This window comes from Chenopodium album, chromosome 17, assembly GCF_948465745.1.
Source record: "Chenopodium album chromosome 17, dcCheAlbu1.1, whole genome shotgun sequence".
Lineage (NCBI taxonomy): Eukaryota > Viridiplantae > Streptophyta > Magnoliopsida > Caryophyllales > Amaranthaceae > Chenopodium > Chenopodium album.
Genome location: NC_137850.1, coordinates 7,695,634 through 7,767,722, shown reverse-complemented (window position 1 = coordinate 7,767,722; position 72,089 = coordinate 7,695,634). Strand labels below are relative to the sequence as shown.

General features: G+C 35.6%; 1 protein-coding gene and 1 pseudogene across 1 annotated transcript; both read right to left on the bottom strand.

Moving 5' to 3' along the window:
• Positions 1 to 25,845: 25,845 nt before the first annotated feature.
• LOC145589465 (protein disulfide isomerase-like 1-4) lies at positions 25,846 to 31,442 on the bottom strand. Its single transcript, XM_081646044.1, has 12 exons — positions 30,769 to 31,442; positions 29,844 to 29,973; positions 28,610 to 28,775; positions 28,335 to 28,453; positions 28,152 to 28,232; positions 27,491 to 27,577; positions 27,300 to 27,374; positions 27,077 to 27,145; positions 26,900 to 26,980; positions 26,676 to 26,810; positions 26,425 to 26,481; positions 25,846 to 26,292 (listed from the first exon to the last, which is right to left on the bottom strand). Exons 1-12 carry the CDS (start codon positions 31,368 to 31,370, stop codon positions 26,122 to 26,124), a joined length of 1,773 nt encoding a protein of 590 aa, XP_081502170.1. The 5' UTR covers positions 31,371 to 31,442; the 3' UTR covers positions 25,846 to 26,121.
• A 5,974-nt stretch (positions 31,443 to 37,416) lies between these two features.
• LOC145588612 (secreted RxLR effector protein 161 pseudogene) lies at positions 37,417 to 37,758 on the bottom strand (annotated as a pseudogene).
• Positions 37,759 to 72,089: the final 34,331 nt, after the last annotated feature.

Genomic DNA, 72,089 nt, shown 5'->3' with positions numbered 1-72,089 from the left:
AAAATTTACGACTTTACATGGTGATATTTTTCAAATTTTCCTATTTTTTTATGAAATATCAACTGAAATCAACTTTTGAATAATAAAATTCAAACTTGTGCAAAACCAGAAAGGCATCATGCCAACATATGAGTATAACAACTAATAACAATGATATGATATTCCTCAAAAGAAATATATAAAAATTAAACGAAGAAAATGAAGTTTTTCTGACAAATCAAGTGCTCTAACACATGTATTTATAAGGCTTACTGATATTATAATTAGGGTGACTATATTGAATATTGATTGTGTATTAAGCTAGATTTGTATATATGTTGCTTAAGCCGTTGTTGAATTGTTAACATCAAGGTGAAAACCAATTAGGCCAGATTCAACACTGACCTTTCCTCTTCCATTAATTTTTGCGTCGTTCCATAATCAACCACAAGATTCAGAAATTAGTCAAGATGGTTAGGAAGTATTCCATCACATATATGTGTATGGTAAGAAAGTTGGCCTCTTTAAGCAATGATATTGTTCTTCTAAACAAAAGTCAATCTTTTACGGAGTACAAATGTACTATACGTCCAAACAAAAGTCAATCTGAAGAATATATATTGGCGTATTTGTTGTTTCAATGAATACTACAAGAAGGGGGGGTTGAATTGTAGTATGAGAGTTTAGCCAAACTTTTTGCGGAATTAAAATTAAGTTAACTAAAGGAACTGAGAGATTAACTAAAGGAACTAAAGAATGCAAGAGAGATTTTACGTGGAAAACTCCTTGGCCCTAACAAGGAGAAAAACCACGACCACTTGGGATTTTGGGAAGAGAATCTTCACTATAATAGGGCAAATGATCCTATTACAAGCTAAAGACTCAAACTCAAGTTCCTCTACGAACTTGAGACCCTGAGGAACAAGTCACCCAACTTGTTACTCCTCTCTTCTCTTTCTCTCTTCTCACTTCTCTGTTCTCTCTTCTCTTTCTCTTCTCTCTCTCTCTTCTCTTTCTCATACACAAATGTTCACTCGAACTTCCCCATTCCCCAATTACAACTCGAAAGAAAAACAAACTCTAGTATAATAACATTAAGAACACTCTAATCAACTTATGTGGAATTGGACGCTTGACTCGATTAAAAGCTTGAAAACTTATGTGAGCAAGGACGAGTTTTTTCCAACAGAAATTATGAACTATTTATAGAGCAATAAACGCTTTGGAAAACTTCATTGTGCAGCAAACCCATTACGCCACTACTCATGCCCACTAAGAAGATCATGTCCCTTAATTTAAGGAACCATGAACTCCTCAATTTTGCAGAACCACGACTTGAAGAAGAACGTGGGAGAGTAGGCCGCAAGTTTTGGAAAACATGGAAGATTTTATTTTGTTAAAAATATTTTCCGAAAAATCAGAAAAAGAAAAGAAAATAAAATCATATTTTCCGAAAATCAGAAAAGGATAAAATCTTTTTGTTTGAAAAGATAATCGTTAGAGAATAACAACTTTCCTAAAAATTAGCTAGCACAATGTTATCTTTTTAGACCAATTCCACACAGTAAATTCGAATGTAACTAACTCTCTTATACTTACATAAATCCTAAAATATGTAAAATATTTAGTCTTCATGTTTCTCTGATGAAGCTTCTACTCCGAGGCTTCTGTTCCTTGGAAGGAACTTCTCTTCTCTGGTGATGCTTCTTCTCTGAAGCTTCTGTTCCCTGAGGGAACCTTCTCTTCTCAAGTCTTCATTTCTGAAGCGCCAGTTCCTGTGAGGGAACTCTTCTTTTTGGATAACTTTGTTTCTGGCTTTCCTGTTCCTCATGGTATCTTTGCTCGACACTTAATTCTCCTAGTCTTTGCACTGATCACACACTCAAACAATCAAGCCTTTATTAGTATGTAAGTAAGTAAGGTTGTGTCATCATCAAAATCATTAAGTCCAACAGTATTGTTATGTATCACTAATGTGGTAACTGGAAGTTAGAAAGACCGCTTAATCGTTAATCACTAATATTACTATGAAGTCAGCCTAGTATTGAGAGTGTCTACAGTCTATAGTTCTATCCTAAACAATCCAAACTTACAAGCATAGTATACCTGCCTATAGAGATAATCCAAACTTACAATCCCCTTTTTGATGATGACAAACAATCCAAACTTACTTACAAGGAAACAAAGATAATCCATCCTAAACTAAAGAAGGAAAATGCAAAAAATATAATGCAATGCAAAAAGGGAACTACTTAGTAAAAATAAAGACAGAAAGCAAAAAGAAAAAAATTGCAAAAATGGAAAAAACTTGTATTTACATATACCTGCCTATAGAGATGTAGGCTTGCTGAGAAGACTTCGAACAGAGACCATAGAATGATTAAGTTTCCTTGGATAGTTTGCATCTTTTCCCCCTTTTGGCATTATCAAAAACCAACATACAAGCATAGTATACCATAACACAGCACCATCAAGTGGTCTGGTGTTAAGACAAGAAGCATGCATATATAGAGAAAACATTCACAAAGCATATAGGCAAAAGCATTATAGACATTCATCATCCAAAACCTATTTAAAAACATCGGCCAATGTACCAAATTTGCAAGTTCACACAAAAAAAAACTAAAGTGCCCAAAATATTACAGACCAAATTTAAAAATTGTTTCCCAAAAACAAATAAACAGAAGTTTAATCAACATAAATAGGCTGGAGGAAAGAGAGATTAGGAAGCAGTGCTCTGGTCATCATCAACAGCAAGATCCTCAAGCTTCTTGCTGATTTGAGACACAATGTCCTTCACTATGGACTGTCTCCCCTGTTCTGAGCTCTTGACCAGTTTCTTCAGATCAGCATTAAGAGTGAGCACACTCTTCTTCAGTTCCTCCATCTTCACCGTTGACTGCTCTTGTTCCTTCAGCACCCTCTGGAGCATCTCCTTCAACTCCTTCACATCCTCGCTGGGAACCTTAGGTGGGGAACTAAATGCTGCAAAACCTGAAGTAGATGCATACTTGCCCGAAGTAGGAGAGGTGGTAACTTTCTGCAGTTCCTCCTGTACCCTAGTTATATCTATGCAGATAGGTGCTGGGGCCTCCTTTTTCTTCATCAACCTCAAACTCTTTCTCTTCTTCTTTCCCCCTGTCTCAATAACCTCTTCCACCTGCCTTTCCTCTTCCTCCTCTTGTTCCTGCAACTCCTGAACAACATTCCCTATGGCCTCTCCTGCCTGATCTTCTCCTACTTCCCCCTCAACTGAACCACCTACTTCTTTTGGCCTCCTTTCTTCCTGCACAACTTCAAAACACCCATCTACAACTTTCATCTTATGGTTTTCAAGGAAAATGGGTTGTATGTATTCAGTGTTTTTGAGGGGCAGGGGTTCTTTGTCAGCAAAGGAAATGCCAAAGCTTTCAAACACATAAGTGAGTAGGTTACCATATCCAACCTTCCAGCCTTTAGGAACACAATGAGATAGGTGTTGGATCATGATAGAGGGAAAGTTAATTTGGATCTTTTTGGCTAGGCAGTAGATTAGGACAGAATCAAGCTTGTTGGCACTGTCTCTCTTTTGAGAGCGAGGGATTATGTCATTGAACACAAATTTTAGCAGGATTTTGTCAAGAGGGGTTAGGACATTGTGGTTTATGTAGGTTTCCTCCGGGTCACCTCCTAAATACTCCACTATTTCATCAATATTAGCATCAGGAATCGGGTTCCTTATCACATTATTTTTGAAATAAATATCATACCCAGTATTAGGCACATCAAACAATTCAGCCAGATACATAGCATCAAACTCAATAGCCTTCCCATACACACAACAGTGAATAGTACCCTTAGAGTACTTAAAGCTTTTGCAAAAATCTTTCATAGCATCAACATACAAACTTCGATTAAAAACTCACCCAACAGATTCACCCAATTTTGAGCTTCAAGCAAATCCAACAATTCATAAAGCTTAACAGATTTACACCAAGGTAAATTAAGTGCCAAACCTGTCACAAAGTGATCGCTGATTTTCTCTTGTTTCTTCATAGACGCAGGCTTGTCTCGATAGTTGACACCCATCTCCGAAACGCTTTCTTCCTCTTCTTGCATGTCCTCGATTTTCCTTTTTCGGGAAGAATTGGACTCAGTAGGAGATTCCTTCTTTTGAGGCTCAGGATTTCGAGTTTCGGGGATGATTTTCATGGTGATTTCTGGAATAGGGTTTGTGATTTCTTCGGCTTCAGTTTGGGTTTTTGGTGAGACAGACATTGGTGAGAAAGTTTGATCGGAGTGATGAGAGAGAAGGTAATTTTTGAGTGGTGTAAATTTTGGTGAGGCTGACATGTTTTTATGGTGGAGGTAACTTGAGGAAGTGAATAAGTGAGGTGTCGTTTGGGAGGTGAGGTGAATTTAGTTGATTTGACACTCCTATTTAATGCTTAGGGAAACGTAACCGTGTTTCAAGAGAGTAATGGATGTGGGCAACTTTTGAACAAAAGATGATGATGAATTTTGATATATTCATCCGAATTTAGTGTTTAGATAAAAAAAATTGGAATTTTGAAGACCAGATAAACACAACAATTTTATCTTTTGAATTCAAATAATGAAATCACTTGCAAATACAACTTGATACACGGAACAATTCAACAAGGCTCATGCAATCAATTTTGGACTTCTAATATCTATGACTTTCAAATTTACATGCCCATTAGTAAATGTTACTCCTGCTCACAACTTGCCTTAACTATGTAATTAAACATATAACACTTGTGCACAGTATACAATAGTTTAAGCACGTCAGTTTGAGTTTCATACCTGAGGGAACTTGATGCATTTTTCTCAGTATAACTTAATCATCCCAAGTTCCATTCTCATCTTCTCATGCCTTTCTCTATTTAAGGGTTTTGTTAATATATCTGCAATTTGATTGTCAGTTTGGCAGAAATCTAATTTAATCAAACCCTTTTCAACATTGTCCTTAAGGAAATGATGCCTCATATGAATATGCTTAACTCTTGAATGATGGACTGGATCTTTAGATATGAAAATTGCACTAGTGTTATCACAATAGATAGTAATGCAATTAAATTTAATACCAAAGTCACGTAACTGTTGTTTTATCCAGAGGATTTGAGAGCAACAAGCAGCTGCTGCTACATACTCAACCTCTGCAGTAGACAATGCAACAGTATTTTGCTTCTTGGAACCCCAAGAAACTAGACAAGAGCCAAGGAAGTGAACCATACCTGAGGTGCTTTTCCTGTTGACTAAGTCACCAGCATAGTCAGCATTAGTAAATCCTCTAAGCATAAAGTCATCACTTCTAGGATAGAACAGACACAGGTTATCTGTTCCTTTGAGGTATCTCAAAATTCTCTTAACAGCCGTTAGATGAGATTCCTTGGGGTTAGACTGAAATCTAGCACACAATCCAACACTAAAAGAGATGTCAGGCCTACTGGCTGTTAGATATAGCAATGAACCAATCATACCTCTATAAGTTGTTTGTCCACACTTGTTCCTTGTGGATCATCATCAAGTCTCGTTGCTGTTCCCATAGGTGTGTGATTTGTCTTGGCACTCTCCATGTTGTACTTCTTCAGAAGTTCCTTGATGTACTTCTGCTGGTGAATCATTATTCCTTCTGCTGTTTGCTTTATTTGGAGTCCAAGGAAGAAATTTAATTCACCCATCATGCTCATTTCAAATTCACCACCCATTAGCTCAGCAAAGTACTTGCACAAACCATTGTTAGTAGCACCAAATATAATATCATCAACATAAATCTGTACTACCAACAAATCAGTTCCTCTAGATTTAAGAAAAAGAGTTTTATCAACCTTTCCCCTTTTGAAATCATTTTTCAGGAGGAACTTTGAGAGCCTTTCATACCAGGCTCTTGGTGCTTGCTTAAGCCCATAAAGAGCTTTATCAAGCTTGAAGACATGATTTGGAAATTTAGGATTTTCGAAACCTGGAGGTTGTTCTACAAACACCTCCTCATTTAAGAAACCATTTAGAAAAGCACATTTCACATCCATTTGATAGAGTTTGAAACCCATAAAAGAAGCAAAAGCTACTAGAATTCTAATAGCTTCTAATCTAGCTACTGGAGCAAAGGTTTCATCGAAATCAATACCTTCCTGTTGGTTATAGCCTTTCACAACCAACCTTGCCTTGTTCCTTACAATGGTACCATGCTCATCCAACTTGTTCCTGAACACCCACTTGAGCCCAATGACCTTCTTTTCCTTAGGCTTTGGCTCAAGGTGCCAGACTTTGTTCCTTTCGAACTCATTTAGTTCCTCTTGCATGGCTACTAACCAGTCAGCATCTCCCAAGGCTTCTTGATGATTCTGAGGCTCTAGGATGGACAGAAATGCTTGGAACGCACAGAAGTTCCTCATTTGCGATCTGGTTTGAGTTCCTTTCCCAATGTCACTGATTATGAGATCAGTAGGATGGGAACCTTGATACCTGAACGACTTGGGATGAAATTCCCTTGCTGGAACTCCAATTTGAGGAGCTTCTTGTTCTGTTCCCTCTGCTCGTTCCTCTTCAGCTTGTTCCTCATTCACCTGTTCATCTTGGTGAGAAACGTCTTCATTCTCTTGAGGTTCTTCTTCTGCTGCAGGATGCTTTTCTTTGGCTTGCTTTTGATCTTCTTCTTCATCTTTGTCTCTGATCAATCCTATTTCAAAATCATTATCTTCTTCCTGTTCCTGTACACTCACAAACTGGTTAACTTCATCAAATATTATGTGAATGCTTTCCTCAACACACATTGAGTTCTTATTGTAAACTCTATAAGCTTTGCTATCAGAGGCATATCCAAGAAATATAGCCTCTTCACTTCTTTCATCAAATTTGCCTAGATTTTTCTTACCATTATTATGTACAAAGCACTTACAACCAAAGGCCCTAAGATGAGATATGTTTGGTTTCCTTCCCCTGAAAAGTTCATAGGGAGTCTTGTTGATGATGCTTCTGATTGTTACTCTGTTAAGAATGTAACATGCTTATTCACGGCTTCAGCCCAGAAGTTCCTTGGCAATCCACTTGCAATCAGCATGGTTCTAGCCATTTCCTCAAGGGTTCGATTCTTCCTTTCCACAACCCCATTCTGTTGGGGAGTTCTTGGAGCTGAGAAGTTATGGTTCATGCCATTTTCCCTGCAAAACTCATCGAATCTTGAGTTCTCAAATTCAGTTCCGTGATCTGATCTGAGATGGACTAGTGAGTGACCACTGATTTTCTGTATTTTCTTAGCAAAAGCAACAAACTCGTCAAAAGTTTCATCTTTACTTGCAAGAAAAATAACCCAAGTGAATCGGGAATAATCATCAACAATAACCAAAACATATTTCTTGCCACTCCTGCTTTGAATTCTCATGGGACCACACAAGTCCATATGGATTAGTTCCAAAGGCTTTGTAGTGCTCACCATTTTCTTCAATTTAAAAGGTGAACGAACATGCTTGCCTTTCACACATGCATCACAAACTTTATTTTGTAGGAACTTGATAATAGGAAGTCCCACAACCAAGTTCCTTGACCTCAGTTTGTCCAGTAATGAAAAGCTAGCATGTCCAAAACGTTTATGCCATAGCAGGGGATCATCTTCAACAACACTCAGACATGTAAGGTTGTTCCTTGGGATTAAGTTGAGGTCTACAGTATATGTATTCCCTCTTCTTGTTCCTTCTAGAACAACCTTTCCTGATTTGTTGTTGATGATGTTGCAAGAATCAGAAGTAAAACTTACAGAGTTTCCCTTATCACAAAATTGTGATATACTGAGCAGATTGTGCATTAAGCCCTCGACCAGGAACACATTATCAATGGAATGAGATTTTGATCTTCCAATTTTTCCTTTTCCAATGATCTCGCCCTTCTTGTTATCCCCAAAGGTTACTGTTCCTCCAGGGTAGTCTTCTAGTGAGAGGAATTTTGATTTATCACCTGTCATATGCTTTGAACACCCGCTGTCGAGATACCACGAGTTGTTCCCCCTCACTAGAACCTGCAAGAAAACTAAGCATTAGAATCAGGAACCCAGGTTTCCTTGGGTTCCTTTGACGTGGATGCAATATCAGTTTTCTTGACCCACACTTGTTTTACATTCTTTTTATTAGCTTCTTCTCTATTCCAACATTGACCATAGAGATGTCCAGTCTTACCACAAAAGGTACACATCTTCATGCTAGGAAGCTCAACATATTTCTTTTGTTTACCTTTTCTCTTGGTCATATAACCAAGTCCTTCTGTTCTTTTTCCTTGAGCTTCAGCAATCCATTTGGGTATAACTTTTGGGTCAATACTCCTATCCTTTCTAGCATTCAGTTCATTTTCAAGTTGATCCTTTTGATTCCTTAAAGTCGAAAGTTCATTTTTCATATTTTCAAAATCAACATTGAATTTAAGTAACTGATCACTCGAGGAACTGCTAGAACTGATATCAGAATTCATGAGCTTATACTGAGTTAATTCAACATTCAGAAGAATACTTTCATTCTTGATTCTATCAGTTATCTCTTTTATGTGTTTATACTTAATATTCAGCTCTTGCAATTTGTTTTGGGACTTGGCATAAGCTGTTTCCAACCAAGTGCCATGTTCCTTGCAAACTTTAAGAGCCTTCTCACACTTATTCAGTTTCACACAAGTTTCTCTAAAGAATTCTTCTTCTTCTAGACACAAATCTATTAAGACATCTTTAGAGAGAGTTTTAAGCTGTTTAGGATCAAGAAATACCTCTTTGTGGAGTTCCTCAAGGTAGGCCTTTTCATCATCTGATTTGGCCATCAGACACAAATTGGCTGTCTCCTCTTCTGGTTGGTCATCCTCATCTTCTTCACTGTCAGAATCACCCCAAGCTGCTATCATGGCTTTTCTCATGTCCGACTTTTGAAAGTTTGCTTTGCTGAATTTTTCCTTTCCTTGCTCCTTGCCCTTTCCTTTTCCTTTATCATTTTCCCAGAGGGGACAATCCCTGATAAAGTGATCTGGGGATCCACACTTGTGGCAGCTGTAGTCAGGTTTGGCATTGGAGTTCTTTTTCCCGAAGTTCCTTGAGGTGCGGCCTTTCTTGAATATCCTTTTGAACCTTCGAACGATCATGGTAGCTTCATCCACGTCCACTTCTGAGTCTTCCTCCTCCTCTGCTTTCAAAGCCAACCCCTTGTTCCTCATGGTTTCAGTGTTGACTCCAAGGTGTAGCTCATGGGTCATGAGAGAGCCAGCAAGTTGCTCTATGTTGAACTTGGTGAAGTCCTTAGTTTCCTGTAGGGCTGTCACCTTAGCTCTCCATCTCTCGTCCTGTGGAAGACTTCTGAGAACCTTCCTAACCTGCTCATCTGTAGGAATATGTCTACCAAGGGAAACCAGCTCATTTATGATGTTAGTAAAACGAGTTAGCATCTCCTGAATGATTTCCTTAGGTTGCATCTCAAATCTTTCATACTTAGACATAAGTAGATCGATTTTTGAGCGTTTAACCTCATTAGTTCCTTCATGAGTAATCTGCAGCAAATCCCAGATTTCCTTAGCGCTCTTGCACCCCATAACACGATTGTGCTCATGAGGTCCAAGCCCGCAATGGAGCAATTTCACAGCCATAGCATTGATTTCCATCTTGTCAAAATCCTCTTTCTCATATTCAGACATGGGCTTAGGGATTACCTCATTCTGAGCGTTTGTCTTGGTGACTTCGAAATCACCAACTTCAATGACCCTCCATACTTGGTAGTTCTCCGCCTTGATAAAGATCTCCATACGGTTCTTCCAGTAGGTATAGAACTTCCCGTTGAACATAGGAGGTCTCTGAGTTGAGTATCCTTCCTCGAGCTTTTCGTGAGTATTCATTTTCTCCAAGACCTTTCTTCTTCAGGGTTTCCTGATTCTCTTAGAAGTTAGGCTCTGATACCAATTGTTGTGTCAATGAATACTACAAGAAGGGGGGTTGAGAGATTAACTAAAGGAACTAAAGAATGCAAGAGAGATTTTACGTGGAAAACTCCTTGGCCCTAACAAGGAGAAAAACCACGACCACTTGGGATTTTGGGAAGAGAATCTTCACTATAATAGGGCAAATGATCCTATTACAAGCTAAAGACTCAAACTCAAGTTCCTCTACGAACTTGAGACCCTGAGGAACAAGTCACCCAACTTGTTACTCCTCTCTTCTCTTTCTCTCTTCTCACTTCTCTGTTCTCTCTTCTCTTTCTCTTCTCTCTCTCTCTTCTCTTTCTCATACACAAATGTTCACTCGAACTTCCCCATTCCCCAATTACAACTCGAAAGAAAAACAAACTCTAGTATAATAACATTAAGAACACTCTAATCAACTTATGTGGAATTGGACGCTTGACTCGATTAAAAGCTTGAAAACTTATGTGAGCAAGGACGAGTTTTTTCCAACAGAAATTATGAACTATTTATAGAGCAATAAACGCTTTGGAAAACTTCATTGTGCAGCAAACCCATTACGCCACTACTCATGCCCACTAAGAAGATCATGTCCCTTAATTTAAGGAACCATGAACTCCTCAATTTTGCAGAACCACGACTTGAAGAAGAACGTGGGAGAGTAGGCCGCAAGTTTTGGAAAACATGGAAGATTTTATTTTGTTAAAAATATTTTCCGAAAAATCAGAAAAAGAAAAGAAAATAAAATCATATTTTCCGAAAATCAGAAAAGGATAAAATCTTTTTGTTTGAAAAGATAATCGTTAGAGAATAACAACTTTCCTAAAAATTAGCTAGCACAATGTTATCTTTTTAGACCAATTCCACACAGTAAATTCGAATGTAACTAACTCTCTTATACTTACATAAATCCTAAAATATGTAAAATATTTAGTCTTCATGTTTCTCTGATGAAGCTTCTACTCCGAGGCTTCTGTTCCTTGGAAGGAACTTCTCTTCTCTGGTGATGCTTCTTCTCTGAAGCTTCTGTTCCCTGAGGGAACCTTCTCTTCTCAAGTCTTCATTTCTGAAGCGCCAGTTCCTGTGAGGGAACTCTTCTTTTTGGATAACTTTGTTTCTGGCTTTCCTGTTCCTCATGGTATCTTTGCTCGACACTTAATTCTCCTAGTCTTTGCACTGATCACACACTCAAACAATCAAGCCTTTATTAGTATGTAAGTAAGTAAGGTTGTGTCATCATCAAAATCATTAAGTCCAACAGTATTGTTATGTATCACTAATGTGGTAACTGGAAGTTAGAAAGACCGCTTAATCGTTAATCACTAATATTACTATGAAGTCAGCCTAGTATTGAGAGTGTCTACAGTCTATAGTTCTATACGGTATCATAAATTGTACGTTTGAATCTCCTTCCATTTATTTTTGTAACGTCATTGTGGCTCATTTGTACCAAAAACCAAATACTTCGTATTTTCAAAACACTGCAGTATCCACCTTTATCTTTTAGTAACTAGACTTATTGTATTTTGAATGTTAATTTTGCATTTAACGACAACTAAAGATAACTAGTAGAGCCATCAAATTAGATATTCAAGTCAGATTATATTAGATTTAGGTTACATGGTTTCAGTGTATCCATACAAATCGAATGTCAAAACGGGTCTCTTTAAATGAATTTGAATCTATGTGGCTGTACTCGAGTCAATCTTGCTGGATTTCCTTTTAGAAAAAGATAGGCATTGTCTCCCAATATATAACTTACTCGGTTGGAATGGATTGGCATTGGCAGACGAGTTAATTTGATGTCGACCTACAGATGAGTTAAAAAGTTCCTCGTATTCTATTGCAGGATGCCCATATTTTTTGGTTGTTAAAGCATTTTTTTTATTAAAATTTTAAAAAATAAATAATGGGAAAGGCTGTAAAAGCTTTACTCGTATGTGTTACAATGTACTCTTCTAATCTTCTTTTAACAAAAATATTTGCTCACACGCTCTCTTTGATAAAGGCACCTTTAACCATCACCCCTTAAAAAAAAAATAAAAAAAAACCCCTAATTACCTTTTCTAAATACTATTGAAACCAGAATGCAGCCGTATTTTAATAAGTGTTACGCTTTTATTTTGGCAAAGAGCTACATTTAAATATAATATCTCTCTCCTCTTATTGTCCCCATTCAAATCCAATATTATTTTTTTTATTATTTATTTCCTCTTACATTTATTACTTTTCAATAAATTACTCCCTCCAACTTTATGGCCAATTTTAAGTCCCAAAATGATAATCCCATTTGCTTTTTTCACGTACCAATAATATTAATTTTTTACCGAAATTCTCTCCAATTTGCAAAAATATTTATGCAAATTTAACTTTCCCATATAAATTTTGCTTTCTCATGTACTTTAATTACTTTCTCTCTCTACTTTTTTTGCATATCCAATGTAAATTTACTTTTTTAATGTACTTTTACTATTTCTTATTCATGTTTATTAATTCTCGTGAAAATTGCCCATAAGAAACTATCAATAAAGGACGGAGGGAGTATTAACCCCACTATCTTTCTTTTACAATTTTTTAATACTACAACTACCCTACTTACCTCTTATTTTATTTAAGTCAATTATATTGCCTAAAACTATATGCTGGTCAAACTGTAACGAGTAAAGCACACAACAACTCTCTAAACTTAGGTAAAAGTTGCAGATCACTCACTAAACTTTCAAAACTTGCAAATCACTCACTATAACCATTTTTAACCTACAATAACAGTGAAATTACATAAACTCCCTAAACTTTATGACATAAAAATCAGAACTCTTTAAACTTTCTGACATAAAATAAAATCAGGAACTCCCTCAAATATTAAGAGAGCTAATAATTAATGTCATAATTAGGCACCGACACCACCACCAAAACCCACCCACCCACCCTAATATGCAGCAACCACCATCCCCGCAACCACCCAAAAATCGACCAATCGCAACCTTGTAATCAACCTCCACCAAACCCAAAACCGACCAACAGCCTCTACCAAACTCAAAACCCGCAACCTCGTAAACAACCTCCACCAAACCCAAAACTCGTAAACCCCCAAATTACCTTCACAAAAAAAAACCCCAACAATCTACACCAAAACACCACCACCGTGAACCATACCCATCCCATATCCACCACAAAAACAACCAACAATCTTAATAAATGAACAAAAAAGATAAATATGACAAATTAATATCTTCGTGTCATCCATTAGGATTTTATTTGGCCAAATTTGACCATGAAAACTCTAGATCTAGAGTTTTCATGGTCAAATTTGGCCATAAAACCTCAAGAGCTTTAATGGATATGATGAAATAAAAAAAGAGAAGAGAGAGAAAAGGGATTCGATGGAAAGGAGAATGGGAGGCGGCAGCAACTTCTAGCCAAGAAAGCGGCGGCAAGCTCCGACAAAGTTCGCCGAAGAAAAAAATTACAGCTTTATTTAATAAAATTTACAACAAAATTTTGCAAAGAAATCCAAAAACCTGGTTTGTTGGATTGAAGGTGAGAAAATAGGGCAGAGAAATGAAGAAAAGAGGGAGTAATTTGAAGAAGAGATATTGGTTTGTTGGATTGAAAGGAGAGAAGGAAGAAGCTTGTTTATGAGAGACCCACAATGGTGTTGGTTTTTCTCTCTCCTGTGATGTATTATTAGTTGGGAATCTTGGGATTAGATACTTTTATTTTAAAATTAAAAATCAAAAGTTTAGGGAGTTTACGTGGGGTAACCGATTACTACCGGATTTTTTACCTCCGATGACCGGATGAGTGAGTAGCTTGCAAGTTTTGTAAGTTTAGGGAGTGAAGTGCAACATTTAGCTAAGTTTAGGGAGTGAGTGTGTATTTTACTCAAACTGTAACACTTATTAAATCAACGGATGTCAGTATTTTGTGGACTATCAGGGACTTCCAGAAGTTGATTCTACTTTTAGGACGTGTTTTGTCTGGAAGGTAGGAAGGGACCAGGTAGAAAAGCCCCACGATCTAGCAAACTCTGGTAGAATTAGTCTTTATAGCTTTGTCACTTAGTTGTTTTGTGTTTTGCTGTTGTCAAAAAAAAAAATTATTAAAACATGGAGGGAATAACAATAAGTCATTTTAACTAAAATTTGATGGTTATGTTGTTTTATTTTTTTTAATAATTATTTTTATATTCTAATTTCTTTTACATAAATCGAGTAAATAATTTTTTTTTGTACTTTAAGTCTAAAATTTTTTAATTATTAAATTAACAGTATTATTTCATTGGTACTGAACTATTGATATGTAAATTCCTATTATGTTGTAATCAAATTTTAATAGAAAGGTATAATTTATATATATTTTTTAATGTAATTAAAAACGCGATTTCATTTGTTAAGACACTTGAATTATTCAAAGTAAAATAAATTTGTGAAAATTCTTTCACGTTATATTTATCGGATATTTGGATAAAATCTCTAATATCAAAAGATATTTTATTTTTTTTAATTATTTAAATCCTCAATCACTATTCGTCGTTTTTAAACTACGCGGTGATTGAATTTAAAATCTTAAATCTCAGGGCTTGTTTGGCATCACTTTTTGTTTTTAGTTTACAGTTTTTTTGAAAACAAAAAACCAAAAACAGGAAACAAGAAAAAAGTTTCACTTTTTTCTTGTTAGTTTTCAAAATTATCATGATATTAACAAATTTGAATAATTTTTGATTTATTATATGACATATATTATATGATTTTGAAAAACAAAAAACCACAGTAATGCCAAATGAACCCTCAAATATTAATTTTGTTGACGAATATAATTTTTAATTCCAAAGTAAAATATAAATCTTATTTTACTTTGGCCGAAATAATATTTTTGCTTATGTAGTGTGACGAATGCTTTCGAAAAATGCCTCCATTAATTTTGAACAATGTTGATGATAAAAAAATACATGGTTAAGTCATGCTCATCAAGAGTAAATCTAATCCTATATTCACCTCCCTCATTAGATTGTTACCAAATATATTTAACTTAAATTTTGCTCTAGCAAATCTTAAGCTAATCAAATTCATTTCTTTACATGGAATCCAAAGATGATAAAAGATTAGCTAAATCCTAGTATAGCAAGTAGTTAAACACAAAAGCAACATTAGCAACCTCATCCAAATTAAACTAAATAGCTTTAGTTATAGTAAATCTCATTATCATTCCGTTGTCAAATTCTTAATAAATCCACAGCCACGCCCATCAACAATAGAGATAAATTCAAATATGTTCCGATGTCAAACACCATAGTAATAGGAAAGACGTTATTATATACCACCAAAATTCGTTCATTTGACATATACACCGCATGATATTTAGAATTTGCTAATACTCGGGTATCTTATTTTGGATGAAGATAAAAAGGGTTTGAAAATGTGATAAAGTAGTTCGAAAAAGGGTGAGGTAGATAAAGAAGGGGAAAGCAGGAAAAATCATGGGTTAAGTTTGAGGTTATTTTTGTGTGTGTGTATATATAATATTAGGAACGATAAATATTTGGTATTTAGATTACAAAGCTAAATATACAATATTGCAAATAACATATAGGACCGGACCACTGTATCTTATACACACTAAGAGTCCAATATATTTTTAATCATAGAACTTTAAACAAAATTTATATTATATATAATATATTCTATAGTAGTTAAACTCGAAAGCAACAATAGCAACCTCATCCAAAATAAATTAATATAACTTAGTTATTATAGAAAATCTCATTATCATTCCGTTGTCAAGGTAGAAATTCTTGATAAATCCACAACCGTGTCTATAAGTGATTGATTAGTCAAAGATGTTCCATTACATATACAATGCACGTTATTTAGGATTCGCTATTCTCTTATTTTGGGAAGATAGGGAAGGTTTGAGAATGAAATAAAGTAGTTTGAGTATATATATATATATATATATATATATATATATATATATATATATATATATATATATATATATATATATATATATATATATAGTTTGTGGAACAATAAATATTTGATACTTAGATTACAAAGCTAAATATTCAATATTGCAAATAACATATAGTACGTACCACTAAAAAAAAATCTTGTTGTGTATAGCATAATGTATTATACACACCAAGAATGTAATACATATTACTAATAGTAAAACTTAAAACAAAATTTATATTATATATAAATATAATATAATATAATATATAATATATTCTTTATGTGGAATCCAGAGATGATAGGAGAGCAAATAATACCTAGTAGAGTAGTTAAATTGGAAAGCAACATTACAATCTCATCCAAATTAAACTAATACAAGTATTAAGTATAACTTAATTATAGCAAACCTCATTATCATTAGATGTTCCATTGTCGAACATCATAGTAATAAGGAAGACTTTATTATATACCACTAAAAGTCGTTCATTTGACACATATACGTTAGTTAGATAGCCTCGTAGTTTGTTGATCTCGATCTTATTTAGGGTTTGGGAATGTGACAAATTATTTCGATTAAAGATGAAGAAGATGAGGAAGGAGAAAGTGGGCAAATTAAAGTCATGGTACTTAGATTACAAAGCTAACACGGAAAAGACCGAAAAGGATTCATGGTGTGTATATTATCATGTATCTTATACACACCCCAATAATCTTGTAATATATCATATATTCTTCATGTAGAAATGTGGAATCCAAAGATAATAAGAGAGTGATAAATTCTAGCTTGAGTTTAGCAATATTAGCAACCTCATCCAAATTAAACTAATTAATATAACTTGGGCCTGTTCACATTTACTGAATTGAAGTGAGCTGAACTGGACTGAACTGATCGGAACTGAACTGAATTAAACTGAATAGAGCAAAAATTAATATTTTATGAGAGAAGGAAATCAGGAGCTGAATTGAACTAAATTGATTGGAACTAAAGTGAAATTAAGTTGAAGTGAACAGGCTCTTAGTTATAGTAAAGCCCATTATCATTTCGTTGTCAAGGTAGAAATTCTTGATAAATTCACAATCGCATTTATCAACTATGGAGATAGATTAAGTGTCAAACACCATAATAGGAGGGAAGACTTTATTATATAACACCAAAAGTCGTTCATTTGATACATAAACAAACACCATAGTAGTATGGAAAACTTTATTATATAACACCAAAAGTCGTTCATTTGACACATAAACGTTAGTTAGGATAGCCTCATAGTTTGTTGATCTCTTTTTTTGGATGAAGATTAGATAGGGACGGTTTGAGAATGTGACAAAGTAGTTCAAAAAAGGGTGAGAAAGATGAGGAAGAGGAAAGCGGGTAAAGACGTGGGTTAAGTTTGAGTTTATTTTTGCGTGTATATATATATAATTAGGAACAATAAATGTTTGGTATTTAGATTACAAAGCTAAATATACAATATTGCAAATAAGATATAGAACCACTTCACACAGGAAAAAAAAGACTCTTGGTGTGTATAGTATCATGTATCATATACACAACAAGAGTCCTATATATTTTTTATCATAGAACTTTAAAATTATATATTATATATTATATTACATATAAATATATTTGACAAATATAACCTCTCTCTTTCACCAAAAAAATAAATAAATATAGATATATATATATATTTTTTCTGAATCAGCATATTGTATTTTCCACATCAAATAATATAATTTATAGAAAAATTGAATTTTGGTACCTCGAAAATAGACCCTGTTGAATTTTGGTACCCGTTTAAACCTTTTTTTTTTTTTACTTTGGTACCCATCAAAGTGTAAAAATATAGGTTTTAGTACCTCTGTCCATGTTCCATTAACTTTTCCGTTAGTAGGCCCTGTCACCCCTTAGCCACCTTCAAGCCGCTAGCAACCAGGCATGCAACCACCTTACCTCACCACCATGACTGCAACCACTGTTAGCCGCCGAATTAACCACCAGCACCTCCAATTCGCACCACAACAACCACCAATTTGAGCACCATCACCTCCAATTAGCACCACCAACACCTCTAATTCGCACCACCGCACCTCCAATTTGCCGCTCCATCACACCACCACCACCAACTTACCCTCTGCAACACGCACCAGCAAAAACACCTAAAACATCCCCGCAATGGCCGCAAACCCACCTGAAAGTTTTAAAACCCTAAACAGGTTATGTCTTTTGGGTTGTTTCAGGTGGGTTTTAGGGTTTCAGGGGCGGCAAAAGGGGGATGGTGGTTGTTTCAGGGAGGGAGGAGGCTGGCGAACAGGGGAAGGGGTTGTTTTCGGCGAACCGTGGTTGTTTTGGAGGCTAGCTGCTGTTGTGCGATGTTTTTGCAGTAATTGCGGTGAGATCGGAGGTGGGATCGCCGACACTGAGGCAGCCGGCACGGGGAGGGGGATGGGTGGCTGACGAGGAGGGGGGAGGGGTGGCAGTGGTTGGTTGTTTTTTTTTTTTAATAAATTAAATTATTAAATAATTAGAAAATAGACCCCACTAACGGAAAAGTTCACGAAACATGGACGGAAGTACCAAAACCTATAATTTTACACTTTCATGGGTACCAAAGCGGAAAAAAAAAAGTTTTAAACGGGTACCAAAATTCAATAAGGCCCATTTTCGAGGTACTAAAATACAAAATTTCCTAATTTAAAATTAGTATTATTTTTTATTGATATGATATGTTTGTAACATATTTCCTCCATTTTGTTATCGCATTATTTGAAATTTTACACTATTCATTCATAATTTTTTGATCGTCTTTTGTGATTTATACGTTGGAAAATATATATTGATGTGCGATCTTGTTAGATTCGTTCTAAAATATATACTTTAATCATGTCAGTTTTTTATAATTTTTACTAAAGCATAACTTAAGATATTTAAGTTATAAAATGTACATGCAGCAAGAGTTCCCCAACATTGTAGTTAAAACACGAGAGGAAGTATGTATTAATTAAGTTGGTTCAACTGATCCCTGTAAATTTCAACTTGAATTCAGCCCCTGCCAACAAGGAGTCCATAATTGTAGGGAAAACTTTATTATATGCCACCAAAAGTAGTTCATTAGATACATACACGTTAGTTAGGATAGCCTCATAATTTGTTCATCTCTTATTTAAACCTAATTGAACTCCCTTAATCTTGACTCTTCACCAAGACTCTAAATAATTCCCATGTCATCCTCCTCTCGAAGGAAACAATGAGAGAATTTCTTTAAAAAGAAGAAATTTTCAAAATTTGAAACCCTACTCCAATTAAAAATTTGCTTTGCAAGCTCCTCAAACCTTGTAAAACATATGTCCCTTCATCTCATAGTTATTCTATCTTTCCCATTACAAACATCATCATGTTGTCTAAGGTTAGCCCAAATAAGGCCAACTGCATCTCAACCATATCATTGTCACTACTACTTTGTAACTTCATCCTTCTACGGATAAAGAATCGTGCCACATTGGCCTTGATAGAATCTGAAACTATTTAAGAGATAGAATCTCAACAGCTGCAATCCTACGTAGATTTTGTCAATGGGACCCATACAATAGTTGTGAAGTTATTTCCATTATACTTTCCAAAGGAGCTTATGCCGGTTCATGAAAACATCATTTCGACTAAACACTCCTCCACAATAGAAGGGGAGGGTAAAAGCACAACATGTCATGCTCCAAACCTCATAAAGAGAACTGGACCATATTGGGCAGCGACATGAGTTGGTTGTGACTTCGGGTGGTGCCGTTGTGTCACGGTCCGAGTGTTTTGACACTGGATCGTGCGGCGCGCGCTTGTCTATTGACGACAAGGACGCAAGCCTATCTTAAGGGAGGTTCGTGAGCACACAACAACACGGACCAAAGGTGTCTTAAAAGGGCACACGATGACAACGAGTGCGGAGTCGGGGCTTGTGACGGCCGATACTTCGAAGCGGGCACAAGCGGAACCGACGAGATGAAAGTGTATCTTGGGTCTCTTGGTTTGGTGGGGATGCTTTAAAACAAGGCAAGCACAATATCTATAAAGGCTTAAACAACACACAAGTCTTAAAGCAATAGCAACGGGGTAGGGAGCTTAGATTCAATAACCATTCGCTCCCTAAAGAGCTTTATATAGTATTACTAGAGAAATACAAGTGAACGTTGAAATGACAGTAACACAATAATTCTCCCTAGAGCCAAGAAAATAAAAAGAAAGACTTAAGAAACAATACATAAGGGAAAATACAAGGAAAATAAAGGAGAATACATAACTAAGAGGTTGGATTCTAACATCCTCCCCCACCTAAGCTGTCGACGTCCTCGTCGACTTACAAAACATACTCTAGAGATCCTAGCAGCTTCAGTCTTCTGGAGTGGCTCTTGTTCTTGTCCTGATGTTGGCGCGGTAGCTAACGTTGCGGTTGCTGTCTTCGGGATCTGGATGATAAGGTTTGAGACGACTAACGTGGAAGATGGGGTGAATCCTCATCCACGCAGGCGGTTGCACCTTATAAGCATTCTTCCCAATCCGTTTAGTAATACGGATGGGGCCTTCGTATTTCCGAATCAGACGACGATCTCTGCCTCTTAGAAATTTCAACTGCTCTGGTAAGACCTTCACCATCACCATATCCCCAACTGCAAAATCCACCGGCCTTCTGTTTTGATCAGCCCATTTCTTCATCCGACGCGAAGCTCGCTCTAGGTAGGCTTTTGCAATGTCGGTGTTCTGTTTCCACTCTCTTGTAAATTCCCAAGCTTGAGCGCTCCTTCCACCTTTCCAATCAGCCACTGTGTGCGGAAGGAGAGGTTGTTGACCCATGATCAGCTCAAAGGGGCTTTTGTTGGAGGAAGAGCTCCTTTGAGCGTTGAAGCAAAGTTGTGCGACGTCCAAAAGTCTCACCCAATCTTTCTGATTAGCGCTCACAAAGTGACGCAAGTATTCTTCAAGAAGCCCATTGAATCTCTCCGTCTGTCCATCGGATTGAGGGTGGTGGCTTGACGACATGTTGAGATCAGACCCCATCATTTGGAATAGCTCAGACCAAAATATGCTCGTGAATCTGGTATCCCGGTCGCTCACTATGCTCTTCGGCAATCCCCAGTACTTCACAATATGTTTAAAGAAGAGCGACGCCGTTTCTTCTGCTCCACAAGCCTTCTGCATGGGCACGAACGTTGCATATTTGGAGAACCTGTCTATCACCACCATGATAGAAGAGAGCTGGTCCACCTTCGGAAGGCCGCTAATGAAGTCCATTGATACACTCTCCCAAGGTCGAGTGGGAACTGGGAGGGGTTCTAGAAGACCTCCGGGTTTTTGTCTGTCAACCTTGTCTTGCTGGTACACAAGGAAAGTTTTGGTGTAGCTCATCACATCTTCCTTCATTCCTGGCCAGTAGTACCCCATCGCGAGTAGACTGAGGGTTCTCTGCCAGCCTGGGTGTCCCGCCCATAGCGTGTCATGGCATTCCTTCAGCAACATTTTTCTCAATCCTCCTGCTTTAGGGATGAAAAGCTTTGTCCCTTTAGTGAAGATAAGTCCGTCGTCCAACCAAAAGCGTCTAGTCTTCCCTTCTTCAATCAACTTCGTTATGGACTTTGTCATCGGATCATCTGGGAGGTAGGCTCGAACTTGATCTCTCACGGACGTGGCAATGCTGCTCGCATTCATTGGCGCTAGCTTGTATAATGCAGCAAGATCAGCACGCCTACTCAGGGCATCCGCCACTCTGTTGCTGGACCCCGTTCTATAGGTGAACTCCACGTCGAAGTCGGCTAAGGCCTCTTGCCACCGGGCTTGTTTTCCTGTCAGCTTGGGTTGGGTGAGAAAGTGACTCGCCGCGGTGTTGTCTGTGCGGACGGTGAACTTTGATCCCAACAAATAGTGTCTCCATCCTCTTAGGCAGTGCACAATGGCTAGTAGCTCCTTTTCTTGTGCCGCATACCTCCTCTCAGCGTTATTTAACTTCCTGCTTTCGAATGCTATGGGATGCCCTTCCTGGAGGAGCACTCCTCCTAGAGCAAAATCTGAAGCATCCGTCTCGACCACAAATGGTTTGGTGATGTCTGGAAGGGCAAGGACCGGCTCCTTCACCACTGCTTCTTTCAACTTCTGAAAAGCTTCCTTCTGTGGGCCTGACCATTCCCAACGACTTTCTTTCCTCAATAGATCGGTGAGCGGACTTGCGATCTCTGAGTATCCCTTGATAAATCTTCTATAGTAGTTCGCTAATCCCAGAAAGGATCGCAGTTCGGAGGGGTTCTTGGGATCTTGCCAATCGCGAACAGCACATATCTTCTTCGGGTCCATCCTCAATCGACCCTTCCCCACAAAATGCCCAAGAAACCCGACTTCTTCTTGCGCAAAGGCACACTTTTCTCGCTTCACAAACAGGTGATGTTCTCTCAACTTCTCGAAGACCAATCTGAGGTGCTCGAGGTGCTCTTCAAAAGTCTTGCTGTAAACAACAATGTCATCAAGGTACACAACCACAAACTTATCTAAGTATTCTCGGAATACTTGGTTCATCAGAGTACAGAATGTAGCAGGCGCATTCGTCAATCCGAAGGGCATGACTAGCCATTCGTACGCCCCGTATCTTGTCACACAAGCATTTTTTGGTTCATCCCCTTCGGAAATGCGAACTTGGTGGTACCCAGACTTCAAGTCTAGCTTGGTGAAATACACTGCATCCCCTAACTGATCGAACAGATCCGCCACCAAAGGAATAGGGTAGTGATTGCGCACCGTAACCTTATTCAATGCTCGGTAGTCGATGCACAATCGAAGACTCCCATCTTGTTTTTTCTGAAAGAGCACAGGGGCCCCGTAAGGAGCCTTTGATGGGCGGATGAAGCCTGACTCGAGCAAGTCCTCTAATTGTCTCCGGAGTTCTGCCAATTCCGGGGGAGCCATGCGATAAGGGCTTCGCGCTGGGGGTTTCGCCCCTGGAACCAGCTCAATCTCATGGTCCACCGCTCTTCTAGGTGGGAGAACTTTTGGTAGATCTTTCGGGAGAAGGTCCTGGAATTCTGTTAGAAGCTCAGCAAGGGCAGGAGGAAGGTCTCCGCTTACTTCATCTTCCTTAGCGGACAGAGTTGCGAGAAACGTGGGCTCGTTCCTCTTCAACCCCTTCTCTAATTGCATTGCTGAAAGGAAGGGCCCTTTCGGCCCTTTTCCCGGATTGCAGGTTCTGAGGAGACATGGTTGTTGCCCGGGCACAAGTATAGATCTAAGGTGCGGCATCGGAACTGCCTTACTAGAGTGTAAGAAGTCCATGCCGAGCACCAAGCTGAAGTCATCCATGGGCGCCACGGTAAAGTCCACCTGTCCGCTCCAATCTCCTAGCTTCATTGTCACTCTCTTAGCAACGCCGTGGATTGGTTTGGCAGCCGAATTTACCGCTTTCATACTACCTCCTTCTGGTAGCAGCTTCAACCCCAGTCTTTTTGCCTCCTTTTCTGAAATGAAGTTGTGGGTAGCACCTGTATCCACCATGGCTTGAGCTTCCTTGCCATTTACCAACACCTTCACATACATCAACTCAGAGTTTTTAGGTTGGCCTTCAGAGGCCTCTCTTTCCATAGCACACATCATACGAATGGCACCCAATCTTGAATGTTCCCCTTCACTGGGTTCTATCTCATCAGCTTCTTCAACCTCCGCCGCTTCTAAGGACATCGAGGAAAGTTTCTTTTGGAGGTTGTCAATTTCTCCCTTGTGTCGACATTCAAACCACTTGTGCGGTCCCCGACAAAGGATACACGTCAATGGCCTGGCTGCCGAAGATGAACTAGGTGTGCTTCCTTTACTAGAGAAGGAAGAAGCTCCACTCTTCCAAGAGTCTTCTCCCCCACTCCTGTTATATCTATTGTTTGAGTTGTTGGAGCTCACTTGTGAACCATATCCCGAGTTTCTAGGAGGGTTCGGTGTCGGACCACTATTCCCTTTCTTCAAACCTTGCCCTTTCTCTGATGAGTAGTCCATCAACCTTTCAGCTGCGGCGATGGCTCCCGATAAGGTATCAATCTTCTGGCGCCAAATTTCTCTTTGGGCCCATTCCTTCAGACCGCGCACAAAATTAAATAGGCGATCTTCCTCCGACATGTTGTGGATCTCCAACATGCACGCTGAAAATTCTTTGACATACTCCCGAATAGAACCCTTATGCTGTAAAGCGGCGAGCTTGGTGCGAGCAACAAACTCGGTATTCTCGGGATAAAATTGGGCCATAAGCTCTTTCTTTAGATCCTCCCAAGTATCTACCGACGTCCTCTTAGCTTGGATGTCGGCGTACTTGGTGCGCCACCAAAGCTTTGCATCATCCACCAAATACATAGTGGCGGTATCGACTTTTAACTCATTCTCCAACTGACAGACACGGAAGTATTGCTCCATATCGAAGATGAATTTATCGACTTCCTTTGAATCTCTCGTGCCATTAAAGGTTCGAGGTTTGGGAGGTTTAATCTTGGCACCTCCACTTCCCCCGAGCCCTCTCTGGGCACGCATTAGGGTTGCACATTTGTCTTGTGCTTCATCAGCAACGTTTTGCACGAAGTTAAGCTGCTCCGTTAACCCATCCACTGTTGCTGCAAGCCTCTCCATTTGTTCGGCTTGTTTTATCACAATATCCTCGAGCTTGGGCAACCTTTCTTCGAGCATCGCCCAATGTTCGGACTTTCCTTCAAGCCAAGCAAGTCGTTCCTCAATTGTATATTCATGCATCTCTCCTTCTTCTGCCATATCTGCGGCAAGCTCGGCTCTGATACCAACTGTCACGGTCCGAGTGTTTTGACACTGGATCGTGCGGCGCGCGCTTGTCTATTGACGACAAGGACGCAAGCCTATCTTAAGGGAGGTTCGTGAGCACACAGCAACACGGACCAAAGGTGTCTTAAAAGGGCACACGATGACAACGAGTGCGGAGTCGGGGCTTGTGACGGCCGATACTTCGAAGCGGGCACAAGCGGAACCGACGAGATGAAAGTGTATCTTGGGTCTCTTGGTTTGGTGGGGATGCTTTAAAACAAGGCAAGCACAATATCTATAAAGGCTTAAACAACACACAAGTCTTAAAGCAATAGCAACGGGGTAGGGAGCTTAGATTCAATAACCATTCGCTCCCTAAAGAGATTTATATAGTATTACTAGAGAAATACAAGTGAACGTTGAAATGACAGTAACACAATAATTCTCCCTAGAGCCAAGAAAATAAAAAGAAAGACTTAAGAAACAATACATAAGGGAAAATACAAGGAAAATAAAGGAGAATACATAACTAAGAGGTTGGATTCTAACACGTTGTCTAGTTGTTAATCAATCTTTCTCATCCGCCAACTTTATATGCTAGCCATTTTTATGTGGCAGCGAGAATTATGTCTAAAAGCTCCTTGACAAAGCTCTCTAGGATATTAATTTCACAGTGAAATGGTCACCCCTACCCTTAGGGATTGACCATATCCTAAATTTCACAATTAATTCCTAGAGTTGTCGTTTAATTTGACAAAGAAGTCGTCGAAGTCTATAATGGTGTCGATGGTGTCAGTGACGATTTAACGGAGGAATCTTGGACATGATGAAGATGGTGGTATCGGTGGAAGCTTTGATGATGGAAGCTTTGATACCATTGTTAGCGTAGACAGACGGAGTGAGGATTTTAACTTGCGTTCTTGGTGACTAAGCAGCTGGCAGTTGTGACTAAGCACTAACGACTTAATGGAGGAAACTTGGACATGATGAAGATGGTGGTGTCGGTGGAAGCTTTAATGGAGGAAGCTTGGACACCATTGTTAGTGCTGACAGACAGAATTAGGATGTTAACTTGCGTTCTTGGTAACTTAGCGGCTGACCGAGCACAAGTATGAGCTTGCAGTTGTGACTAAGCACTAAATTGACGTGCTTTGTTGTTGATATTATAGATCAAGTGAAGCTTGCTCCTCATTAACATTAGCTGAAGCTCTTATTTTTTTTCCCCCCAATTATGTTAAACAAGTTCAAAATAGGTATTTTACTTAAAAACAAAAAAATACTCCCACCAATATAAAAAAAGGACTAGCAACTTGAGTCTTAAACTACAATTCCAATGAAATGTCATCTATTACACCGATGAGCTGCAAGGACGATTGGAAGGATGCAAAGTTTTTCTACAGCTAACCTTCAACTATCTGCCTCCAAGGGTTCAAACTACTCTCTATGATGCTATCCATTGGAATAATGTGTCAATATAACTTAATCGTATATCCAAAGCTCTTATAACTCGTCCTTTAATTCTTTGGTACTACCGCTCTCAGATGAATCTTTGGAATCAGAACCCTCAGTCTTTGGGGTTGATGCAGGCTTTGAAAGCTTAAATGGGATTGCTGCATGTTTCTTCAAGAACTTGTAAAATGCCACAACAGTACGATCTGTATCAACAGTGACCTGCCACATTCACAAAATTCATGCATTTGTCTATCAAAATTTGTGTAAAAGCAGACAGTCTCACAATCAAAACATGAATTAATAGAGAAGGTGAACTTTAAATGGCGAAAAGATTCATAGGAGTAGACATACAGGATCAAAGCTTTTATTCCCAGCTGGAAAGAATAAGATTGTCGGGTACCCATCAGACTGAAAAGCAATAGCACAAGTAATTAGTTCCAAAACAGGAAGATGGTTGCAGTAACCCAAGAACACGACAGATCTCCTAAGTCTTCACAGCCATTACAAATATCAAACTGATGCAATGTCAACAAAAGAAGGCAACTTGACAAAATTATTAGAACAAAGGCAGAAGCTGGAAACAGGTAAGGGTCCTGAGCTACCTTTGCTCTGGGGTGCTCATTCGTTGTTCCATCCATTTTGGCAATGACAATAGAGTCAATTCCTCGCAAATGTCTAGCTAGCTTATTGTATATGGGCTCTAATGATTGGCAGTGACCACACCAAGGAGCATAGATCTGAAAAAAAAAAGCATTGAAGTAAGAGCCTGATCCCACAAGGAAAATCACAAAGCTCAAAGATCAAGTTAACATTTTAGGGATAAAACCTCAAGCAGAACATCCTTTGACTCATCCAGGACTATCTCGTCAAAGTTATTCCCAACAACTATCTTCACATCACCATCATTCTGTTTCATACAAAAATGAAAATTAGATCAAAAGGATGTTAATTGACCGCCAAGAGAAAGAAGGGCAAGGAGAATTAGTTAGTAATGGAGACTCACAGTTTCAGGGATTGGTTCAGATTTGTAGAAAGGCTTCAGTGTGTCATCCACAAAACCTTGAGCAAAAGCCTATATATGAAATGATGGAAACATTAGGAAGTTCTACCATCACCATTCCAGAATTACAATTCAGAAATTATAGAAGAGAAAGAAACAACCATTATGCAGGTACCTATATAATTGAAGAAATTAATTTAACAACAATCAAAGAAATTATAATTACCTTCAATTTATCCAAAGTTACTTCTCCATCAAGAAAGAATTTCTTGCCATCATCATTTCCTGAGTATCCAATAACCTGTACAGACGAGCAGGATGCTCAATGCTATCAAATCTGATCCCATTTCTAAGACAACTAATAGCATTAGAAAAATCACGAAATAAAAAGCAACAGAAAAATCACAAATGCTGTACCTTTGGTTGATCTCCTGAAACACCAAAAAATTCAGCAACAGGCTTGCCAGTATCTTCATTGTCTAGTTGAACGTAAACAAAGATAAGCTGCATCACATCAACAACAATTATCAGAAGCAAGACATTATATATCATTCCGTTTCAAAAATATGAAGAATCAAACAGATCAATGAACTAATGAGAATCCATGGAGGAGGACAAACGAGAATGAGAATCAAGAAAAAGCACGCTTTAAGACATGCATAAGAATAATTAACAGCAAACCCCCCCCCCCCCCCCCCACACACACACACACAAAAAAAAAACACAGACATGCGCAAAAGCCAGATAGAAACACAATAGAAGGGAATTTGCTTTAAAAGTGCGGTTTCACTCAAGAATAAGATGGATGAAGATGGGAAGCCAAGAAAAAGGTGAATGATGAAATAGAGGCCATAAGGATTACTCCCTTCCTCGATGTCAAAAAAAAAAAAAAAAAAAGGATTACTCCCTTCCTCATTTAAAGAAGGCTTTTGCAGCCAGAACAAGCATCATATAGGATTTACAAGATTCTATAGCCTCAGATATCAGAGTTTGTAATGGATCTCGTACCATTAGACACAATATCAAGACAAATATCTACATGGTCTGACAGTAAAGAAGATAGCACAAACCATATTACCTTTCCTTTAAAAGATTTGGCAGCTTCCCGGAACACAGGAAGAACCGTCTCTGAATCATTTGAAGTGGCAAACAGCAAGATCTGGACAAAACATATGTTGTCAGTGGTAGTTGAGGTAATCCACACCCACATTGGATTAGGGTGATATCAGTTTTTAGCACATTAAATAAATCAGATGTTCACCTGCTTCTTGATCTGACTTTCAAATATCACAGAAGCACTTTCTCTAGTGAAGGTTGTCACCAGGGGAAGTTTATTGGCAAAGACAAACTCGGAAATTGCAGATTTTTCAAATTTGCCATCTGCACAAGGCAACAATCTCAACAATCAACATCAAGCTGTTAAGAAATTTAACCCTGAACGGATTACTCAAAAGATCAATTAGGATTAGCTAAAAAATGATGAACTAAAGCAGAACAATCAGTCAAGTAAAACACGAGATATAATGATCCACTCACCAAAATGATTAAATTTTTCAACATCCTTCTTTAGCAATACTAAAGCAGGTCGTTTAGCGTCAGCATCAATTTCAAATAGCTTTGCCACATTAGGCTTCACAGTTTGATAAAAGCTCAAATCATCTTCATTTCTTGAAGCAGCAGCAAGCTCATCACTTTCAGGACCCTGCATACAAATTAACATCAAAATAGAGCAATTAAAAGGAATGCAATCAGGAAAACAAACAGTATTCAGTGGAAAACCACAACCAGTGTTTGACGAAATAATTAGGATCAAGACACAAGTTGATAAAATATCCAGCTCAAATATTCACAATCTTCACAGTTTCTCTTCTCCTTTCATTACAGGAATTTCGATCATATATTCTTATCATGCAAAGTTAAACATTCCTACCTAATTCAGAACGTAGGGCTATATGAGACTCCTTGAAACTCCAACCATGAGACAGCCTAGTCTATTAGGCAGAAGCTAGATATAAAGATCCCTTAATTTTATAATCCTTTATAGGTTATACAATTATACTACAATTGGAGGATTAACTTATAGCATCCAGTTACACACACACACAAATAAAAATAAAATAAAAATAAAGAGAGCATGATTCTAGTTTGGATACAAATCACTATCAAAAACAGCTTTTGACAGAAAAAAATTAAGAGTTGCACATGGTTTATCAAAAGCCAACATAGAAGCCAACAATAAACATGGTTGAGAGGTATATTCACTAATTCACATGAAAGTTACAGCCATCTTGGAATTGCCTACAACATCCAAAAGAACCATCTCATTATCAATGGCAATAAGGCATCCAGACTACTATCCTACTTCAAAACATCTAGGTCAAAATGTCAAATAAATTTATAAATGTTTCCAAATAGTGGCCAACATCACCAGTATCCAAATTGGTTCTAAAGTCCAACATTTTGATTCCAAATTCTGTTACCCAAATAGATAATAATAATAATATAGAGCACAATAAATTTGTGCACGAGTCCATTTTATTTGATGATCTAAGGAACATCATGAAGCTTGATGCGTAGTTTACTAAATCATCTAACTGTCAATTGCCAACAACGAAAGAACATGCTAACAAGGAGACCAATAAATCAGAAATGTACAAAGCAATCAAAGCCTATAAGTGTAAAACAGAGATTAAAATGTCACACACACTACACAAAATGTAAAACCTCATACTTCAACATCTCAACTGCATAATAGATAAGTTGTAATTACCGTCAACGAGTCCAGATAGGCCAAAACAACTTTCTCATTTGAAGTTAGAATCTTTTCTGCTTCTTCCGTCGTCGTAATGTTGTGTACACTAGGCCCTGTCTTCTTCTTAATCCATGTCACTATAGCTTCCCTACATATAAGCAAATAAATAGGTCTAAATTCAACCTTTTTTACATCGAAATTTCATAGTTAGCTGCTCCTGTATGCAATCACCATATTCCTAAATGAATTAGTTATTCTATCTCAAAAAGCCATTAAACACAATCACATTAAAATCAAATATTACAATTGTAAAGCTCTTAGCAATAAGAATTAATTACTTATAACCCCTAACCCAAACACATATATTACACAGATCAACGTGAGACTCCAAATTCGATTGCATCCTTGACTTCACTGATCAAATTTTTTTTCTTACCCCGGTATAAATCAAAATCGAAATTAACATTCAGACAAAGGTACAAACTTCAACTATTCAATATAAATATCCTCCAATTCCCAAACATAAAATCAACATAATAAACTCAAAAAATCCCCAAATTTATAACTCCACAATCATACAAAAGTACAAACTTCAACAATTAATCATCTTGTATATAAGTAATCGCATAATCCGTAATAACCAAATGTAGCAAATCAATTTATAAAATTAAAATCACATTATTATTCAATTTCCCACTACCAAAGCACAAATATTTCATAAAAAAATATTTTACTCAATTATTAGTGAATCTCAATGATTAGAATCTTCCCAAATCTAAAATGGGATTCCAGAATTAAATAATTGCACAAATCAAACCCCCCAAATCAATTAATCAATCAAAATCAAATCAAGACCACAATATAATAAAATAAAAAAACAAAATCACCCCTTAAAAATCGAATTCAATCAGAACAATCAAACAAACAAAACTAAAGATCTTACTTGGTACGCTGACCATTATAAAGCTTATGCTCGCCATCAACAAAGAAATAAACAGTGGGAAAGCCTTGAACATCAAACTGATGAGCAAGTTCATTCTCTTCAGTAGCATCAACTTTAGCAAGAACAACATCTTTAACACCCTCCTCTTTAAGCTGAGTAGCAGCAGCAGCATACTCAGGCGCGAGTGACTGACAATGTCCACACCAAGGCGCGTAGAATTCAACCATAACAAACTTATGTCCTTCAATCACATCAGTAAAATTCCTCTCCTTCAAAACGACGACGTCTTTGTCATCAACCTCAGGAACCGCGTATTCCGACGGGTCAGAGTCGTCGCCGAATTGGGACTCGTCGAATTCGTCGAAGTTGCCGAAATCTTCGTCGTCGTCTTCGTTAGATTCATCGGCGTGGTCGTGATCGTGGGGTTGGTGGGAGGAGATGTGTGTGTCGGTGTCGGTGTCGGTGTCGGTGTCGTCGTCGGCGTCGAGGAAGCTGAGGTCTTCGTCGAGGTCGTCGGAATCGGTGACGGCGGTCGTTAGGGAGGAGAGAGAGAGGAGGAGGAGGGAGGAGAGGAAGAGGGTGAGGATGAGACGAGTCGGCATTGTTGGTGATCTGAAGTTGGGAAATGTGAAAGGAGCGAAAATAGTGGGGAGTGGAGTGAGATCTAAACTGAAAAGTGTTCAAGTGAGTGTAATAGGGTTTAAGAAGAGAAAGATAAAGTCAGGAATTTTAGGATTAATTAATTGAGGAAAATTTGATTCTAATAATTTAGGGTTTGTTTGGCATCATTTTTGGTTTTCAGTTTTCTGTTTTCTTAAAACTAAAAACAAAAAACAGAAAACAAGAAAAAGGTGTTTCCACTTTTTTGTTGTCAGTTTTCAAAATTATCATGATTTTAATAAGTCTAAATATTTTTTGATCCATTATGTGACATATATAATGTACTTTAAAAAAACAAAAAACCAAAAAACAGAAAACCACAGCGATGCCAAACAGACCCTTAATTTTTTGCCTGTTTTGGATTATTAGAGCAACTCTAAGAGCACTCACACTAGTGAGCAAAAAAGAAATGCTCATCCTCTCTCTAGCCACTTTCTCTCTCTACAAATCCATGAGCATTTTTGGTGAGCAAATTTTATCCCACTAGTGAGAAAAAAAAATGCTCATCATTCTCTCTCATACTTTTTCACATAACCCACCAACATTTCTCTCTCTTACACATCACCATACTATTATTTAATATATTTTGTTTAATGAAGTTTTAGTACTACTAATTACAACTATACTATTATTTAACATAATACAATTATTAAATATTAATTAATAATATTGAAAATTAACGATTACATTTAATACGATTACATTTAATACGATTAATATGATTACATTTAATACATACTACAAGATAATTAACGATTAGTACAAACCAAGACTACATTCAATCTTTAACGTACGATTACATTAGACTAGATTAAATTGTTATCATACGATAATTGAATTTTTTAATCATTAGTACAACTTCTTCTTGGCTCACATCGTACTCAGAGTTGCTCCCTTCAGTAACGGGAGGAGTTTGTTGCTCAGTATAAGTGTTTTCATTAAGAATTTGTGGAGGTATTTGTTGATGAACAGAATTTTGCGAAGACGGGTTTCCTAATCTTTGTAGGATTAATTGAAAATTGGGACTATTGATGAAATCATCACCTAAATCAGAAAATTGTTGAGCAAGTTGATAGTAATTAGGATTGTTGGGATCCATTAGATTGTATAATAAATTTTTTTTTTTTTTTTGACAAGGATTGTATAATAAAATAACAACAATAATAAATACTTAATATTAGAGTACTTAAAAAGTAACTAACAATAATAAAAAAAAAAATAACCTTTTTAAACTTTATATTAAAAAATATAAAAATAATCTTACTAGAATTGGGAGTAAAAATAATATATAGTGTTTTTGTGATTTTTGAAAGTGTACCAAAATATGTCAAAATGGATTTCTATATATAGAGGAAAAAAATTATAGCCGTTTATGAATTTTTTTTTTTTTAATTTAAAAATTGGCCAAAATAGCCGTTTTAAGTTAAGTACCGTTTTAAAACGGTCATATTTTCTCATTGGGTAAGGTGGCTAACAGGGACACGTGTCAGCTCCTTGATGGCTCGACTGACGCGCCCTGTCAGTAAGTGGGATTTAGTTTGTTTTTGCTTCCCAGACTTCACAAAGATGCGTTTTGGGGTATAGTCCCTTTTGTGGGCTTCCCAAAACGAGGCGTATTGCGGGTGTTTGAAGCAAAAAAATGTCACCAGTTTGGAGAGTACCTGGGCCCCACGAATTTACTGTTCATCCTCAAATTTGCTCATAGGATGAGCAAAATTAGAAATGCTCATGAGCATTTTACAATATGCTCATTGATGGGGAACCATTTACACCAAATTTGCTCATCATTTTTGCTCATGAGCAAAAAAATGCTCACTGGTGTGAGTGCTCTAACAGTGTAAAATTAGGGCTAGCTTGTAATTTATGAAATTAATAAATAATTAGCTTAATCGTTGGGATTGCATTACAAAATTAAGTGGGCAAATCTATTCGCTTAGCAAATTGTGCCAAACAGAACAAACAACAAAAAGTTGCATCGTGTATCTCACGCTAACAAGAAATAATGGGCATGAATGTCAGACGCCAAACTGCTTTTCTCAAGTTGTATTTTTTTTATATATAATTTTAATTACATTTTTACATTTAAAATTATTTGTTTTTAGGTACTTTTGTCATTATCCTATACTAGTTGACTACTTTTGCAGCTTTTACACTATACACTCCATATATGTGAATTCATGTACTACTTTGTAGATAAATGGTTATATCTTTGTTATTTTATACATAAAATTTGCAACTTTTACAGTGCTATTTATCAACTTTATTTTTTTATTTTTTTTTGTTTTTACATTTTCAATTTTTGTTTTAAGATTTTTTTGGCACTATTTTTCACTAGTAGAGTACTTTTAGCATGGTTGTTATATAATAGAGTACTAGATTCGGATACTTCATATGAAATACTTATATAATATTCAATTATTCATATACTACTTTATAGTCTATAGTATAAAACAAATTAGCTAGTCTATATAAAAAAAAATTAATAAATAAATAATACTTGTAGGAATTAAAAAAATTGAACAAAAAAAAAATTATTAGATATTAGCTTAACCATTGTGGGATAAATTAGCTAGAAGGTAGATTAGCTTTGCAATCCTAGGTGGCATGGCAAGCTAATTTGCCATTGGAGTTGCTCTTAATCCCACCTTGTACCCCTATCTTTTTTTACCCGTACCAACCGGTCATCTACCCACCACAGCAACTCACCTATACATGTGCCATGTTGTGATTGGTCCTCTTTTTTTTTTTTCCTTTTCTTTCTCCTTCTTCCTTCCTCCTCCTTCCTTTCTCTTTCCTTCCTCCTCCTTCCCTTCTCCTCCATAAATTCCGGCAACAACCTAGTTTTTTTTTTTCTTTCTTTCTCCTTCTTCCTTCCTCCTCCTTCCTTTCTCTTTCCTTCTCCTCCATAACTTCCGACATCTTACCCACCCCCTTTCGTCTTCTTTCCCTTCATGCTGTGATTTACAATTTAGCACCCCCTTAAAACCTCCACGATTTGAAGGGGTGGTCGGAAATTGGAGGGGAGGGGTTAGGGTGGTCGGAAATTGGAGGGGAGGGGGTTAGGGTTCCCAGAATTGGAGGGGGGGGTGGTCGGAAATTAAGGGTTGCGAGTTCAGGGTGGTTGATTTTAGGGGGTCGAGGGTTTGGGGTTGCCGGAATCTGGGATGGTCAAAAAGGGAAGGGGGTTTCTGGGTTGGTTTGTCGGAATATGGAGTGGAAAAGGAAGGGAATTGAAGGGAAGGGGAAGGTGATCGGATTTTGGGGGCTATGGTGGTCGGAAAATTTAGGGGTTATGGTAGTCGGAAAATTTGGGGGTTATGGTGGTCGGATTTTGGGGGTTATGGTGGTCGGTTATGGAGCTCCATAACCATGGAGGTGGAGGGAAGAAGAAGGTGGAGTGGAAAAGGAAGGGAGTGGGGGAAGGGGAGGGGGAGGGGTAGGGGGTAGGGGGCTGAGGGTTTGTTTTTATTTTTTTTAATTTTCTTTTTTTTTTTATTAGCTAAAACATTGGGAAAAAAAAGAAGAAAAAATTACCTGATGAACCGGTTCCCAGTCATTTGGTACGGATAAAAAAAGATAAGGGTACAAGATGGGATTTATCACGTATAATCGAAAGGTGGGATTAATAATCCAAGACAGGCAAAAGGTTGGATTATTATAATCAAATTTTCCATTAATTAATGGATTTTTTAGAAAATAACACCACAAAATTGTCATGATTTTGATTATAACACCACACAAAACAAAATTTTTATTATAACACCACAAAAAAAAAAAATGGTTTTACCACAACTTAACTTTGCCATTCAAAAATACCGTTAAGTGGACCCCATGGTGTATACGTGTCAATCAATTATTGGATTAAAAAAAAACCCTAAAATCCTAACCCAGCCACCACCCCCACTACCGGCGCCGGTTTCCACCACCATCACCACTACCGTACCATGCCCGTCACCCTAACCCAGCCCCTATCGTTGTCTCCCCGACCCGAATCCGTCACCGAACTACCCAGATCCCAACCCAAACCAGCTCAGCCCCCATCATTATCTCCTGACCCGAAACCATCGTTGAACCACCTAAACCAGCCAGCGAGAAGCCGACAACAACAAATCAACCCACCACCATCGCAGAACTCATCTCCCCTACCCAAAACCGTCACCGAACCACCGAAACCCCAACCCACACCCATACCAAAACCCACAAACCGCCGTACTCCTCTCACCCTCACCCTGAAACCAAATCGGGGTTGAGGTTGTTGGGGTACGGTTGGGCTGATTTCGAAGGTCGAGGGTGGTTGGACGACTGGTTTCGTGGTTCGAGGATGGTCGGCCTGCTGACTTTGTGGGTCGAGGGTGGTCAGTTGGGATTGGGTGACGGCGGTGGGGGTTGGCGCCGGTGGTGGTTGGTTAAAATTTTAGGGATTTTTCCTTTATTTTTTTTATTTTCTTTATTTTTTGTTTTTAATTTTTGTAATCCAATAAATAATTGACATGTGTACAATATGGGGCCCACTAATGGTTTTTTGGATGGAAAAGTTAAGTGGTGGTGAAATCAAATTTTTGGGGTTTTTGGTGGTGTTATAATAAAAGTTTTAAAATTTGTGGTGTTATAATCAAAATCGTGTGATTTTTGTGGTGTTATTTTCTAAAAAATCCTTAATTAATTTATTTTAATTAACTGAAAGAAAATTTTGGTTAATGAAATTTCACCGACATCTACTTTGTTGTCCGTTGATTCGTATTTTAGATTCTCAGTTTGAACTTTTTTTTTTAAAAGTTTTTATTTGCATTTACTAGGAAAAAAGGAGGAGGATTTTAATTATATATATTTATACGAAAAAATATAACACTAAAGTCCTAATAGCTTAGTGGAAGAGCGTCAGTCTTGAAAACCGAAGGTCTGTAATTCGATTTTGCGTGTGAACATATCTTTCTTTTTTTTTTTTGTATATTCACTTGCAAGAAAATTATACGAGTATTTCATATTTGAGCATAAGAACTATTTTCCTTACTCTTTTTTTTTTGTTTGGAATTCACTTGCAAGAAAATTACACAAGTACTTCATATTTGTTTTACAACAAAGGATTTCAAAGAGATCAAAAGAAAGCTTTTAGATACTCCGATAATTGTTGTGTATATTTCCTTCAGATTATGCGGGGATTTATAGTACCCTTGCATGAACAGTGTTTACTCGATATATTAAACATTCAGTGAAATGTCTAATCGAGCATGAGGTTTTGAGCGGCGATATTTAATTTTGCATGGGAAGCTAAACGGTGATATTTGGCGGTATCCTTAATCCATTCATATTACGCAATACTATGCGTATTACAACACTCCCCCTTGAATGAATTTTTATAGGATGCCTCCTATCTAAAATTTACATGTATGTAAAATGAATATTACCGCTATTGTACCTATATGTTTATCTGCCTCATTAAAACCTTGCCAAGAAAAACCCTGTGGGATAAAAACTTGGACAAAGGAAAAAGAGTACATCACATATAGGGCTCCCCCCTAAGTTAACACAGATTACAAAGACGACGCATGCCAGTCATATGCACGAGTTCTTGAAATTTGCTAGGTGGTAATGCCTTCGTGAATAGATCGGCTAAGTTGTTGCATGATTGGATCTGCTTGACATCGATCTTGCCTTCTTTTTCCAAGTCATGAGTAGAAAAGAACTCGGGGTCGATGTGTTTTGTTCTATCACCTTTGATGTAGCCTCCTTTAATTTGTGAGATGCAAGTAGTGTTGTCTTCAAAAATTGTAGTTGGGTCTTCTTTGACTGTTTTGATGCCGCTTTCTTTTAGTATATGTTTGGTCATAGATCGCAACCATATACATTCCCTACCAGCTTCATAAAGGGCAATCAATTTAGCTTGGTTTGATGAAGTTGTTGTTAGTGTCTGCTTGGTTGACTTCCAAGAGATCGTTGTATTGCCGTAGCTGAAAAGATAACCAGTTTGTGATTTTGATTTTACTAGATCTATAGGTAACCTGCATCAGCATATCCCACGAGAGTAGGATTTCCATTTCTTGGAGAGAAGAGCCCTAAATCGATTGTTCCACGTATATAGCGAAGCAGGTGCTTCACTCCATTCCAGTGTTTGCTTGTAGGTTCAGAGCTATACCTTGCTAATAAGTTCACCGAAAATGCAATGTCTGGCCTAGTGTTGATGGCCAGGTACATCAAAGCTCCTATTGCACTTAGGTATGGCACCTCTGGACCAAGTACAGCTTCACCTTCTTCTCGGGGTCGAAATGGATCATCTTTTATGTTTAGAGCATGAACAATCATTGGTGAATTCAATGGGTGTGCTTTGTCCATATAGAACCTTTTTAATACTTTCTCGACATAATTGGATTAATGAATTAAGATTCCCTCTCTTAGATGTTCAATTTGTAATCCGAGATAAAATTTTGTTCTTCCAAGGTCTTTCATTTCAAATTCTTTCATCATACATTTAGCGGTTTCTTCGATTTTGTTATGTGTTACGATGATGTTTAAATCATCAACATATATCTCTATTATGACAAAACCATTTTCGGACCTTTTGATGAATACACATGGACAAATTTGGTCGTTCTTATACCCTCCTTTGAGTAGGTACTCACTTAAATGGTTAAATCACATCCTCCCAGATTGCTTTAAATTGTAGAGTGATTTTTTCAATTTTATGGAATGTAGCTTTCGAGGTTGTGACCTCAAAGGTTCAGGTAGTTCAAGTCCTTCGGGGACTCTCATATAGATGTCAGTATCAAGTGACCCATAAAGGTATGCAGTCACAACATCCATCAAACGCATTTGTAGTCCTTTGCATGCTGATACACTTATGAGGAACCTTAGTGTTGTGGCATCTACCACAGGTGAATATGTTTCCTCATAGTCGATTCGCAGTCTTTGAGAGAAACCTTAGGCTACAAGTCTAGCCTTGTATCTTACAATTTCGGCTTTTTCATTTCTTTTTCGTATAAACACCCATCTATACCCGACGGGTTTCACTCCTTTTGGAGTCTGGACCGCAGGACTGAAAACTTCGCGTTTTGCGAGAGATTTTAATTCAACCTGAATAACTTCTTTCCATTTTGGCCAATCACTCCTTCGTCAACATTCATCTACAGATGATGGCTCGGTGTCCTCAACATCAGTGATGATTTATGTGGCAATTGAGTATGCGAATACATCATTGACATAGGTTTTTACTCTATCCCACAGTTTTCTAGTGTGGACGTAATTTATTAAAATTTCATGATTGTCGACGATTTCGTTTTCGCGCTCCCCCTCAGATGTACCATCCGACTTTTTAGATTCATCTTCGGGGTTGATGATATTTTCATCATTTTGGATTTGATCCACTTTATTTGAGGAGTTTTCACTCTTTTTATTCCTCATTTCCACTCTTTTGGATTTTCTCGGCTTTAGATCTTTAGCTCCGAGGGGTCTGCCACGTCTATTGCGTGCTGCAAATTTATCTGAAAGTGGATTATCCATTTTCTTTGCTAGGATTTCAACCCTAGCAGGAGCATTCACTGCTGGTATATGTGACTTTGTCACTCCTTTTGTATTAGTGAGTGCATCTGGCAATTGATTTGCGATGTTTTGCAAATGTATTATTTTTTGCACTTCTTGTTCGCACGCATTTGTCCTTGGATCAAGGTATGATAGATTTTGGGCATTCCATGATATTTCTTTCCAGCATGTGCCCTCTTTATCTCCCCCTGGTTGGGAAGACTGTCTCATTAAAGTGACAATCTGCGAACCGAGCTGTGAAAAGATCACCAGTCAATGGTTTGAGATATCGTGTGATGGACGGTGATTCATAGGTAACATAGATTCCCAACCTTCTTTGTGGGCCCATTTTAGTACGTTGGGGCGGTGCTATGGGAACATAGACTGCACATCCGAATGTTTTTAGATGTGCCAGGCTAGGTTCCTTTCCAACTACTAGTTACATGGGAGATAACTTATGTGTCGCGCTCGGTCTTAGTCGTAGCAGAGCAACGGCATGTATTATTGCATGTCCCCATGTAGAAGATAGGAGTCTTGATTTCATGAGTAATGGCCTAGCGACTAATTATAATCGCTTTATTAATGATTCTGCAAGGCCATTTTGTGTATGAACATGGGCTACGGGGTGTTCCATGTCTATCCCAATTGACATACAATAGTCATTAAATGTTCGGGATGTAAATTATCCGGAATTATCTAGCCTAATCCTTTTGATCGGATAATCCAGGAATTGGGCCCTTAGACGTGTGATTTGCGCAAGAAGTTTTGCAAATGCAACATTTCTGGTGGAGAGAAGACTAACGTGTGACCAACGTGTTGAGGCATCAATTATCACGAGGAAATAGCTGAATGGTCCACATGTCAGGTGTATTGGCCCGCAAATGTCTCCTTGTATTCTTTCTAGGAATGCAAGATTTTCACCTTCAAGTTTACCTTTTGAAGGTCTAATGATCAGTTTGCCAAGTGAACAAGCTTTACAATGAAGTTCATTTGATTGTGGGATCCGTATATTATTTAACGGATGTCCATTTGAACTTTTAATGATTTTTATCATCATGCTTGTTCCAGGATGACCTAAGCTGTCATGCCATATATTAAACATTTCCTGGTTGTCTACCTTGTGGTTAGACACCAAATATGTTTCAATTGGACTGATATAAGTAAAGTACAATCCTGAGGAGTATGCTTCTAATTTTTCAAGAGTCTCGTTATTGCCAGATTTTCTTTTGACGAGGTACATATACTCCTTTTTATTTTCATTAACGGTTTCCATGTGATAACCATTCAGACGTAAATCTTTGAAGCTCAATAGATTACGTCGTGTTTTGCTAGAATATAATGTATTTTTTATTGTTACTTTTGTACCTTTTGGTAATATTACGCAAGCTTTTCCTGAGCCCTCAACCATATTGACGGTGCCGGCAATTGTGTTGAGATTGGTATTTATTGGATTGATATGAGTAAAGTATGACTTGTTGCTCAAAATGCTGTGTGTGGTTGCGCTATCAATTAGGCATTTTTCAGCATTTGTGTTGTTATTTTCCATTGTCTTCACATGAATAGAGAAATGATTAGTAAAATTATCATCTATAAAAACACGTATGAGAAAGAAAAACACATCTTTATTATAGCATATTTTACAATATTAAATAAAACACACTTGATACTAGGAAAAACATGCTTAAAGAAAACTTAGGACTCTGGATGAAAAGGAAAAACAAATACAACAGACAAACAACTCAAAAATATATGACAATGTCGATGAAGCAAACACCACAGGACAAGCACATGATCGATGTAGTCTAGACATTTTCTATGTCATCAACAAGATAATCGGCTACATCGAGTTCTGGGTTAGGGGAACTTTGTGTGACAAAATTAGTTTCTGCTTGTTTCCCTTGGCCTCCTCTTGAGGCAACATATAGGTCCACGAGGTGTTTTTCCGTACGGCAATCCTTGGCCCAATGGCCTTGTATTCCACATTTAAAACACTTTTCTTGTGGCCTTCCTTGGTTTTGAAAATTTCCCCTTCCTCTACCGCCTCTACCTCTACCTCTACCTCTTAAGGTGGGAGTATTGGAAGTATTTTGACGACAGTTTTGACGTCCTCTCCCCCTTCCTCTACCCCTATTGTGGTACGGACCTCTGCCCTGAAACCTCCTCGTACAATATTGTTATTCCAGCGCCTGCCTATTTTTGTGGCATTTGTTTCTGGTATTGCATTAGTACCTACTGGTCTCTGATTATGATTAGACGGCAGGATTTGACTGTTTTGTTCTGCGATTAACAGTATGGAAATTAAGTCACAAAACCTTTCACAACGCCTTTCTTGGTACTGTTCTTGTTGTACCTATTATTTGCGTGCATTGTAGTGAGAGTTTTCTCGATCATGGCTCTTTAAGAGATTGGTTCTCCACATAATCTCAATTGTGAAGTTATGCGGAGTACAACAGAGTTATATTCACGTACTGAGCTGAAATCTTTAAGTCTCAAGGTAGACCATTCATGCTAGGCCCTTGGCCCAATTATTCTCTGTAAGTGTTCAAATCTGTCTTGGAGGCAAACCCAAAGTTCTCTGGGATCCTCAATGAGAATATACTCAGTTTTTAATTCGTCATGAATGTGGTGTTTGATATACACCAAAGCTCTAGCTTGTTCTAGAGGAGTAGGGTTTCCCTCTTCGGCGATAGTGTGTTCTAGGCTTTATGCCCTTAGGTAGGCTTTTGCGTCCACCCGCCATTCCAGGTATCTTCCTCCGGAAATGTCTAAATTTTCAAAGTCCCGGTTTGCAATTCGAGCCATTTCTGATTACACGAAAATTTTTAGAGATTAGTAAAAGGGAAGTCAAATATTTTGTATTTCATATATAAGGCTTTAAAGATTAGAAAATATCACTATGGAATGCAAGCCGTGGTGGTCCGAGTACCCAACTTACAAATAAGAGGTTGGGGGTTCGAAACTTGGTAAAAGCATAAACCCCGCAAAATTTAATAAAGGCTGCATATTTTTTTTATTAAATTTAATTTATATTGTACTTATTATATTTATACAATCTCAGTTATCCGAACAGTAAACAAGAATAATACTCGAAACATAAAATGACTAAAATAAATTTCAAAACCCAATAACTAAAGTTTAATTAATATTGTACTTATCATATTTTATTTAATTATGTGGAGAATAATATTGTACTTATTATATTTATACAATCTCAGTTATCCGAACAATGAACAAGAATAATACTCGAAACATAAAATGACTAAAATAAATTTCAAAACCCAATAACTAAAGTTTAATTAATATTGTACTTATCATATTTTATTTAATTATGTGGAGAAGCGTTTGATTGCATGCAGCTAACCAAATCCTCCAACATCAAAATCTTGTAAATCCCATTTACATGCATTGCCATATGTCTTTATTGGTCTTTTTTTTTTTTTGTGTCAGATTGCATGTACATGCAAATTCTGAAGGACTTGTAACATGTATCAACCATTTCTTGTCTTCTAATATATTTGCCACATGTAGAGTATGTAGAGTATGCATGTAATTTCATCTTTATCTTTTTATTAACTGTGAACTCTAAAGGTTGGTATCATGTTTGCATATTTGCTTTTGTATCATGCATTCATGCGTCTTTATCTCTCAGTTTAGTCATCCTATTTTCTTTCTTCCTTCTTACTAATATCCTAATTCTCTTTCTTCCTCCTTCTTAAAGAAATATTCATACAAAATATTTAGGAGAAGAAAATTGCTTATAGTAAAAAAAAAAATTAGCTTCATGAAAGAATAGGCAAAATTAAATTCATGTAATAAATGGAAATTAATCTTCGTACTTTCGGCCATAAATTGCCTACCATTTTAGGTGGCCTTGTCCTCAAAATAAAACGTAAGCCGACCATCAAGGCGACATTTTGAGAGTTTGGCCCGTCCATATAGGCGGCTTAAAATGCAAATCTTGCCCTCCATAAAGGTGGCTAATTTGCTTAATAGTGGCCAATTAGTCGCCTTGGCGAAGTTTACTATGAGTAGTAGCGGTGGTGGCGGTATCCGTTTCATCTCTTCTTCTCTTATTAGTATCTGGAGGAGGGGGTTCGGTTTGGGTTGGTGGTACTAGCGGATTTTCATTGAGGTTAGGGACAACTTGTGGAATTTCGACGGCTTCAACAACGTTAGTGTTTCAGGCTTGATTTGTACTTTCTCGGGCTGGTTGTATTGTACCACAAGGTATGGCATTACGCTCTACTATGAAATATATATGTGAAAGTGATATATTATTCAAAAATGTATTAACGCCATTATATTGGTGTTCCATTTTTGAGTAATGAATAATTTGATAGTTAAATTTAAAATTTGAAAAAGCAAAACTACCTTTTGAGTAATTTGAGCAAATTGGTGCTGATAACGTGTTTTACAACAAAGGATTTCAAAGAGATCAAAAGAAAGCTTTTAGATACTCCGATAATTGTTGTGTATATTTCCTTCAAATCATGTGGGGATTTATAGTACCCATGCATGAACGGTGTTTACTCGATATATTAAACATTTAGTGAAACGTTTAATCGAGCATGAGGTTTTGAGCGGCGATATTTACTTTTGCATGGGAAGCTAAACGGTGATGTTTGGCGGTATCCTTAATCCGTTCATATTACGCAATACGATGCGTATTACAACAATATTTGAGTATAAGAACTACTTTCCTTGCTCTTTTTGTAATTTTAATTTTTTTTTTGAAAATTTGTTAAGAACAAGTCAACCTTTGCATGGTTAGCTTAAAATAAGCCAACTATTCAATTAACTCAAAATCAATCAACTTCTAAGGGGTATTTTCTTTTAATAGGCCAAATGACCTACAACCTACCTAACAGGTCAATTTTTTTTTTATTAAAAGTAATTTGTTAAATTTAAGTAAAAGTTTAACTTTAATTATATTAAATAAACAAATTATAAAAACTAAAAAACATAAAATAAAAAAAAAACAAATTATAAAAACAAAATAGCCTAGCCACTTCCTCTCCCATCTTCCCCCGACCATTGCCAACCCTCTCCCCCTGCCAACGGCTGATGATCGCAGCGCGGCACCACGGAACCCATTCCTATAACCCGGCACCGGCGACCCCTCCCACGACAGCCCACCCATCCTTTTTCCCATTATCACTTCCCACAGTATCCCATCCCCGACACCACCCCTCTTCCCTTTCCCCATAATCGGAAATGGCCTCCCTCCATGACCTTGAATCGACCCACTTGCCTGATGGTAATTGGAAATTGATTTGTTTTCAATCGGAGCATCAGGCAGTGCAACCAAGTTTGACTTGACTAAGCCCCGTGGTCGGGCCGTTTCCAGTACAGGGAAAGTGGGGAGGGGTGGAGGAACGAGAATGGGCTTCTGTGGGTTGGGGGAAAAAGAGGGAGATGGGGTCGCAACGGCGCCGGGGATGGAGCTGGTCGTCGGTAGCTGGCAGGGGTTGGGGGGCTGGGATTTTTTTTTTATCTATTTTAATTTTTTAATTGTTAATTGGATTATTTCTATTAATTAATAAAAAAAATACATCTTAATTAGTTTTTTAATGAAAGAATCAACCACATAATGACATGTGTCATATTTTACCTTAATAACTAGTTACGTTTTAATTTAACATGTTTTGACTCATTATGAGAAGATATATTATAAAAGTCGACTTATTTTGGGTTAATTGAAAAGTTGGCTTATTTTGAGCTAACCACGCAAAGGTTGACTTATTCTTGACAAATTTTCCTTTTTTTTTTTAATAAATTTTCTACTTTCTATTTTGATGTGTTCTTTATAAAATCTTCATAGTTTTGCTTTATTCCTTGTGATAAAGAAAGAACTCGTTTATATATTTCTATATATATATACCCAACTACATGGTTCACATTTTATTATATAATAATATCAATGTCTCTAAACATTTCTCTGTTCTATCCAAAAAATCAAAAGAGGAACTCACTTTTCAGTTTCCACTCACTCTCCTTTTTCAAGTTCGAAATTGCTAGTTTGACACATTAAATGTGAAGATAAAAATAAAATAACTTTTATAATTGTTTAAGAATTAAGAGTCATAAGTTATATATCGGAGTGGAGGTTAAAACTTCCATTAATGAATGTGAGGTTGTGAGAAAACAACGTTCAACTAATGTGTGCACATAAGTACATAACACCGTCATGTCACTTATCAATCACACTTAACATGCTGAGATTGCAAACATTGCCTTAATGTCGCTATATGAGGAAGTGCAAATGAAGAGTTGTGAGCCACACAACCCTTTGCTTAATAGCTATTAATAAAAATAATAAGGTACAAGGAAGAGATAGATAGAAAAGAGTCAAAGGTAGTGTAGCCTCACTCTTTCGTGTCAGATATGAATTCACGTGCAAAAGGGAGAAAAATTACTAAACCACTACTATTAAGATATGAATTCTTTATATTTCGATATTGCTCTCCTTGGTATGTTTTATTTTGTTTTTGTAGGAAAAGGCTCGATTCGCTAGATATTTGCTTTGATCGTGGTTTGATTTTCTAGAGGAAGTTTTTAGTGTGCAATGGAAGGCTTGGCAGCCTACTCCACAACCTACCGGTAGGGAATATTTCAAGCATCCCACACTTGAACCCCACTGTGATCATATACTTAAGCATGGTGGCGTCCAAAGGGAAGGAAGCTAGAGTAAAAGAGTCGCCAATAAGTTTTAGGAACTTGTAAACCGTCCACAGGGTGAAGGTTACACCCCTTCACGATCCATGAGATCTCTAATTCCATAGTGGTCTGGAACCATGACTGGATATTCGGGGATGAAGGTACAAATCCAACCTAAAAGAGATTGAACCTGCCTTAAAAATAGGCCTCTACTTTATTCTTCTCGTATTCATGTGCGCTTTCTGACTAACATACAATCAATATGTTAACCCTAAACCTGTTTAATCTATGTTGGTTGAATATTAATGCACAAACAAACCTATTATTGGCGATCACTTGAATTATAATCATATTAACCTAAACAAGATTATTAATTATCTTATTAAGCGTGATTACAAGTACAAATTCCCTTTAAACATGCATAAAAGGCGTGATCAAGAAATTACAATAATAAATATATATCAAGCAACATAATAACAATCATCATAACAATAATCTCAATCTCATTAAAGCATAATATTAGCAAGATCCTAGGCATGATACTAACAAGATTAATAACAAATCCTAGCATGTCACTAAACATTAAAGATCAAAGCTTTAGCCCTAACATGATACTAACATGATAGAAAGAAATAATAGGAAGCATCATAAACATACATAATATTAGAAATCTTAGTTATTACCCTAAACATGATACTAGTAATTAACAAAATAATCTAAGTACGATTTCTATCTCAAAAGATCAATAAAGTAATTAAATTACTTACTTCGATGCCTCGTATCTCTTTCTAATAACAAAATACACGCGTTAGTAATTTCAAGGAAAATAATAAATCAAACAATTAAATTAAATAATTGAAATAGAGATTTAGGACCAAACCCTCAGAAATTATCAACCTTTCACGTCTAGGGCAAAGGCAACTTCGAACTTGGCTAGGTGTGTCTAGAACTAATGTATGTGGAATTTTGTAAAAGGGGAAGTTTAGAAAAAGAATAGAGAGAAAATAAGCTTCTAGCTTTAGAGAGAAAGAAAGAGATGGTTGTTAATTGTTGATGAAAACGGGGAGATATGACCCCTATTAATAGAAAAACAGTCCGGAAATAAATCAAGTCCTATTCGGAATAAAACCGGCATCTATCGCCAGGCGACAAACATCAGCGCCAGGCGACAGGATTAGACCCAGGCGACAGACTTTGTCGTTTGGCGCTAATTAAAAGATAAAACGCGTTTGTACGCGGAATCCTCTTCTTAATATGATTAAGCAGAAAATTTTGTGTTTATCAAATTAAAATCAGTTTATCATAAAACACTTATTTTATTCCAAGTAAAACTCTTTAAAATATAATTACTAATCCTAATTCCACTAGAATTTAAAAGAACCTTCCAAATATTCTAGAAGATTAAAATCAATCCTAATAAATTTAGGAACAATAATTAATAGGCCATCCTCTAGATCATTGGGCCGCATATAAAATTCATTTCGGGCTAAATTCAATTTAATCCATAACTTCCTCATTTTTCATCGGAATTGGGCTTATAATATATCGTTGGAAAGCTCTTTTCAAGCCCGACCCAAATACACTATTATTGGACCCTTATCATGGACCAACCTAAATTGGACTGGCTATTTTCATAAATAGAGTAAGAAAAGAAATGTTTCAAAAACAAAAAGAAAGATATTTTAATAAAAACAACCACATCACTAGACTTTTCACACTTTCACCTCGTTCGATAATCAAATGACGTGAAAGATATTCATCACTGGGTTTGGTTTTGGGGAGACACATTTGGGTGTCTATACTACCTGTGGCGAATTATTCCCCGCCACAACCCGCTTGTGGTCATTCTTTTAGCTAAGCGTTTAGAGTCCTAATAAGATAGAATTTCCTAGTTTTGTATTAGGATATAAATAATTTAATAGGAAGATAAAGAAACAGGATTTTTCATATTAAGTTATTTTTTATTCTACGTTATTTTTATTCTCTCTTTTGTTCTTCCAAGTTTTGTTCATTGAAGATTTATTTTCAAGCTTCCATGAATTCAATTCAAGTATTTTATCTCCTTTATTCTCTTATTATTATTGTTATTATGTTTTCTCTTATAGTTTATTTTATTTATTTAATTATCATGTTTGAGTAGTTTTATAATCTAGGGTTAGGTTGAACCCTAATATGGATTGATGTGTTAATTGATTCCCAATTTAATTAATTTATAATTCCTCTTTTTTTGGGGTTGGTTTTATTATCAATAAACGACTAGGAATAGTGTTATTGAATGTGATTAGGTTTGCAACAAGAGTTGATTCTTAATTGATTTTAGAACCCTAATTAAAAGTAATAACCTTTATGCATGAGAATAGCTAATTGTTCTTGCTAGGACTTATAGGATGCCGTTCTTAATGTCTTTAATATGTAAGATTCCATGAAAATAGGTATGATTTCATGTTAGGGAAGCTATTAGTTGATCGAAATAAACTCTTGGTATTGTTACAGGGAGCATCTGTCCCGTGGAATATTTATTGGTTTAATTGAGGGATAAGGGATTGTTCTATAGCATTGATTCATATTAGTGGGGATACTTAATCTTAGATGTCTTTAGTTATTGATTAATTCATTATTATAATTTTCGTTGCTTGATAGTTCGTAATTGTTCTAGTATAGATTTCTCGATATTGATTGGTTACCTGCTTAGTATTAATTTGAGTTTGTTTAATTAGTTAGTCCTTAGTCTCTTGGGATTCGACTCCTACTTGCTCAACTACATAGTAGAGTTAATTCGGTTATTTTTGTTAGGTACGAGACACGCCTATCATATATATAATTTTATAATTAAAAAAACATTTTTTTCCACATACCTGCACGGAATGATGCAGACGACATGCCCTGTATGTCTGTGGCCACCCCACCACAAACAGTATAAACCTGTGACGAAAAAGAAATTGTTATACAATGTAACATTAGGCGCAATTTGCATTAGCTACTGAAACAACATAAATTCACTATGATCCTAACATTGTTAGTTACAATGAGATACTTGAAACTGTAGAAGATAACAGGTTTGAAGTTGTACTTATCACTTTAGGGGAAGATATATGGTTGATGGCATAAGAAACAAAAATTATTGGAAAATGATTGAGGAAGAGTGATATATTAATCAGAGATGTACTACTGCCCAATCCAATAAATTTACTAAACAACACAATGCAACCCAATCAAACAAGCAGTACCAAAAACTAATTTGACCTACCTCATTTAATATTGCAAATTATATTAAAATCACAACTAAACCAATTAAATCAATTCCAATTCTTCACAAATTCATATATGCTGCAAATTACACCAATTAACTAAGAACCAAATTTTCACAACTAATATGCGGCAAAACAGATTCCAATTGTCAATCATGCAAATTTACAATGTTGTTCTCCTCTCATGCCATTTAACACTGTTTCTGTACTTAAAAAAACCATTACATACAGAGTAGTATATTATATCAAATTACCTCATTGTTATTATCAGGACCTATATCCTTCTCTTCAATAGAATTCTGCACAGTAGACGAGACAATTGAACCAGAAGTTCGTCTCTGACTTCCAGGCACATCAGTCTTAGGTTTCAGCTTATTATATGGATTTAGTATCTGTAGGGAAAGGGTATATATGGTGATCAATGTATGAAATTCTTAGAGGAAGGGTGATATGGTAATTGGAGGGACAGTGAATCATAACAGAGTATTACATATTAAGGCAACACGCGCAAATAAATCAAAATAAGCTACTAGTGTTTAGAGAATAGTTGTTCTGTTAAATCAATTCAAAGGTATGAAATTATATTTCTATGTATATCCACAAATACACGGCCATACATACATACATATACATACATACATACATATATATATATACATATACATATATATATATATATATATATATATATATATATATATATATATATATATATATATATATATATATATATATATAGGGAAAAGTCAACCCTTAATGTAGACACCCAAATGTGTCTCCCCAAAACCAAACCCAGTGATGAATATCTTTCACGTCCTTTGATTATCGAACGAGGTGAAAGTGTGAAAAGTCTAGTGATGTAGTTGTTTTTATTAATATCTCTTTTTCTGTTTTTGAAAACATTTCTTTTCTTACTCTATTTATGAAAATAGCCAGTCCAATTTAGGTTGGTCCATGATAAGGGTCTAATAATAGTGTAGTTGGATTGGGCTCGAAAAGAGCTTTCCAACGATATATTATAAGCCCAATTCCAATGAATAATGAGGAAGTTATGGATTAAAATAAATTTGGCCCGAAATGGTTTTATATGCGGCCCAATGATCTAGAGGAGGGCCTATTAATTATTATTCCTAAAGTTATTAGGATTGATTTTAATGTTCTAGAATATTTGGAAGGTTCTTTTAAATTCTAATGGAATTAGGATTGATAATTATATTTTAAAGACTTTTATTTGGAATAAATAAGTGTTTTATGATAAACCTGATTTTAATTTGATAAACACGAAATTTGCTGCTTAATCATATTAAGAAGAGGATTCCGCGTACAAACGCGTTTTATCTTTTAATTAGCGCCAAACGACAAAGTCTGTCGCCTGGCGCTAACATTTGTCGCCTGGCGACAGATGCCAGTTTCATTCCGAATAGGACTTGATTTGTTTCCGGACTATTTTTCTATAAATAGGGGTCGTATCTCCCCGTTTTCATCAACAATTCAGAATCAACAATCATTCTATTCTTTCTCTAAATCTAGAAGCTTTCTCCCTCTATTCTTTTTCTAAACCTTCCCCTTTTACAAAATTCCACATTCATTAGTTCTAGACACACCTAGCCAAGTTCGAAGTTACCTTCGCCTTAGACGTGAAAGGTTGATAGTTTCTGAGGGTTTGGTCCCAATTCCTATTTCAATTCTTTGATTAGATTTACTGTTTAATATTTTCCTTGAAGTTACTAACGCGGTGTATTTGTTATTAGAATGAGATACGAGGCATCGAAGTAAGTAAATTAATTACGTTATTGATCTTTTGATATAGAAATCATGCTTAGATTATTTTGTTAATTCCTAGTATCATGTTAGGATGTTTTATCGATTCCTAGTATCATGTTTAGGATAATAACTAAAATTTCTAATATCATGTATGTTTCTATGATGCTTTCTATTTCTTTCCTTCTATCATGTTAGTATCATGTTAGGGATAAAGCTTTGATCTTTAATATTTAGTAACATGCTAGGATTTGTTATTAATCTTGTTAGTATCATGCCTAGGATCTTACTATTATTATTAAGCTTTGATGAGATTATTATGATCATGATTATTATGTTGCTTGATATTATATATTATTATTGTTATTGCTTGATCACTCCCTCTCTTGCAGGTTTAAAGGGAATTTGTACTTGTAATCACGCTTAATAAGATAATTAATAATCTTGTTTAGGCTAATATGATTATAATTCAAGTGATCACCAATAATAGATTTGCTTGTGCATTAAATTCAATCAACATAGATTAAACAGGTTTAGGGTTAACATATTGATTGTATGTTAGTCAGAAAGCGCACATGAATATGAGAAGAGTAAAGTAGAGGCCTATTTTTAGGGCAGGTTCAATCTCTTTTAGGTTGGATTTGTACCTTCATCCCCGAATATCCAGTCATGGTTCCAGACCACTATGGAGTTAGCAATCTCATGGATCGTGAAGGGGTGTAACCTTCATCTTGTGAACGGTTTACAAGTTCCTAAAACTTGTTGGAGACTCTTTTACTCTAGCTTCCTTCCCTTTGGACGCCACCATGCTTAAGTGTATGATCACAGTGGGGTTCAAGTGTGGGATGCTTGAAATATTCCCTAAAGATATTCACAACCAAACTTAACAAATAAGATACTCAATATTACATGTATATCTTTCCCTAAAATATAGCAATATAACAATATCACAAATATATCACAATAATTCCTAATAGTAGCAAACTTAACAAGCATGAGCGCACCTATCATGTTTAAAACAACATTTTTCCCACATGGAACAGATCTTTAAAACAAATAAAATAAAATCAAAAGTATGGAGCTACGGTAGAAGATAGCAATTCCGCAAATAACTGTGACTATCGAATTAGAATACAACATGTTTAATGTAGGCCGGTATCAATGAGGAAGAGTGATATGGTAATCGGAGATGTACGTACTACTGTCCAATCAAATTAATTTACTAAACAACACAATGCAACCCAATAAAACAAGCATTACCAAAAACTAATTTTACCTGCCTCATTTAATATTTCAAATTATATTAAAATCACAACTAAACCAATTAAATCAATTCCAATTCTTCACAAATTTGTATATGCTCAAAATTACACTAATTAACTAAGAACCCAATTTTCACAACTAATATGCGGCAAAACAGATTCCAATTGTCAATCATGCAAATTTACAATGTTGTTCTCCTCTAATGCCATTTCACATTGTTTAAAAAAATCATTATGTAATATATTATATCAAATTACCACACATTGAACAGATCTTTAAAACAAATAAATAAAATAAAAAGTATAGAGTTAGAAAGTAAAATTTACCAAACTCATTGAGGAGATTCCAACCAAACGGTATTGACGGATCATCATCGCCATTTACCTGATTAAAATAATAATTAATTCAAGCACAAAACCATTATACAAAATCCAATTTACAAACAAACAAAAATTACCATTATACCAAAACCCCCATTACTTCATTCCTCCTTTATTTTTCAACATCATACAACTTCTATAACTATAACTTAACACAGAGTAGTAAATAAATGAAAATCCAAGTACTAGAACAGATTAATAAACGTAATTTAAGACTAAAAGTCAAAATCCAAAAAATAGCAAAAATGAATGCAAGTGGATTTGAGTGTATGTTAGAGAGATGATCAAGCTTAAACAGAGTCCATTATTATAATCTTAAATTCAGAATAAACTAATGTAGAAATTCATAGTTAAAATGAAGCTTACAATGAGGAAATAAAATGGGAATATGAGCGAAAATCATACCTGAAGAAGGGAGCTGAGGAAATAGGGCAGAGATGAAAAAGTTTTATGATAAACTGTAATATTTATACAACCCAAACCTTATAAACATGCGAGTGCATTGCCTTGACCCCTGATGCATTCCACAACATTCCCAATCCTTGGTTTCACGCGCCATTATCCTTGGTTTCATTATTCACGCGCCATTATTTTCTTTTTATTAAACTCATTTAACCAATTTCTGATTCCTTTATCTCTCTACTGTTGATACGATCAATAGTAATCATTATTCTCTATTCTCATAATTTGTTTTCTGTGTGACACTAGTTATTTTATGAGTGTAATTAGCTATTCATATTTTATGCTGCATAAATACCATTGATAAATATTACATCAAAAAACCTATTATATCAAAACTTCCTAGAAATTATATTCAATGTTATTCCCCCTGTTTTTCTAATATTTTTCACCGATTTCCCATTTTATTTTTAGATTTTAAATGTGAATTTCTAAATTAATATTTTTAGAGTTAAATTACTTTTCATGTACTAATGATAAGAGTGATAAGGTGAGAGAGAGAGAGAAGATACACATAAACTCAGTTTATGTGGGGGAGACATAAACTCCCACTAAAAAGCTGCCACGTCAATGTAACCCAAAAAAAAGAGAGGGAAAATTGGGGGAGGGGGGGGGGGGATTTTTTGGCTGTTGGCGCCTAAATGCTAACTTGGGCGGAGAAAAAGCTTGGCGCCAAGCTTCATTTAATGCTTCATAATCCCACCAACATCTTTTCAATAAAAAAATCAAGAGGTTGTTCATACTTCAAAACTAATGGCCGGAAAATACAACTACAAGCATGGAAGCCATTAACGACGGTGAGTTTTCCGGTAAAGAGATTTTTTTTTTTAGGATAATCAAATGTGTTAAACCGTGAAAGCAGTATGACTACTTCATACTTATATTGAACTAGTACACTCTGATCCATACTGGTATTGAACTCATTTTCAGTTCTTTTACTTTGTTTAGTGCATAAAACATTCAACAGTCCATAACTAGTTATTTAAGTTATTGTCATAGTGTGGTAACCTTGAATTTTCCAGTCTAATTGAAATTGTTAAATAGTTATCGTTACATACTGATTCCGAATAAATCTCGCAGTAATTATTTTGTTATATGAATCTTCTAATCTAATTTTGACAATTGGAATTTGTACATAACATTTGATGATGGAGAGAGATTCAAAGAACCCCAATAAGAACATGTATTGAGTTGTAGTTCGTGTTAACAAGATACATATTTAAATGGTAACGGTAAACAATATTTTAGTATCATACCTACAGATATTGAAAAACCAGAAAAGTACATGTTTTGACTATAATTTGGTGTCACTAGCCTTTGCTATAATTATGTTTGTTATTAATTTAGTAACAATTAAATTGTATCTTTATTTTATTTCCATTGCTCAGATTGATAAGACATTATTTATTTTGGGGATGATTCAATCAATTAGCTTATAAATGTCTCTAAACTACAAAAAAAAAAAAAAAAAGGATCATGCAACACAATGATTTTCAGAAATTGGAAAAAAAAAAACCTTGTCTGTAAACAAACCGTTTTAGTTTAGAAAATTTGTTAGATAAATGAAGTAAATAGTAAAAGTTCACTTCAAATTTGATACGAATAAACAATTTCAAGCATGTTAAAAATTCTGATCATATAAAACTCTTATTATATGATAGAATCAAACCTATGTACTAAACAAATGTGTAATTTATTAGTTAAAGTTAATAATATAATTATAATTTATTTTTTACAATAATGAATATAAATATTTGTATTACATTACAAATGAGTTATGACTATTCAAAATGTTACAATAATTAAAAATGCTTCTTCTAAATACAAATACATAAAATAACATATCTATAGCAAAATTATAATAGTGAATGACCACAAATAATACTGATGATGTATCACAAACAATTCAAATATCAAATCACATATGATATTAACTTTTATAGTATCTTGAACATTTTTCTTGATATTGGCGCTATATGGTTTCTCATTCTTTTATTTAAGGAGGGAAATATGATCTCACTTTATAACGACATAAATGTGTTGAAATTTCCCTAGATATATAATTATAGGATTTAAAAAAAAAAACATTTTATTTTAGGAATAAAAAGGAATTTTAGGATTTAAAATCTCATTCATCGAAAAAATTTCAGTATACTAAAAATTAACAATTATTAAAAAAAAAAAAGAAATTACCAAAAATAAACATATAAACAAGGTACAATTCATAATGTTGCAATATTAAAAATACAATTTATTATACAATTACATGAAATAACATATCTCGGTATATAATGACAATATATACACATGGAATAACTATAGTAAAATACAACAAGTAATACTAATAATGTACCATAAACAATACAAATAATTAACCCTTGTAATTCATATACAATTCAACTTAATTTTTTCCATCATCACTATCCGAGTTAGTTTCATCATCATTACTAGGATCGAAATTGTGTGGCCTTTTAATATATGTTCGAATAAACCAACGATTATCACCCATGGTGTGCCTTCAATGTGGAATAGCCCTTCCCCATTCCCTGCGTACTGCCATACACCTTGCAAGATTCTGATCATTTAATTTGAACCATATATGGTGCATCACAGATTCAACCCATACGAAAGGCGCTAATCCATTTTCATTATTCAGTAGTATATCATGTACGTCACATAATTGAAAGAATAATCGTTTCGGCAGGAGCGATGCACCCCATGGAGCCAACCTCCTCATTTTTTTGATCCTCATTTGACAACAACATTTAGTTTTGGTCTTAGTGTTCGAACATTCACCCTAAGAATATAATAGTTAGTATACAACATTATAATATAATATTATAAGAGTACAAACTATTTTATAATTTTGAATAAATTTAAAATATAAAATATGAAACTATGTGACACTACCTTTTCAAATTTCTTCCACTTATGAGCATTAGAATCAGACGTTTCTAACGTTTCCTCTTCTATAAGCGGCCTCTTTCCTTTGCCTTTGTTATTCTCACTTGGTTTAGAATCTTTTTTTTCATTATCACTACCCTCCATTCTTTAACCCTCTTATCTATATAAAATTGTGATTCTTATTCTAAGAATGCATGGTATATATATATAGGGAAATTGAGATGGTTGGAATTTATGTACACGCAAGTAAATATATATCGATTGGTGAAGAAAAACATTAAGACGGTTGGTTTTTAAGTGCATGCAAGTAAATATGTACCGCTTGGTGAAGAAATCACATATAATATCAATTACAAAATTTTATGGTAATCATATTACTATATTTGATATCGCGGCTACATGCTAAGGAGCACGATTTCACTTTATGAAAACATCTACAAGTAGTCAAATACTATATATAATGGTAATGTTTGAAATGTTTTTAATAACATTGTTATTTAAATTAGTAATGTAACACCATAATATGACCATATATATGGTATGATCTTATTTTACCTATATATTTAATTTAATTATTTGATAACTCATTTGTGTATGATCTTATTAGTATATATTTGATAATTGTTTTGTGATGCTAGAACAAATTTTGTAAAATAAAAGAGTAAAATGTTTAACGTCATATTACATTGAACGTTACACGTAAATCACTTAGTAGTGTTAAAGGTGCTGACATAAAAGTTCATACCATAACATTTAGGAAAATTTTCCAAAAATAACACCACTTTTGGGCTGTCATCTAATATTAGCACCACCTTTTGATTATTCCAGAATAACACCACCTTTCACATGTATTTGCCAAAAATGAAACAAAACCAATTGGTAACCTATTTTACAGGTTACCTATGACACGTTTCACAATGTCATTGGTCAATTTTTTTATTTAATTTTTTTTTAAAAACCTAAGTAATTAAAAAACAAAGTTAAAATTAAAAAAAAAAACCCACCACCTAGCCCCCCTGCCCAGCCTCCACCCCTATTTACCCTCGCCGCCGCCCTCCCCCTCCCCGCCCTCGCCGCCGATCAAACTCCCCAGCCTTCCCCCTCCCCTGAACGACACTCCTCCACCCATTCCCCCGCCCTTAAACAACCCACCACCGCTTGTGAACAACCCTCTTCCCCATCCCCCTCCAGGATACGAACCCATACCCCTTCCTCCACCGCAAATCGATGCCCCCTCCTTAAACCCACAACTAAACGACATGAAAACCAAACCAAACCCAACCCTAAACCTGACCCAAAACCACCTCCCCGAAACCCTAGCCTACGGAACTTAGGGAGAGAAAGCCGAAATTGAAAAGGGAAGGAGGGAGGGGCTGAAATCGAAAAAGGGAAGAGGGAAAAAGGCCGGAAAGGGGTAGGGAAGGGGAGAGGGTGGTGCAAAGGGGTCAAGAAGGGGAGGAGGTTGCCGAAAAGGGGTAGGGAAGGGAAGGGGGTGACGGAAATGGGTCGGTAAAGGGGAGGGGGTGCTGGAAAGGGGGTAGGAAATTAGGACGAGGGCTGGGGAGAGGGTGGTTTCAGGTGGATGGTCTTGGTGGGGGTGGTGGATGCGGTGAAAGGGGGGGACAGAGGGGCTGGGAAAGTGGGAAGAGGGGTTTAATTTTTTTGTTTTTTTTTTAAGTTTTTTCAAAATCAAAAATAAAAATACATAAATTGACCAATCAAACTAGAACACGTGTCCCAGGGTTACCCGTAAAACAGATTATTGGTTTGTTGTTTCATTTTTGGCAAATGCATGTGAAAGGTGGTGTTATTCAGGAATAATCAAAAGGTGGTGCTATTATTGGAAAACCGCCTAAAGGTGGTGTTATTTTTGGCAAATTTTCCTAACATTTAAATAAAAACATTAAGTCCGTTTCAAATACCAAAATCTAAATAAAGGTTACAAATAAACTATATAAATGTCAAGTACTACACTTATTGAGTACTGCGTAACCAATATGGATTTGGGTTTGTAGGAGTAGGAATTGAACAACTTGAACTGTATGTAGATTGTTCCAAAAGCTCCACAGTAGTGCTTGGGTGTTCTTCATTTGCATAGAAACGAGGCGTACCAGCAACACTTTCTATCACAAATTAAACTTGGATGCATTGGATAACTGTTGTAGACCTGCAGAGACATTGTTGCTACCACCAACAATATCATGGTTTTTATTGAGGTTGGTGATCCGATGTCCTAATTGCCACCTTCCGCCCATTAAACCAAACGTATTTCTTATGATTTCCTTCATATATACAAAGAACAAAAAAATTTAAAGAAACACTAGTCTAATTATAGTGTACATCAAAATACTTCTTTTGTTTAAAAAGTAACACATTTGCCAATTTATCAAGTGTTTGTATTAAATATTGTAACTCAGTACCAAATAAATATATACAAGTATGTTGTAAAAGGGACTAATATTCTACACAAAATAATGTTTTTACTAAATTAATCTATAACATATAATGTCGTTTTAAATAATTAGTAAAAAATTGAATCAAGAGTTTACCTCCTTCGCGATAATTTCTTCTGGTGTATCTTTATAATTTTTCTTCGACTTTGCATTCCTTTCTGATGGATTGGGATTTCTGGTTTTTCTGCCCCTCCCAGTATATCTTTTGTCAACAGGGTCCTTTGTGCCACCTTGTACGGGTTGCACACTCTTTTTAAGATGTCTTTCATTGTGTTCCTTTGGACATAGCCTACGCCGCCCATAGACTTTGCGCATTGATTGATCCCACCAGCCATGTGCATCAGTAACAGTACGTTCTATTCCCATTGATTCCTCTAAGGCAAGTCGAATTTTATCTATTGCTTCCTGGTACATTGTGAACGTTTCTTCGCTATGCATGGCTAACATAGTCAAGTATTTATGTCTTTGTGATAACTCCCTCAATTTTAGGACTCTTGTTGATTCATCTGGTTCATAATATGAAAACTGAATATCCTCATACCGCCTAACCAAATCCTCTCTCCACCGATTCAATATGTATTTCTTGGGGATAAATGTGTTTGCACAGTATACCTCTAAATTCGAACAACCTGCAAGAGCATGAGAAATCACCGTTTTCTTTGTCGACGGTAAGAGTGTAGCGCTTCCTCTTTTTCCTCAATATTGGCATTGGAATTTTCTCATCGGCATAAAAAAAAGTGACCGTACCAAGTGTTCCAGTACTCGTAATATTTGTATGCTTTAACCTAGTGCCTCATCCTTCACCTTTTAAATTTTCCATTAGTGTACTTGCTGTGAAACACATACTCAACAAGTATGCCCTTGTCCTTAGGAGGGGGTTTATCAACTGATTCAAAATTCAATTTCTTCTCCTTTTCCAATAAATCTTTCAATGCGACTTCATACAACTGATCGAATCTACACAGTGGGATGTCAATGCAGACATAGCTTTTGAAAACACAATTCATACCTTCACTTCTTTGTGTGGATGATATTCCGGCCCAATAATTGCCTTTGCAATAACCTGGGGCCTATCGATGCCTCAACTCGTATGATTCCTTGATCCAGTTGTTGCCACCAATCTGAAATTTCTGAACCATACAATCCCATGCTTCTTCAAACTCATTCGGGAACAAGACAAATAGGACTTTCAGGGAACCAGAATAAGACCGACTCAACTCTCGAGCAAACGATCAAACCAAATTTATTAAGACCAAAATCTAGCTCGGATACAAATAAAACCACTCAACATCATGATCCAAAATTGAAACCAAACTTGGCCACAAACGAATTCCCAATCAAGCTAGTCGTCGCTGCACACCTTGTAGAATATAAATATTTGATACAACAAAGGGTAATTTGACGATAGCAAGAGATAACGTGCGTTCACTCAATCACAAAACACACATGCCGATCAAAAGGACTTTATAAGCTTGTAATGGGGCTAAGATAAAGAGGTAGGATAAATTTTAGGAAAATGTGAGTAAAAAGCCAACTTGGGGAGTAATAACATTAATGCAACCAAATAATGATCTAACCTTTAACTCGTTCTAACTCCAATTGACATCACCAACTTCCTCCAAAACATTATAAAGAACCAAGATTGAAATCAACTATACATCGTCATGAATAATCTTTTTCTTTCTTTTTCCTTTTTCTTTTCCTTCTTTTTATTTTTTTTCAATTCTTCGGCTTTTTCAATAAAGTACACATAAACAAGCTTTTTATTTTTTTTTCTTTCTTTTTTTCTTCACATCTTCAAGTAACACTTCTCAACTATAAATACAACTTTTCTTTTTCTTTATTCCACCATGTTTTGCATAAATTGAAGCTTGACATACAAACAACAACACCACGTCAATAAGCTCCCCATGCTAGCTAGACTTGGGAATAGTAACCAATGGGGCTAAAGAGACTTGTAATGTAGCTATATATCAATGAATGGGCAAGGCAACAACTTGGGTGAGAAAAATAGGAACAAATCTATCTAAATATCATCTGAAGGTTACCTAAAGAACATGGCCTTTATCATATGCAGCATGCATGAATTATAATAAAATTACTAATAAATCTCAAGCCAAAGTCATTGAAATAATAAATTGCATCAATCATAAAGTAAGGTGACCTAGAAAGAGAATGGACTAGCTATACTTGATATGGGACAACCAATCTTTCCACAAACCATTCAATTGATTCACACAATGTCAAGTAGTTAGCAATGTATAGCACAGACCGATCAAATTTTAGAATTATAACTAAGATCAAAAGAAGCTCAAGAGAGTCAAATCAAATCCGCACACGGTTCGAAGTCAAAATATGAAAGATAGACATAAGTATGCACTAACAAAACAACTAAAAAAAACTAAGAAAGCAATACATTATTTTTCGTTGTATGTAAACTCCCACTCCTAATGAATGGTACAAACCATACAACACCTACAAAGCAAAAGAACTAACACAACTAACATGCACAAAGTGATGATGACAATCATCCTCCCCCAAGCTAAACATCACATTGTCCTCAATGTGAACAAAGAGGAAACTAAAGCATAAATAAGGGAGAGGCACAACTCACAAAGGGGTGGGTAAGCGAAGGGAGCGTCAAAAGGTATAGACACCTCCACCACAATCGGTTGTTGTAATATGGTAGCCGACGTAGCTAAGCAACTTAGCTATGTTTGTACCTAGCAACAAAGTTCATCACTTGAACACACATTAGGATTATTATTTAAATAATGAAAAAAAATGAAATTACAAAAGGAAATAGAAAAAAAATAATAAATAAATAAATAAAAAGAAAATTGGGTTGCCTCCCAATTAGCGCTGGTTTTTAAGGTCCCGCACGACCCTACTGAATTCATCAATCGGAAGAATCCAATGCCTTGAGTAACTTATCATACGCCCATGCAAACATATCATTAGGCATCGCATATGGCTTGACTACAAGCACACAAATCTTAAAATACAAGGGGTTAGAAAAATCAGAAGAAAAATTAAAAGAAAAAGAAGAAGAGGAAGAATAACTAAAAGAAAAAGAAAAGGGAAAAAATTTACAATTTCTCTCTACTTGTTCCTTAGGCAAAATAAACCTTTTAGAATGAACATCAAGGTCCACTTTGCCACGATCATGCAATGAAGATACTCTGAGAAAGTTAGAAGAACATAGCATAGTAGATGAATTCTCAAGATTAAGACTCTCTACATATGGGACATAAGGAGAAGGTAAGGTTGGCTCAAAATCCATGCTTTTATCATTAATCTCACCTTCTTTTAAAAGCTTGTCACCACAAGAGTCTTTAGCTTGAAGTTCTATAACTAATGGTTCCTTAACCACTAATTCATCGATTAATGGCTCATCATCCTAAAAAATATCATACATATCCACCTTGTTCTCATCCTGAACACCTATTAATTCATAAACGCTCTCTTGAAAATTTTCATTCTTAATCCACCCTTCATCATCATCATAAATGTATGGTAAGGCACTAGATTTTACAATAGAATGCACTTCATACTTGGGAGAGGAATTCGGAACATGCATGTAAGAGTTATTATGAGAACAAGAAAAGGCATCATGATCATATGAATTGCATTGGGTACAATAGTAAGGGGATGGAGTATTGGTCAAAGAAGTGAAGGAAGAGAAATTTTCTTGAGTTGGTTTAGCATACAATGTCATTTCCCACTCATATATATCTCTAGCTAACCACTCAATAAAATCCCAATCAAAAGATTCTCCACTACATAATATAGACTCAACAATAAACCTAGTTTCTTCATTTAGACCCTCATAAATCACTAAGCACATATCTCATTCTTCGATTCCATGATTAGGACCAACAAAGTCACCAAGCCTATAATAATATCTCCAAAACACCTCAGTCTCAAATTGTGGAAAATAAAAAATAGCCATTAAAACAAATCCACAAAAGAGCAAGAGAAACCTTCAAACACAAGAATTAGTAGAGAAAAAAAAAGAAAAAAAAATATATATACAGATTAGTCTCACCAAATAAGAAGCTAAATAAAATTAAGCCGTCTCCCCGGCAACGGCGCCAAAATTTGATAGGTTGTCGTACACTTGTCAAAAATAAATTCCTAACAAAACCAACTAACAATGTAGTAGAGGGTAAGTAGGGTCGAATCCACAGAGAGATGACTATTCAATAAAACTTCTAAGAAATTGGAGAAACTAAACTGTGTCACGAAATTGGGATAAGAAGTAGTATAAATTAAAATAGGAATAAAACAATTAATTAAAAGACCTAGGGTTATGGTTCACCATGTTTATAGTTCTAAATCTATTAAATATCAATAAGAATCCAATCAATCAATTATCTAGAGCAATTGCCAAGCCTACGGTCGGGTCTTAACGCTCTCAATTCAACATATGTAGTTCGGTCGCTAAAATAATCAGAATTGCTAATTGTAGGTAAGCCTCTAAAAGTAAGATCTTTCGATTCAAACTCTTATTAACAAGAATTAATCAAACAATTGATCACGTTGCAAGATTAACAGTAAAACACTATCAATTAGAGAAATCAATAATCAAAATATTAAAATTATAAAAGATTCATCATATAAACATGGATTTCCAAACCCTAGTAATAAACTACTCTAGCATGAAATAAATAATAAAAACTAAATCTAATAAAGAAAACATAATTAAAGTAAAGAAATAAAATTATTACCTCTATAAATTAAAGTAACAAACTCAAGAACAAGACCATGGAGGAATCCATGGAATTGTCTATGAGAAACTAGGGCTAGAGAGAAAACTCAAAAGAACGTAAAAATAATAAAAGATATAAAAAGCATAAAGGAAAAATAATATCCCTTGAGTATTTATATTATCCTAAAACTAATCTAAATATAATTAAAGAAAATAAATAAGAAAATAATATTTACAAAAGTTGCAATGCTATTGGATGATAAAAGATGACGTGGCACGAATAAGATCGATAAATCAAGGGACGAGTGAAGATGTGCAGTGACGAAGCCTCGTGGTCGTGGGCTGGTCGTGCACTCGCCATATCTTACGGCCGTTGGCTGCAGGTTGGCAGTGGCTACGGAGCCTAGATTGGGCGCGGGTAGAGGTGGCCAGTGGGTCGGGTTGGACCCAACCCACCTTGACCCGCTCGGCTAGTGGGTCAAATGGGTCCTGCCCGGATCCAACCCGACACAACCCGTCTACAAAGGTGGTTGTGTTGTGGGTCTAAAAATTATAGCCCAGCTCATTTCGACTCATGCGATTCGCCCCAACACGTTCAACCCACTTCGACCCACATGATTCGACCCACCCAACCCACCCAATTCGACCCATCACGCACGGCCCACCCAACCCACCAACCTGCATAACCCACCAGCCCATCCAACCCACCAACCCGCATAACCAACCAACCCAACCCGCCAACCCAACCCAACCCGCCCAACCTGCCTAATCCAACGTGGCTACTTTGTGTAAAAATTCAAAACTAACAACTTTTATGAGATTTTTTTCAAAACTAACGGCTACTTTTATGTACCGGCTAGTTTTTTATTTTTATTTTTTTTTTGAAAGAAGGCTAGTATTTTTTTTAATTGTATGACCATCCCCCCAATTTTTCCTATAAATACCAATTCCATTTTACTCAAATTTCCACACAACTCAAGCTTTCTTTCTCTCTTATTACTCAAAAATTCTTAATTGTTCTCAAAATCTCAAGTGTTATTTAGTGTTATATAGAGTTTATTTTTGTTAAAAAAAATCTCTTTAATATTATTATTAGTATTCTTAAAAACACTTTCTCAAAAAAAAAAAAAAAAAAAAAATTCTTCTCCGTATTATAGTTAGTAATCATTATAAAAATAAATGGGTTCAAGAGGAGGGATGGGAAGGAATCAAAGTGGTGGTCGAAGTGGTGGCCAAAGGAGTGGTGGTACAAATTTTTCGTATGAAATTAATACGGAAAATTTAAACCAATTTGTCAATGAATATGGAGATAATGGTTTAGGAGATGGGCAAAATATTCAAACGTCTCCACCACAACATTTCTCCCACCAATCATCAAGTTCAACTATGCCACCTCCATCGCAACCAACATCACAACCAACATCTCAACCTTCATCTCAAGGTAATTTCTAATTTAATTTTTATTGTTATGAATATTTTTTTTTAAAAAAAAACTATTATTAATGATTATAAAGTTAGTTTAGTTTCCAATTTTCTATAATTTATAATCACCATGAAAAATGCGTTTAAATTATTATAATTAAAATGTTTTAAATTTAAAAGTGCATTTTCATAAATAGCGTTAAAAATTAATTTCAATAATTTGATTTATGAAAGGTGGTGGCGGTGAAAGTAAAGGTCGAGCTATGACTTCTTGGGTGTGGAAACATTTTGAACGAGTTGAAGTTACACCCCCGGGATGGCAACCCGGTCAACCAAAGAGGTTCACGTGTACATGCCTAGTTTGCAAGGCGCTAGGTGCAGATGTCAAGCCATATAATTGGAAAACGGGAGATGAAACCGGAACCTTGACTCGGCATTTGCAAAATAAACACAACTTGTTCGAAAATGGCCCCCGTCATTCGGGGGGTGGGATGCCCGTCCAAACACAATTGGGTGGATACATGAGCCATCTACCAGGCGGAGGTACACCTTTCATTTATAATAAAGATAGAATGATTGATGAAATGAGTACTTTAGTTATTGCTAATGAATACCCTTTTAGTTATGGTGAAAATGCAAATGTTGAGCATTTTAATAAAGTTGCATTACAACCTGCATTTACTCGTGTCCCCCGAAATACCCTAAGACGTTATACACAAACTTCTTATTATAAGTATAGGAGTGGTTTGATTGAATTATTTCGTACTTTTGATGGTCGTGTTAGTTTTACAAGTGATACATGGACTTCTGGTATGGGCGAACCTTTTCTTTGCATTACTGCTCATTGGGTGGATGATGATTGGTTTATTCAAAAACGTATACTATGTTTTCAAGCTATGGAAGAAAGGCATACCGGTTTTAACATCAAAGTTTGTATTTTGGATTGTTTAAAAGAATTCCACTTGAATAATAAAGTTTTTTCTTTGTCTCTTGATAATGCAACTGCAAACACAAAGTGTATTGACTATTTGAAAAATGACTCCGAGTTGCATTTGTTGTTGGGTGGTAGTCTCTTGCATGTTAGATGTTGTGCTCATATTTTGAATTTGTCTGTTCAAGAGGGTCTCGCTGAGTTGCAACCATTGCTAAACCCAATTAGAACAGTTATAAAATGGATTAGGATAACTCAGTCAGTTAGAAGAAAGTACATAGCTATGTGTAAAGAGAGAGGTCTTAAGAAAAGACAATGGTCTATTGATACCCCTACCCGTTGGAATTCTACTTTCAATTTGTTGAATGATGCTATAAAGTATCGTAATATTTTGACCCAACTTTACATGAGACTCGTGTTGATCCTACTGAGTTAATAACCGAAAGTCAATGGACTAATGCTTCTTTTGTTCGTGATGTTTTAAATGCTTTTGATAGTGCAACTCATATTTTCTCTTATATCTATGAGCCTAACATACATTTAGTCGTAATTGAGTGTGTTAAAGTTGTTCACACCATCGAAGAGCATATGAAGATTGATGAACTTCGTCCCGTTCTTGATAGCATGAAACGTAAGTAGCATACTTATTTTAGTGAATTTCCAATTATTTACGAAATTGTTGCTATTCTTGACCCCGGTGTCAAAGCTGAAGGTTTGGAAAATCTTTTAGAATTTTATTATACAAGTTTAGGTATCAATTATGATGTTAGTGGATATATTAACAAATGCAAATCAGTTTTGGGAGACTATGGTACCTGGTTTTTTAGCCGACAAAGATTAGTCTATAAAGATTCCAGTTAAGTGTCTGATAAGACTTATAAACAAAACTTAGAGTCGCCACCTTATTTTGATCTGAATAAGGATGGATTTTAAAACAATTAATTTTAAGAAATAAAACTAAAAAAAAATCAACTGCTAACTCCATAAAAATAAATAAGGCACGAGGTTCGAGGTTTAGGTTAAGAGAATCAAACGTCTGGAACTCGTCTTCCCTTCCGTTCTAAAGAACGGGCTCTTACTATTGCGTTGTTAAAAATCAAGTTTTAAGACATGTTAATCACAAAAAAAAATGATATAATAATTAATATAAGGTAGGTTTGAGCACCAAAGTTGCACTACGTACCGATCATAGCTAGTGAGATTTTGAATTCACTCGCGGATCAAAACCTTCGTAGTTCGAACCGATGCCATGTTTTAAGTAACCAATTCCATTGGGTTTTTAATTTCGATAGTTGACATAAACGTAATTTTTGTAAGTGGGATTTTTGTGATTTTTGACGAATCCACTCATAAAAGTAAAATGAACCACCTTGGTTGAGGAAAATCAACCCGATTAGTGATCACCAAAAATGTCTTTTGAACAAGACAATTCAACAAATGCGTCCCAATTGACGACTTTTTAGTGGATCAAGGTATTTTTTGGAGTGAAACTGTAAGGGTTCACTGTATAATCTCACTTTGGGTTTAAAAACACTCAAGGGTAATTTTTGTAAGGTTTTAAGGGTTATGTGTTTAGGCTTAATGGAATTGACCAAATAAAACACGACACCTGTCAAGGCCTTACTTCCAAATAAAAGGGGACAATAAACTATTTAATCAAATCGGGTAGTTACAATGGGATATAAGCTTATTTTTATGGAGATGGATAATTGTTACAACCTTATATAACTAAATAATTAATCTTAACCTCATGTTTGGAAATGAGGCCGTAACCTTATATTAACTATCATTAATTATTAAAACAAACAAGCAAAGTTATGATTCATTCTTGTATCGCAAAAGGGTTTGAAATAAGAAGGTTCACAAAATTATAAAAGATTTTAAGGTTTGTTAAAACTTTTATTTCTGAAGTCGTCTTAAAATAAAATTAAAATCCTTAAGACATCACTTATTTCGAAAGTCATATTTTAATAATATTAAAGATTTTCAAATCAACAACATTTTGAATTAAGTTTGTTAAAAACTCTTATTTCTAAAGTCATCTTTAAAATAAGATTAAAGATTTTAAAACATCTTTTACAATTAAAGATTATTAAAAACTCTTATTTCTAAAGTCATCTCTAGATAAAATTAAAGTTACTTAAAACTTTTAATAATTAAAGTTCTATAAGTATAAATACATAATATAGTGTAATATAGGTTCCATGACATCATTAGTTTCTTAAAAATAAATTAATACAATTTTAAAAAACAATTAAGAGAAAAAACGTGCCTATTTCATCTCTTTGATAGCTTGAACTAAAAAAATCATTAAAAATCATAGAAAAATCGAAAAAAATATTGTGAGATATATAGTTGGAAAGCTCTTGAAAAGTTCTATCACTTGAACTAAAGAAATGGAACTGCTTCTGAATGTAAGTGTTGTTTAATAGGCCATCTTTGGGACGTAGTAAGTAACTCTTTACTCTTGAACATCCTTTACACAAACTTTTAATTCCTTAGATCTTTAAGCTCACTTTAAGAAGAAACTTATTATTAAAAATATATCTTAGACAAACACATGAATGTATTAACCTTTCATATTTAAAATGCATTAGAAAGAGATGTCATGCAAAATGCAATTAATCCCCCTCTTTTATAACCTATCACCTCACCAATAGGCTTGGCTTTCTAATGTGGAGTAATGAAAGATTTAGGGCTAATTTAGCACCTAATATCGTCATTACCCTTATTGGTAACATCACATGGAAACAAACACATTAGTTAGCATAATAATAATAATTAAGGAAATTAAGAAAGGAATAAAGATAATACCTTGAGCTAGATGTAGCAATTTTTTGGATAACCCTTCTTGCTTATCAAGGACTAAAAGATGATAACTCCTTAATTAAAGTGAAATAAAAGAGACTAAGTGATATTTTTTGGAATTTTGAGATATTAAAAGAAATTAGTGCAAAATAAAGCTAATGAATTTTTTTTGATTTTTGATTATAGAAAATAAACTTGAAAAATAAAACTAAATCTTGAGAAATAAACCTTTTTTTTTTGGGTTTTAATATAGGCTAGGAATACTTAAGCAATTAAACTAATATTTTTAACAAAGATGAAAATAACAACAATACTTGAACTTGAAATATTTTTGTGTATGTTTTTTTTTTTAGGAATTAAAGATAATAACAATACTTAAATAAAAATACCAACTTAATTATATGATGCTTTTTATAAGTTAATAACTTAAAAATAAAGCTAAATTAGAGAGTTTTTAACTAAAGCAAAAGATTAGAGGAGAATTTTTTAGAGAGAATTAGTAGGAAATTTTGGTGTCCTAAAATGAGAAAATTAGGGGGGTATTTATAGGAAAATAAAGGGGTTAAATTGTAAATAAAAGAAAGTAAATAAATCATAATTCAAGGATTATTTTGGTAAATATCAAGATTTTGGTAATAATGAGAATCTTGATTAAATTCTTTCGTCTTACATATAACAAACTACTTAATCTGTTTTGCAACACTTAAACTGATAAAATAAAGAAAATCATAATTAAATCAAACTCTAATTTTCATATAATAAAAAGGTTCTAAAATGCCATGGTATTACAAAAAAGAAAATATATAACCAAGTCATGTCACAACTCAAAAAATACTCACATGTTATACGTATGACAGAGTGCCTAAATTTATTTAGTGACTATTATACTCACCAAGGTACTAAAACAGCACTTATAAAATACAAATCTCCCTAAGATGTCAGCTCTGAACGTTACAGAAAGATATTAGGTTACAATACTAGTAGGGGTAGACAAAATATTTTCAGAGTTGAAAAAAAAAGGATAAGATAAAAAGTAACCTTTGCCCTTATTAGACAGTACATATAAATTACCAAAGAAACATCTAAACATACGACAAAATTTTGTAAATACGAGCATTACAAACAATAACCCTTACTAAAAAAAAGTAAGGTAATGTAGATCATATAAAGTCATATAAAAATTGATATGGTCAGAGTAACCATATAACAAAAAGTTGACATGGTTAAGAGTAATAATTATTAAGTTATTAAGTCATACGACATAAAGTTAACGTGGTCAAGAGTAATATGTATCCCTTAACCAAACAACTTCTTTTTTTTTTTTTTTTTTTTTTTTAAAAAAAAAGAACTCTTATCCTGTCTTACTCTACTAAAACACAAATTTATATTTATCATAGTCGTAAGAAAAAAAATGAATAAATAAATAAAAACTAGATCAAAACAACAGGAAAACGAATAAAACAGAAGACCAAATTCACGTCGGCGGTTAAAGAGTAATGGAAAATACTGTTCGAATAGTGTCAAATAGTGTTTTGAATAGTGATATGCAATATGTGATGCGTATTAAATCCAACTGTCCCAATTAGCGTCAGATAAATAGTGATACAATTGATCCAAATTGAAATTTATTGGATACAATATTAATATTGGGGGATAAAAAAAAAAGGTAGCATCATTTCACTATTGACAATGGTTCATAAAAATTGACGAAAGGTTACAAAAACTAGACCGAAATAAACAAGTCATAAAAAATATATAAGATAAAAGATGAAAAACAAAAACAAAAAAGGTAAAATAAAAAAAAAAAACAAAACGAAATAGCAAAAAGAAAAATTTCAGAATGACATGAATTCACTAGCAAAAAGAATGAATAATTGTAACGAAAGAGCATGATCCTAAATTACCACTGCTAGCACTATTCATCTAAAGCTCAACGTAACAACCATACGCAATTATACACAATTATACATTTCTATCCATATGTATCCCTCTTTTACTCTCTTCCATACAACACCTAGATGAATATCGACGGGTTTGGTCCAAACTTGTATTTATCGGATCAAGTATTAACCGTGGAACAAAAGGACAATGATATTTTGGTCTATGGTAAAACAAGTGTATATAAAAGGAGGTCCCTTTAGTACTATGACATGTAGTACCTCTTTAGGTGTGGGAATGTTTGTCATTCTCCTACATTGGTTGGGCATGAGTCTTTAGAGTAGTGGACTTTAAAGGTAAACTGGCCAAATAATAGAATATTGCACAAATCGCAAAAATTATTAGATAAAAGTATTCTAATACTCTAAGTGAACATACTAATATACTTACTATACTTTAAAGGAGTAAACAATGCTTGTTTATAAAGAAAATGACATGTTCCCCTGGCGAGACAAAAATATTGTACTTTATACTATACGATTATTATACATATACATATAAAAATAAAGTATAAAATACCTACTTTTTACTATAAAAAGAAAAATTACCCTTATCCAAAATCTCCACTCACCACTTAATTCTTATCTTCTTCCATCTCCCTCTTTACCCGAAAAAACCAAACAAAAACCACCATTAATTTCAGCCACCATGTTTCAAGATAACCAAGAAGATCAGCCTGTCTTTACCTTTGAGGAAGACATGAGGATGATACAGGTGTACTTCATGTACATTGTGGGGCTAGTGGTCCTCCTAATGGCTGCATTAATTTACTTGTTAATCCACAAGTAAAGCCCGAAAATTACTTCGGTGGAGCAGGCTAAAAACGCATGTGGTGTTAGTTGTACTTCAATATTTTGTAATTTAATAGTTTAGAAGTACAAATTGTAACATGTATTTTGGAAATTATGAATGAAAATCATTATTATTACTCGTTTTCTTCGTTTTAAATAATAAAAAAAAGTCATTAAGTTTATAAAAAATATTTAGCAAAATAATAGTAATTATTTGCAAAAACAATAACTATAATAATAAAAGATAATAATAGTGATAATTACAAAAGTATGATTAAAATTTGGTGTCTACAGAGACCTTTATGATCATTATGCATCTATTTATGGTTTTGATTTAGCAACACCAACTAATACTAGTACTTCCGATTCTAGATTTGGTTTTCTTGATAAAATTATGAAAAAAAAACATAAAGCATCTACATCATTCTCATCATCATCTTCTTCAGCATTTGCTATTAATGATTATTTGTCATATCAACATGAGACCAACAACAACTTTCAAATTATAAAATGGTGACAAGAACATCAAAAAAGTTTTCCTATATTGGCGAGAATTGCAAAATATATATACTTGCAGTTCCTGCTTCATCTGTTGCTTTTAGTGCAGGTAGAAGAGTGTTAGATGAAAAAAGATCTCGCTTAACTCCGAAAAGCATTCAAATTTGTGTTTGTAAGAAAGATTGGGATCAAGCTGAAAGAAGAACTCAAGGTTTAAAGCAAGACGAAGACAATGAAGATGATCCTGTGATGATATTGGAGTCGTCAACTGATGATGCAGCTTTCGGGGATGATGATGCAACAAACATGGGTGGCTAGAAAAGTCTTAATCAGGTATACTAAGAACTACGTGGGCTTTGATTCTTTCGGGGTACGCAGACAACTTATTTTTCGAAAATTAGAATTTAATTGCAAATTTAAATTTTAATTTTCTAAAGATAGGTCCAAGACCCCCTCCCCCAAATTCCAAAATAAGTACAATATAAGAAACTATGTTGGCTTTGATTCCTTATTTTGTGATATAAGGATACGGTAGGCATCTTAATTAAGAGCAAGCCATCAAATTGTTAATTTTGTAAAAATTAAAACACCGTCTAACCCACGAACCCACCCGACCCTAACATAGAACCCACCCGACCCTAACACACTAACCTAACTCAACCCAAACCCACCTAACCCACCCTTCGACCCACCCTAACCCACTAACCCACCTCGACCCACCATTTGACCCACCCTAACCCACGAACCCAGCTTGACCCACCCACGACCCGTCTAACCCACGAACCCAGCTCGACCCACCCACGACCCGTCTAACCCACGAACCTAACCCTGGTGTGTCCAACTTCTCCGACCCAACCCACGAACCGGCCCACCCTACCTTATGTGTGTCGTGTCGTGTGTCATGAAACCCAACCCGTGACCCACC

Coding starts and splice junctions, on each gene's coding strand:
- LOC145589465 (XM_081646044.1), bottom strand. CDS start 31,370: ATGCCGACTCGTCTCATCCTCACCCTCTTCCTCTCCTCCCTCCTCCTC. Junction 29,974..30,768: donor TATAATGGTCAGCGTACCAA/GTAAGATCTTTA, acceptor GCTTATATGTAG/GGAAGCTATAGTGACATGGA. Junction 26,293..26,424: donor GGAATAAAAGCTTTGATCCT/GTATGTCTACTC, acceptor TGAATGTGGCAG/GTCACTGTTGATACAGATCG.